This window comes from Pyrgilauda ruficollis, unplaced genomic scaffold (genome assembly GCF_017590135.1).
Source record: "Pyrgilauda ruficollis isolate IOZ18807 unplaced genomic scaffold, ASM1759013v1 scaffold4, whole genome shotgun sequence".
In the NCBI taxonomy this organism is placed as follows: domain Eukaryota; kingdom Metazoa; phylum Chordata; class Aves; order Passeriformes; family Passeridae; genus Pyrgilauda; species Pyrgilauda ruficollis.
Window position 1 is genome coordinate 21,495,416 of NW_024525489.1, and position 60,948 is coordinate 21,556,363.

The window sequence follows — 60,948 nt, forward strand, 5'->3', positions numbered from 1 at the left end:
AGGAGTTGGACTTTGGTGATCCCTGTGGGTCCCTTCCAGCTGAGGATATTCCATCATTCTCCTTCCCCCATCCTCCTCAGAGATACTGGATACAATGACAGTCTACATCTGTAAAAGGGGATTTCTTCTACTACACTATGCACCAGTTCCCCACTTCTGTCTTAAAAGGGCTGTTTAAATGGGAACCACTTTCTGCTGCTGCAAAGGGACAAGTGTCCTAGTGACAGCTGAGGGTTTTGTGGGACCCTAGGATCACTGATTTTAAACTTAGCTTGTCACCCGGGGTTTTTTTCCTATGCCAATTACCAGGACATTACATTTAGTTGAAAATGAAAGAAATATAGGTAGGAGGAGTAAACAGTTTTTACTGAAAAAGTGACAAATTGTCAGGGAGGTTCCCTCAGCCACCTTTCACCGGTTTTTGGCAGCTTGCAGGGTTTCCAGCTGACAGCAATTATTTCTGATATTAGGTTGAAATTACAATCAAAGATTTTTTTAAAGGCTGAATGGATGCCTGTGTACTAACATTCATGACCAAAAGGTCCTGCAACAAAGAAGTACCTCTGAAAGGACTGTGTTTTCAAGCCCACTCACATACATAACATTTTAAGAGCTGTCACCATCAGAACACTTTTTATGGCCAGTTCCTGAAGGAAGTGGTTGTAAAGATGTGGCATGAAGAGCAGCAAATCCAGGTGCTGAGCAGAGAGCTTTTGAACTTAGAGCAAATGCGTGATACTTTTTTCTAACCAGAACAACTGCTGTTTGTGACCATCTGAACTTTGAGCTACAAGAAAATGTCTTTGGGGTTCATCAGGCTGATATCCTGTCTCTAATCACAGCTTGTACCAGATACTTCAAAGGGAAAGAATACAAGAAACTCTGTATTGGAATCATCTGCTAGCAGAGGAAATTTCTTCCCAACATCAGACAATTTGTCATTAATTTATCCCCTCAATCAGGAGAGTTTATGTGCCTCTTAAAAAAAAATCCAGTTGAATGTTAGCAGTGATGTGAAGTTTATTCATTAATCCTAACAAATTTTTATTTGAAATATATTTGATTTCTCTAAAATAACAACTCTTCTACATTTTCTCTGGTGGTTTTCCTAGTGCCAAAATGACAGTTTGAGGGTTTTTTCCAGCCACCTTTTTATACAGCTTGCCCTTGAAATGTGACAATGTTCAGGAGCTGCAGCTCTATGGCAGCTATTTTGCAAATGGCAATGTCTCCTCCAAATCCTTCTCCTGGCAAGAGATTTAATCCTCTTTTATGGATCCTGTAACCATCATTTCCTGATTGTTGGGATAATACTATGTTCTTATTGTTGTACAGTTTCTCTGGAGCCTCCTGTATGTCAAAGACCCAAAACAGATTGAGGCAGGTATGAGGCAGGTAGTGAAAACACAGCAATTTATTGGTTGGTTTGTTTGTCAGATTGCTGACATTGGATTTATATTTGCTTTCTAGAACTCAGACACTTTCCAAAGTACAGCTGTGCTGTAGCTGTGAATATAAACTAGGATGAACGGGGCGTCTGACAGGAAGGTGCAAAGTCTGTATTTAGGCTCAATGGGCTTTGCACTGAGAGGTGTTGAATGTTTTCATTTTTTCTGAAACCCATGAGCTTGATAGGTGTTAAACATTGACCCCCACTGAGGTCAATGGCAAACTTCCCACTGACAGTAAAGTATAATCACCCCCAAAATACAGGGTTAGGACACTAATTATTGGCAGCTATTTTTCTGAGAGTCTAGCTAATGCACAGAACAATACCAGAATGCCTCTGTGGGTTTTATTTCTTCGTCCAAAGGTCTGTGTATTTGCCCAAAACCTATAAAGAAATACAGAAAAATTATGCAGCCTAAGTTGCCATCACAACCCATTTATTTGGTCTTAGTCACAAACAGCACAAAGACCTGCTTTGCTTAATACAAGGCTTGGCCAGTTGAGCAGTTCAGCCAAATAGTAGCAACTTGGTTGTTCTGCTGCAGAAATTCACTGGTTGATGTTTGGATCCCAATGTGAGACTTCTAATTTGGTCATTTAATAAATTTTAATTGCTTCAACAAGAAGCAGCATCTCTGGAAACCACGCCACAGATCACTGAAAATAGTAGGTACAGGGCTCTCTAAGATGTGGTCCTAAGGCTCTGCGCCTCATTGAATTTAATTACAGCTTGGAGTAAAAAGACACACACAAATTCGTCTTTGGCTTGGTTTCTTACAGATTTGTATTTGCACCATTAATCTTCTGCTTGTCCTGCCCATTGCTCCAGTAATGCTTCTTGAGCCACATGTCCAAGGAAAACCAAACTGAGGTCTCAAAGACATTAATTTCCAACAGGCTTCATAAAAATAGGCATCTGGGTAAAACAGAGAGCTCTTAGTACTCTTGCTGAGCTCATCCCTGATTAGACACTGGGCAAACAGTGTGGGAAAACCCTTGTTACGAGTGCCTTACCTGTGGACAAACTCAGCTGGCAGTCATGCCCTGATGGACACTAAACAGTCACCCCACAAGAGCAGCTTTGCTTTCACACCATACCTCTCACTTAAACAGCCAGTCGTGCTCAGACACGTCCTTTAGAAACCAAGCCCTGTTTATTTCATCGCTTGTGGAATACTTGTTTTAACATATACCAGTGATATCTAGGAGGGAAGTGACATGTTTTCCCAATCAGAGCAAAGATATGTGTCAAGTAATGCCCTGGGTTTTTTCAGTTTGACTCTAGCTGCTAGAAGGTCTGCTTCACAATTTGTTAATTCAGCTGTGAGTGTTGGCTGCATCTTTGAAGGACTGTAGGTGGCTGATTTTTATTTGTTGTTGTCAGATTGAAGTCTGCTTTCACCTTTTTTTTACCATTTTCTTGTGCATAAATATCAGTATTTTTCCATCTATGAAGCTAAATTATTGTAGCTGCAAAGCCAGTGATTCCAAGAGATTTCTTTGGGCTTCTGCTTGTATGAGAGAGATTCCTGTGCTCCAAAAGGCTTAAAATGTCTGGGTCTTGCTAATAATAACAAACCAAAAGGGAGTAGTCCAGCTGACTGTATGTAGGCCAGACTTAATCAATTAACACACTGAGATAATGACATACCAGCCTATGGAGCCTTCTAAATATAATTTTGTGTGAAGAAGGCCACTGGCTACAGGACAGCTTCACAAGTTAATTAGTACAGAATTGCCAATATTTAGATCAGGGATTTCCAGAAGGCCACACAGAGTCAGAGAGCAACAGCGACTTCTGAAGAAATGTGCATATTTCCATGCTAATATCTCTTCTGAAAGCACAGCTTAGGGGACACTGAGATCAGAAATTTATTTCCACTGCCATCCTTTATGGCTGATGGTTGCAAACTGATATCTGCAGGAGTTGTTCAGCCAATGGGGTTGTTCCCACGTACATCATTGCAGAGCACACAGAAACTTTGCTTGCCTTGAAAGTTTCGGTCGTATGCACTGCCGTATTGTTTGAGCTCATGTGAGCAGAAGTTTGCATAACAGCTCTTAAGAAAGTGGACCTCAAAATGTCAGAGGGAGCCCCCTTTCATGTAGAAGATGAAAGCCACATTGTCTTGGCTGAATTCCAGCATCTATCCTTGTGTGTTCGAGCGGATGATGGAGGATTTCTGGTGGTGGCTCCTGAACCGGGCGCCCTTTTACAGCCAATAAAGCTGAGTTTATTTGCCTTGATTTTGCCGTGGGCTAAGTTGGGTACAAAGGGGTTACAGTAAACTCTTAATTGGTGGCTGCTTGAATGTGTGTGCGAGCCCCTAGTTCACCATGTGTACAGGGAGGGCAAAATAGGGGTGCCTTCCTTTTTGACCCTTCTGTCTAATCTGGTTTGATTGTAAGATCTTCCAGGCAGAGATCGTTACCGCATGGTTGCACATTGTCTGCTGTGCTGGGGACCCTGGTTCCAGTGGTATGTAACAGCCCTCAGCAGCTACTCTCATGTGAATAAAATATGACCAGCAGAGTGGTCTGAGTAATCTATCAAATAACTCCCAGCTCCACCCACCTACAACTCTTCCATATCAATCCTGAGGTTAATTAAAACAATCTAAAGAATGGTAGGGTTAGAGTGATTTTGGTTGAGCACCGAAGATTGATGTAACCTCACAAGCTCCTCGTGCTGTTCCTCCAGGCTTGGGGTTTTACATCCTTGCTGGCTAGACCCCAAAAGACCAGGACTAGGTTTCTAGCTGCTCTGTGGAGGCTATGCCAAACTACAGGTTTAAATATTCATTGCATTCTTCACATGCCAAATCATCTAAATTGGAAAGCAGGAGTCTAAGATTTTGCAAAGCTGCTCTTGCACAAAAAGACCATTAAAAATTCATCGTGACAGAGAAAAAACAACAACATTGCCAGTAGTAGGGAACTTTCTGTTGACTTGGCTAATGCTGTGTGGAGCTAACCCACATTAATCCACTTAAATGGAAGGGTGAGCCTGATCCAGTAAAAGCAATAAATCCTCTTTAGAGCTGACCAGACTCCAGTTGCACTATAGGAGAAGCAGGCTGAATGGCAAACAGTTGGCAGGGGTAACTGGATGGGGCCTGAATTTCCAATGCACCAGACAATTTAACCCACAGCATCCCCTTTCCCTTATACGCGCAAACCAGCTGTGGGTAGGACCACGTCCCAAAGTTCTTGGCGCCAGAGGTGGAATGATAGACTGCAGGATGGGGAAACTCCCTGCCAATACAGAACTGGAAAGATTGAAGTAGCTCTCTGTCATCACAGGGACTGCGTACCTGAGATGCCTGTGTTGGAAGAGTTATCATCCCAGGCAGCTCAAGCAAAAGGGGTGAAATGCAGGGAGCAGAGGAGGACAGAAAAACACCTCATCTGGAGTTGGTGGGGCTCTGCCTTGCCTTGGAGCCAGCTTGCAGATGCTAAGAGACAATGGTCAGCTGCTGCTGCCTTGCTATGGGTGAGGGACTAAGTGGGTTGCTCTTAAACTCCACAGAATTACATCTGAAGCTGAACTGGCTTTGAGAGCAAGTGGATCTGCATGCCTGGGAAGTGGCTGTTACTATCAGAGAGCAATTTTCTCAAGGCTGACCCAAGACATGGAACTAAACCCAAACTGGGTGAATATCTCTGTTTCCTTATTCCTCTGAGAAACTGGGCCTGAATTTAAAACGCTGTTTAACACTTTGAAGCCACCCACAGTTCTGTCTTTGCCTCCCACGCAAGCTCCAAGGAACTGACTCATTCCCACCGTATTTTCAGCTGTGCGTAGATCCTGCTCACAGCTTGGGAAGTTCCCCGTTCAGCCAAGCAAATCAAGTGCACATTGTGACTTGAGTTAGCTGAGCTTGAAAGGGTTTTGCGACACCGACTCACAGCCGACAGTATCTGAAGACATCTGGCCTGCCTTTTAAAGTTGAGTAGGGGCCATATTCTTGAGTCAGATGTATAATTTATGCCTTATCTGCTGTTCTCTGTTCATGATGCTTCCTTATGTTAAATAGCTGTTTGTGAAAACAAGTGACACTGTCATCTGGAAAATGGAAAGAGGTCTGCTCATGAGCAGGCATTCACCTCTCCTGTCCTCTTCCAAGTGGCAAACTCTCATTTCTCTCACCATGGGGACATTGTTTTGGGTTTTGCAGAGCTTTCAAGAGTGAATGATACATACAGCTCTGGATGGTTTGTGACTCAAGAAAGCTTTTCTGCAAGGGGAGACATAGGGTAGTCCCTCTGTCTCTTGCCAGTCTGGTGAGCTGAAATGTTCTTTCCAGTTTGGACTAAAGGCCTGACATCCCTGGATTTCTAGCTCACTAATTCTTTCACTGCTGAGGAGAATAACTCACTTCTTGCTGACATCATGCTGTCCTGCCGCTATGCCGTATCCACTGTGAGTCTTTGAAGCTTCATGCTATGCCTGAACAATTACACCCACGTTTTGACTGGGAAACAGAGACAGATGAAGGCAGTTAGAAGGAGGACGTGGGAGCCTTGCCTTCTATTTTCCTGTTTTTCACACTGAGCTCATTACTGCCATCTTTCCCCCTGCCTGGTAGCAAATTTTCCGGCAAATGTATTGGGGTCACCACTCCCTGCTTCTCTGTAGAAAATAACTCTGGTCTATTTGGGCTCTAGATCACTTCTGCATGCCATTACACCACAGCACAGTCTTTACAGATAAACATTTGCAGGTTGTAAGCACAGTCCTACTCACTACATCATTACAGCAGAGAGGGGGAGTAAACATCCTTTGCAGTACAAAGGAATTGTCAACAAACTCGGAGAGAAGGGGAGAAATATTCAAAGGCACCGTCTATTTTTGGCTTGCTGCCTTTGGTTTCTTTCATGCTACTCACTGAACGTTTGCCCCCTCTGCAAAAATCCAGGGCAAAGGCCTGACTGTTGTCTGCACTATTAACTAATGAAGTCAGGAATTTACCTCTGTCACCACCTGGGAATTGAATAATACAAAACCTAGCTCCTCTGTCCTACTGGCACTGGGCTGAGTTCCATCAGCTTCTGAGGAGCTTTTTGGAGTGCAGAGTCCTGACCTGCTCACAGTGGCTAGTATGAGCTGAGACATGAATAAACAATAAAGGAGATAAAGGAGAGGCTGGGTTGAAAGCAACAGCTGTTTCCTATGGACTCCTGAATAAACTCCAGCTCCTCTTGCTGATGGGCTGGGCTTATGTCGTTGTGCAAAGGAATGAACTGCTCTGGGAATTGCATTCTGATATGAGAGCAGTGGTGTTTGTGTATCACTAAGTATAAAGGGTCTGCTCAAAAACTTTTAAGAAGAAAAATATGTCTACTTAATAATGTATTTATTTCAGGTAGTTCCCAAACTTTTAGCTGTGTTATCTCACTTCAGCTGTGGCTCTAGTAGTAGAATTACACCCAGACTTGCACGTGTAGCTCTTATATGGCAAAGAGCAAAGTCCTTAGCCCAAGATAGCCTTTTGCTGACTCCAGATGTGCTCCTCTGCCATATAACACTTTGGAGGCCCGGTGCTACGTTACATGCCACTCAGTGCTTTTAACATTAATTTCACCAGGAGCAATCCCTTCTCTGTGTAACTAAGCAAAAGGTTTGGCTTGAGCCTGTTGCTATAATGAATTTCTAAAGCTGGGCTTGTGGGAATGACTCCATTAGTTAAGCACGAGCCTCTGCCTCTGCTCTACCCCCAGGAGTTCATATCAAGTTTTGGAGCTTTAGGCATTTACTTAGGTTTTCCACCAGTGGAGCAGAGATGAGCTTGGCCAGAAGTGGATTTTCCTTGTACTTCTGTTGTGTAAGCTCATCCCATTTGTTTGGAAATCAAGCATTTTTCTTTTATAGAGAGGCAGAGGTTTTGGTTATCTCAATAGTACAGCAAGAGATAATTCTGATATCAGATCCAGGGAACAGATAAATGCAACGTATCCTAATGCAACAATGTCCTTTGCAGTTTACTAGTACCAAGTTAGTATATCTGAAAATCCTTTAGAAAGTCTATTCACTTAGGTAATCTCTTAATTTGGGGAAGGCCTGGTCACTTTCATTTATATGTGTAAATCCTCCCACAAATTATTCCAGATTAGCAAATCCCTATCCTCCCTCTCTGTCTCCCAGCTGAAGAAGGGTGGCCACAAATTGCCATTGACACTGTCACTGCAGAGACCTTCCTCACAAAAATAAAGGGAGCCAGCATTTTTAATTTTTCCTTTTTTTTTTTTTTTTTTTTTTTTTTTTTTTTTTTTAAGCAGTGTGTATAACCTGTTTTAAAATGTGAATAAGCAGAACCTGCAGTGGGTCCACTGGTTCATCCCCTCTTCAATATGAGGCACTTGGCTCCAGCTGTGGTGAGAATTGAGGGCAGCTGGGTCTAGTGGACTGTGCTGTGGGCCTCTTTGTGACTCTCTGGGGTGGCTGCAGGGTACCTGGGCTGCTGGCAAACCGGCCACCTTAGGAGAACAGAGCATACCAGCCCCATCTCCCCAGTGAACAGAGAAATGGAGCTGTGACTCCATCCAGGTTGTCTGTATCTTCCTTTTTTTATACGGGGAAGGGTAGGTAAAATCCCTGGGAAAGTGAAATCTACAGGCAATCAAGCCTTAAAACTTCCATTTGTATACTTGAAATAAGTAATACCTTGCCCTAGAGCAAACCTAAACATATAAAAACACAAACCTACTAAATTTCTAATGCTGTTTCTGAAGTCAGTGTGTTTAATATTCAATATTAGTTAGAACTCAAGTCAATCCCTTCAGTATTTCCTTTTTGATTTCTCTTTTCTATTTTTCACCAAGTCTTGCCCATCTCAACTGCTTTCCTGAGGCTCTTTTTTGTTTATCCTGCACAACTTCCTTCCTTCCTTCAAGTCCAGACCCCCTTGATCCCCTGGGACTTTGTATGATAGCTAGGCACTAATCATGTACTTCTGCCCCAGAAGCACAGATAGGGCCTTCCTCCCCCTGCTTCCAGTCAAAGGAGGATGTAAGGCATAATGGTAATCTTAAACAACACTGCTATTCATTGTTTGAGAGATCTGGGAAATATCCTTGAATTCAGCTTGCTAAATTAGCTGCTTCTTGAGTAACCCACAGCTGCTGCGTATCTGTCCCATTACATTTTACAAAAATGCAGCAGTTCTCATTACGTATGATATTCTCTAAACATATGGACCTTCCACTAGTTTATGACTCTGTGTAGCTCTGTTGCCATGAATGTACACACAGAAACATTTTCTTTTGTACTTAAAAAAAAAAAAAAACAAAAAAAAAAAAAAAACCACCAACAATTCTTGAAAATAGATTAAAGACAGGCATTTGCAATTACTCAGATGGAGCAAAGATGTTGGAGTGCTTCAGAATACAGCCTTTGTCAGGAGCCAATACTTAGATTAAAATGTTGCTTCTGGCAGTAAAAGTGTAACTACCAGTGGTTTTTAAGCTTCATCCTGCCTGTTGTGCACATGAACATCTCCCTTAAGTTGGCAGGCATCGCTCTGTGCTTGCAAATCTTGAAAATCAGATGGACCATCAGTGTAAGGTGATGCTTAACTGTCTATATGAGGCAATGACATGGGTTTGGATTTGGTCTTGTGTGTTTGCTCCTTCACATTGATTTACAGTGGAATTTGGTTTGCAAGAAATTGTATTTCTGGTGTTACTGTGTTTACACTTCCTACTCTTTGATAACTTCTCTGTATGTGCAGGGAACTTAAGCAAATCTTGAAGAGGAACGTTTCTGTGTCTCCTCCCTCTTGTGCAGTTTTCTAGGCTTTGTCCTTCAGAATGAAGCAGCATCCTTGAGGAAAACCCAAACTTCCATCTTTACTGTGTTCCTTGTGACATAGCTGGTTCCAACAGGGAGTAACTGAAGTATCAAGAACTTTAGCTAAAAAATGCACTGCTGAACAAGTGGAAATTTTCCTCGTACCCCTAGAACTCTGTTCAATGCCTCTGATCCTATTCAGGGTTATTTCATCGACTTCAGGAGGATCTGACCAGGGATGAGATCCACTGCACTCTAAACCTTGGGAGAAGTGCCACGCATTTTTTGTCACATGACACAAAACAAGGGATAACAAACTACATCCTCTGTAGTGCATCCTTGGGCTGTGCTTCATTGTGTGGTCACCAGCAAGGGACAGCGAGTGTCTCTGTCACATAGGTCTTGACTGTGTTATTATGGTTAGTAAGCCAGTGGTATCCATCTCATCGCCTTCCTTCCCTCTGTTCCTGGTCATCTCTTGTCCCTCTTTGTTGTGGTGCAGGATTCATTTGGTGTGTTCTGTTACCCCCTAAAGCTATAATGGTTCGGTCCTGGGATCCCCCTCTCCCCCTCCCCTGGAACGCCTCCCTCTGAGAGTGTGAAGTTGTTGTCTCCTCCCCTGTTTCCCTGGTTACCTTCTGTCAATCCCTCCCCAAGTTCCTGTCCATCACCCACTGTCTCCTTCCCACATTCCAGAAAGTTCTCCCCTCTTCAGTGGGTGATTGGATCGGGAACAAGGGTCCCTCCCTGTCACATTCCCTATTGGCTAGCCGGCATGTTTCTCATGAGTTTGTTCACTCCCTAGTTCTCCCTCATTGGTTAATGTGTCATGTTTCTGCCCCCTTTATAAGCTGCTGTATTCCTGCCTCGTGGTCCCTTCTGGGCTGGCTCCCCTAGAGACAGTAAAAGCTCTGGATTTTACCCCTGAGGAGGGTCCCTCCTTTCTTTCTTCCGCTTTGCCTGTCTGCTGCTTGCTGCTGCCCCTTGCTGAGGCGCTCCCGGGACGCCCCCGGCGCATCTGGGAAGTGCCCCCCCCCACCAGCTGTCGGCTGCGGTGCCTTCGGCTCAGCCGGTGCAACCTCCCCCCCTTCCCGGGGGAGTAGAGAGACTCGGACAACAGCGCGGCACCTCTTCTGTTTTACTCATCTTTGCTCCTTTTATAGCAAAGACGACCCCTCAAAAACATCCACCGGAGTACAGGTACAGCCTGATTTGCTTCTGTATCTGAGCCTTCCTGAAACACACATTTATAGCCAACCCCTGCTTAGCGCTTTGGAGCTGCAGGAGAGGAGGATCATCTCTCTCCAGCAGGAGCTACAGAGCAATTGGAGAGGGAATGTATGCAAGCCTGGGGGAGCTTCCAGTTCTAGGGGCTCTAAGGTACCACTTCCATGTTGGTGCATTTGGGAGCGTGTGTAATGGATCCCTAGGAGCTGGTCAGCTATGGGCAAGGAGCTGACAAGCCCTGCAAATCAGAGCTGTGAAGACACAGTTACACAGTTGTGGGCCCTTGAAGCCAGCCAGGTGCTTCATCCTCTGTTACAAGGAGATGTCTCCTCCTCATCAGGATGCACAGGCAGGAACTCTGCAAGAGAGGCCCTTCTCACGAAATAGAGGAAGAGGGTTTGGGTTTCCTTTCAGTGGCCTCTAAATCATTTGTCCAGAACAGAGAGCTGTCTCTTCCTGGAAATACTTAGGCTCATTCCTTTAGAAGTCATCTATGATTGTGTTAGTATTTGTGCATAAATGAATATTAATGGTGAATGTGGTCTGACTACTGGGCCCATTTCCTCCCACAGCTGTTTTTGTGAGAGACCTGATGCAAAAACATCTTGTGCACACATCTTCCAGCCTGGCTCCTCCACAGGCGAGCTAGATGGAGAATGCTTTGCTGGTTGTGGTTTAGGCACGGACGCAGCACATAGCTGCTCAGTGCTGTCAGGGTCTCAACAGATCTGCATTCACCTCACAGCAGACATTTAGGTACCAAGGGAACTTGTGTTTTAACTGGAAAAAAGCTTATGTGCCAAAGGCCTCCTGTTACAGGGGAGGTTGCAGCTGAACAGAGGTTTGGAGGGGCTTAATGCTGGAGTTGGCTGCTCCAGCTGGCAAGAAAAGCCCACCCACAGCTTAGGTGGTACCAGCACCTGAAATCAAGTATTGAAACACCTGCATTATAGCCCTTTTATTTTATTTGGATACGATTCTGTGCAGTTCTACTTTTATTGGTTTTTTGTGGATTTATCCTAAAGATAGTGCTGGGAGTGAACCTGGGATTCCTGCAGAAAAAGATGATCCCAGAGATAACAGGTTCTGAGAAGAAATTCTCCAAATGCCCCATTTTTTAATCATTAAATGAGTATATCCTTACAGATGTAGATTGATTTAAGTAGGGAAAGGGATTTGCTGTATGACTCATATGTCTGAAGTATTGCTACTCATTTTTTGATGTAAAACCCTCTCAACTGCTTGCAAATGAGCTACAAAGGAGTCCTGTGCTCGGAAACTCTTGAGCAAGTGATTTTGGCTTCGAACACTTGAAGAGGTTGTTTGCAGATGATGCACATGCTGACCACTTCTGTTGAGAAGCCCAATTCAGAGTATACAGCAGGCAAAAAGGCTCCCATTGCCCCAAATTAGTCACAAATAACTTGCCTTACTCTAGGTTTTAAACACATGATCCAGTTACAACTTAAGCCTATCAATATGAAATAAATATTCCCACCTTTGGTTATTTTCTTGGTGTGGAAATCAGCTCACAGCCTCATGCCCAGCAACGAGCCTGTGTTTTGTGTTCCTGTTGCAGAAGAGGAAGGGGGACACAGGAAGGCTTGTTGGGGAAACAGGCAGCTTGAAAACCTTTCTTTCAGCCCAAACTGGAAGCAGAGCAGCCCATGGAGATACTGTCACAGATCCAAGCAGGCTGGGGTTAAACGGTTTCCTCAGCTTTTCTTCCTAAATCAATTTGAATATTCTTGGCAAGCTCTGTTACTATGCACGGTGGGCAGCTGTGATTCAAGCAGGGAATTTTTTTCCCCTTTCTACTGTCCCAGTCTTCCTGTCTTGTGCAGATGTGATCCTTTCCCTCTGTCTGCCTAACAGCTAATTATTTTACCAGATGAGCCAATAGTCTGAAGAAAACAGATCATGCATATTCTTGAAAGCAGCAACTGTGTTACAATGTCGGGGGGATGGGTAATTAAAAAAATAAGGAGTCACTTCCTTCTGACCCATTCTACTTCTTAAGAAAACCTCCAGAAATAGCAAGCATTCTGATTTACAAGATCCTACCTCCCAAGTTAGTACCCCCCGCACTGAACAGCAGAACCTTGCACTATGCTTTTTGGGAAAGCAGGGAAAAAGATAGTTTGAATATGTAAGATGTCCAGCTAACAGCTCTGCAATCTATGGCAACCCAAAAACATACACACCCCTTTAACTGCGAGAATGTGGACAAGAGTGCATCAGCTGCTCCCCAGAAACTGCCTGGGTGTTGCTGCACTCACTGAAACTTCATTCCTAATCCAAATTATGCTTTTCTGATTAAAATCTTTAGTACTAGGCTCTGGAAAGGGCAGAACTCTGCTTCTCATGTTTGGTGGTTACACTAAAGGGGGCTTTTCTGGTGGGGTACATATTTGGGCTTTGTAGCTCACTGCAAAGCTCTAAACCAGTGTCTGCCTCTGTGTCCCAGGTGTGAGCTGCGAGCTACCAGGGAGCACCATGACCACGCAGGTGTGTTTTACAGCCTGCAGACTGTGCTTTGAGAATGCCTACGGTATTGGGTTACACAGGCAGGACAGGCAGGGGAACGCTGCGTTTCCAAATCCCACAGAAGCTCAGCACCTGTTGCTTGCTGGAGCACCACTGCGATAGAAGCTGAAGTGTGTGGTCCTGCTGAGCCCTGCCTGCTGTCTGCCTTCCTCTCACTCCAGCACCTCAAGAACAGCAGGTCAGCACTGTTGGCCGTGGAAAGGCTGGCATGTCCCTTGTATTTGGGGGACCCTGGTTTAAGCAGTGAGGGGCTTGGTGTTTTGCCAGGGCAGCAGTAGCATATGAATGCCGAGAGGCAGGAAGGAGGGCTCCAAAGGAAGTCACGAGGCTCAAGGTCAGGTAGGCACTGTCTGGTACTTCTTGAAAAAGTTAAATTAGAGCCTAAAGTGCGAATCATTGTTGCATTTGGCAGGATAAGGGTTTTTACAGAGGTCTACTATTGCTGGAGCAAAAACTGCAGGGTCTTGAATCACAGGAAAATGCCACCACTTTTTTTGGCAGGCAGCTACTTTTCCTCGGTGGAAGAATGGAAGAATCATGCTTCAGTATAGCATAAAACCAAGGCCTACCCCTAAAACAACATCCACACCAAGGGACCAAGTGGTCTGGTTATTTTATCTTTAAAATTCTGCACAAGCAAACATAAAAGGTGACCCATACTGCTCTGAAGGCCAGCACCGGCTGCCTTCCTGGATAACCTCGGTCAATGAATCCTCCTTCATTTTGAGCTGTAGCTTAAAAGTTGAGGTGCTTACTTTTGACTACGCAGACAGTCTTGAAACTAAGCTTCTTGCCTCAATCCCTGCAGCAGGATGGAGAGAACTCTGTCCATCCTCGACAGTCTCATTCACTTCTCAAGGAACACGTGACTTTGCTGACAACAATGGAATAAGAGCCAGAAGAACGAATTTTCCTCATTTTTTTGTTGCCATTTTAAGAGTGGATAACCATTTAATTAGTTTTCACCCTCTGGGGCTGTAAGTTCTTGTATAATTAGATAATGAGCAATTATCATTACTGCACTTTGTTCTCACATGGCACTACGTGGATTCCAGCAGTGACCACATTTCAAAGGCTCATGTTCCAGGTTATTACCTAGTAATGCTATTAGAAGCCCTAATACCTCTCTTACAAGAAGACTTTAGAGGGGACAAATCTACCAGTTATTACAGGTGCTAACATAAATCCCACCTGCTCTTACTGGGTTTGTCCCACATGATTTATGCCAATACCCACTACAACAGGAAAACCCTAAAATACTCCAGGGAGATTATGTGGTTGGGTTCTTCCCGAAATACCGCCTTTCATGTCCTTAATGCCACCCTTGCTTTTCCTGCTTTGGCAGGCAAAGCCAAAATCAGGGTTACACAGAGTGGTTTAGAACAGAAAGTTCCAGGCCAACCCAAAGGTTTCAATTTGGAGTAGCCCCCAGAAGTGCTGCTGTGCTAAGAAAAGTGCCTGATGGTAGTCAGGACTTACAGGATCTACTTGCACTGAGGCCAACAACTGGCAATTAATTAATTTGTTAAAATGCCTGGCGAGATGTAAAATGGGCACGTGGTGAGAACATGCATGCAAGAGGAAGATCTTGAAACCACTTAGGCTTTAGGGCAAACAAAAACCAGATGGGAGATGGGTGCAGAGATTAAAAGATGTAGGCAAGGGGCCCATATCTGTCATTATTCCTCCAGCTACAGTTTAATTACTACTCCTAGGCTTTGGGAACAGAGGGTTTTTTTAATAATAACTTTTTAAAAAACATATGTGAAGGAACATGAGTTCTGCAGCTGAAGATGGCCCTTAGTACCGTCCCAAGTATCTGCTAAGACTCTTAATATGCTCTACTCATGACCCAGAACAGAAACTGTTTCCCTGATCTTCAATGTTAAGGTTGCTTTCAAAAGGAAAAACAAAATTTAAAAGAAAACCAAATGAGAAACAAAGCCCCATGCTGCCTCTCATCTCTGAACTTCTCCTTTTTCCAGCAGCACCACAACAGAATTCTGCATGGGGCACAAAGAAGGCAAGAAGCTCTTCTCCAGCTGTTTGGGCAATAGGCAGATGTGCACAGAAATCTTGTGTTGTGCAGCTGTTAGTTGGTTCAGTGGGCTGCAGCACCAGCTTACAGGAAGGTAAGCAAGTTAAATGGAGGATGTTATTAAAGAGCTATTTTCATGTTGTAATGCAGTGAAGGTAAGAAGGAAAATCAGCAGCCTCTTCTGCATGGAAGAGTTTTTTTTTTCTTGAGGCCTATAATGGCAAAGTTGCAGTGGCTTACAGCACCAGGACAACAAACCAACCCAACAGGAAGGAACAAGCATGACATAGCAGCAAATAAAGCAAAATTTTAGCCGAAATACTTGCTCAAAAAATCCAAATCCATTTTCTCTAATACCATTCTTAATTAGAATGTAGAAGCAGATATACTTGGATTAAAAAAAAACAAACAAACAAACAAAAAAAAAAAACAAAAAACAAAAAAAAAAAAAGACTTTTTAAAGAAAAGGATGGACCCATCTGTCCCTTAACAAAACTCCACACCAAACCAAACCCCCACTTCAAAAAACAAACTAGATCTAGAAAGTAGATCTTCCACAGTTTGGGAACAGCTAATGGCACTTGTTTGTGGAAAACAGCTGAAGTGCCCACAGGGAGGAATTCACTATTGAAAAAGTTGACTAGCAAATGTCGACTGAGCCGTATTTAGTCCTTTCCACACAAAAGCCATGTCAAGCAAAACAAGCGAAAGGGGAGGAGCAGGGACCATGAACTAGTACTGAGCAGAGGTACAGCCAGATGTATTTATTTTTTCCCAAGAATGCACAGTGATGAAACACAAATTTAGGGTTAAGGATGGCCTTATTTTTTTTTTTCCTATTAAAATCCTGTCTATCTGCATCTGTCCCTAAGATGACAAGTGTTTGACCCAGCCACTGAGGCAGATGCATCCAGAGCCAAACTGCACACAGTGGCTCCATCTAAGAAAAGCAAAGCCATTATCCTACCATGAACAAGATGCCTGGGGAACATTCCTCCAGCCCAGCATGTGCAATGAGCTGGGGGAAGAAGCTGGTTGAGTTCATTTCAAAAGCCAAATAAATGCACCGTGAGTGGGGGACCAGTTACTAATCCACCCCAGTCCTTCTAAACACAAAAGGTCAACCCCACATGCACTTCTTCTATCAGTTAAAATCAGGGATGCAGGTGAAATACCACATGAAGTCACAATGCCAAGGAGGCTTTTCCTAAACAGGGTATCATTATATGGCTTCTAGGCTGATGGTCAATACAAGTTGAGGGCCCTCCCCATTTTGCAGTATGGAGGTTGAACTAGAAAAAGATTCCTCTCCAAGGATAAGGATTTTTTTCTTTTTAAAGAAAAGGATGGAGGGAGTGGAGTATTGGCTAAAGGATGGAGTATGACAGCAATCAGTAGACAATGCGTTATTTTGTCATGTCAGATTTCCTCAGCAAAAGCAGCTCATGATGGTTTTGTGATGGAAGTTAAGTTAGAGAAAAACTGACAGAACTGTGATTTCCCAAAGGAAACAAAGCAAACATAATCTACTTTGAAAAAAATCTGATTTTATTTTTGTATTGAAAAGACCTGTCAATTTAAATAGATGTTTATTTCCATTCATGGTCTCAACCAGTGTTGTGTGTTAACATTATTCAGAACTGTATAAAAAGCCATCTGTGTTACATTGGTTAACATCCTAGAACACTGGGGGAGGGGAGGGTTTGAAGCAGCTTAACATTAAAAATAGGATGTTCTCAAAAAACTTACAACTGATGCGGCATCTTCTATTCTAATTTTAAAGGAGCTAAAGCATTTTGCAAATACAATTCAAGTTATTTGGTCTTCAAAAAAACTTTAAAACCAGATTGCTTTCATAGCAGTATTGAAGCTGTCAGCTGAGAGAACACACACACAACACTCTTGTGTGTGCAAACGCATACATGGAGAACCACACTGAGCACAACTGGAACACCCCATTCAGTATTTGGATTACAAATGTGTTCCTCTGAATCCATGATCACAGTTAATTTAAAATGCTAGCTTCTTTTTTTAATATATACATGGTTTCCATGGAAACCCAAGATTCTGCACAATCAACTGACATTTATTACTCATGGTGCTGTGAAGTTCTCTAGTGAAGGGGCCAAATTCCAAAACCTTTACTCAAACATGCACATACCTCACTGAAGCCAGTGGACAGGGGAGAAGATGGTTTAGAAAAGGGGTTGCAGGGTCAAGGTCTAGATTTGAAAAACCACATGACAGATTGTCATTTAAAAAAAGTTTTTAAGTCATTCTTTGGTTTATTTCCATGATTCCCAACACTGTCTGAAAAGCCCAGAGACAGTCACATGAGAAATCATAGCTCTAAAGCAAGCCCACAGCATTTTTAAGTCTTGTGTATTAAATGTTTAGAAGACTACAGGAATTCAGAGTACCCCTTACATTCATGTCCCCAAAAATCTAGTAACTGCTTAAGTGCATGCACTGAGGCACGACCGGCATGCCTGTAAATTCGTATTGTTCAAGTTAAGAGTAAATATAGCTGCAAAAAACCCCACCCACCTATAATTAAACGGTCATTACTAGCAATGCTATAGTGACTGTCTTGTTATTAAAGAAATGCAGACATGGTTTCTGCCCCTTCGGCTCGCTCAGCCAAAGGAAGCATCTGCTCAATTTAGAAAGGAAGCACATTTTAAGAGTCCAAGGGAGTTTAATATTTCCATGTTTCTGGGGTCAATTATTAATGTAAAGATGTAGACAAATGGCAAGTATATGAAAGCATCTCTCATACATTCCAAGGTTTGGAAGTCAAGAGCAGATCTTGACTTCCTTATCCTTAAATGCTATGGTAGGCTTCAAAAACCAGTAAGAAGTAATAATATTTCTATGGAAAGCAAAGGAGCACTAAGTCTAGCTAGCATTTGTATGCAAGCAGTTTTTGCTATGCTTAATGTAAGGCAGATTTTATTGCAACAATAGTTACCAGTCTGCTATAGGAAAAAAAACCACTATACTCAAAGAAGGTGGCTGATAATTACTAGTGACAACTTCTATTTTTTAGAACAACTCAGCTTTAATGTACTTTCTGGAAACAGCATTTTCATCACTGATTTTCACTTCCTTCCCCATCCCATGTTAAGTATCAAAAATCAAGACTGGATAAAATGAATTGTGGCTATTTACCAACCAATATCTTGTATTCCAATATTATTCTTAACTGGAACAAACAGAAGTCATTCTTTATAACCTACTGCCACTGGTTGTTTATAAATATCTGCTTGCTACAATAAACATTGGTCATTGAAATATTCATTTGCAGTAACTACTTGGCACTAGGTTAATATACTTGTAAAGTTTAATGGAAGTGCTTCTGATGTACATACAAGCACTTAAAACATCAGACTTTTTAAAACTTAGTTCTGGGGCTTTAAATATTTATAGTTACAATTTTCACAAGCATTTCTGAAAGTATTAAATCTGTTCAATAAGTTCAGAGGCTCCTGTCTCAGCATATCTTAAGTTTCTTCAACAATTACAGAATAGCTAATTTAACATTCTTGGTTCCTATGCTGAGACAACACGGTACCAAAATTTAGTTATAAAAAGAGGCTCTTTTGGTCAGGCTGACCCCCCCCCATCTGTCCCTTAACAAAAAAGAAACACAGCTCAAACCTGTCTCCTCTCTCCAGAAAAAAAGACACCTAAGGCCACAAATGTACACTTGCCAGGACATCAGGTGTTTCTCCATTTGTGGCAACTGTACATTCCCACCTAGAGAAATACAGTCTGAAGGCCCCATCACCACCTTGAAGGATGAACCATCTCAAAAGCCAGTTTAGGCAGCAGTGCATATGAAACCACTTTACATCAAAACAGTGTGTTAAAGTCATTCCAGCTACTTCAACTAGTTCTTAACAACGTTTAATCAAAATTCCTAGTTGCAGGAAAGAAAAGAAACCCCAAACTTAATGTAGAGAGAGGCATAAAGATGCAAAGATAACCACCACAATGATCCAATAGCAAAAACTCTTGTGTAAAGGTTTTCTTATGCTAAAAAAGGCACACAACCCTTTGTGAACTAGAGACAAAAGCTAGCAGGACTACAGCAATAAACCCAGAAGAAAAAGCCTACCAGAATTACCCAATTGCCTACTGGGAGGGAACAATGAAGTAGACAGGCTGCTCTTGCTCCGTTTTGTTTGCAGGGAAGTGGTCAAATTTAATAGTCAAATTTAGCCACATTAAGAAACATTTAACAAAAGCTACCCCAAGAAACCAGAACAAAACCTGACGTTTGGGTCAAAAGGCCACAGACAGGCCCTTCCAAAGCATGTAGCTGAGTGAGTTCAGAGATTGGCAATGAAAGAAAAAAGCTTTAGACATGTGATGGGAACAAGCTTTGGGATTTATCGAACAGTCACACCAAGCTTCTCCAGCACACGCACTCCCTTTTCTTGGTATTCTTGTCGGGTCATCCAGAAGTTGTCTTTGTCTTTCATGATGTCTGCTAGAACAGCACCCCCCAGAAACACCATGTGCTTCCGACGAGGGGGATCTTCGATTCGGATCTTAAATTTCTGAGAAGACGAAAAGAAATTGTTACTAGGATTCTTGAAACAAAGCCGTGCAAAATAAATTTGGGCTTTCCACCAGACAATGAAGTGGAAACTGTCTAGTGACAAAAATGCAACCAAAAAACTGAAGTGTTAGCACAGGGTGTGAGCTTCCAGCTTACACAATTGAAGCAGAATAATGACTCTGCACTGGAAATTACACACAGCTACTGATACTTGCCCAAGAACTGTACTTTCAACAAATACCCAGGATTCAGAATACTGACAGAAAATTAGAGACCCAATTTTTGCATTTCTGGAACACTATTAAAAGTGAAATAATTCCTAATCTTTGATGGCTGAAATTATCAGAAGTTACCAGATCACCAAATCACAAATATTTTAGAATTATACCAATTTACACAATCTAAACCAGCTTAACTAACTAATATTCCCTTAACTTCATCAGTGCTAAAGCTCTAACTTTAAGAGCTACAAAGAGAGTATGGAGCTATGACTGAAATACTGCCTCAGATGTAAAACATTCTGTACAATTGAGTCATTCCACAGAAGACCTTCAGAGAACACTGTATTAAGAACCAGGGAAGTTCAATTCAGTTCACCATTAGAAACCCCACTCAAAGGAATTTTCAGTACAACACACTGTTACCTCTGTAACATGTGTGGCTGTTGCCTGCTTATCACAGTAACAAATGGAAAAGGGAAACTTACTCCACCTGAAAGTGTGTTAGAGCTCTAGCCTCTCTCACTTTTGAGTATTTCACTTGTAATATGAACCATAATTTTCACAGATTAAAAAAAAAAAAATAAATTTTTACTCAATGACAACTTGAAAGCACAGAAACGCCTTAGCTTTCTTTAACCAACATTACAACTTGTGTCCTGGTATTTATCAGCCTATTTTACCCAAGACTTCGGGAATTACCTGCTACTAGCAGGGTCTAGAAGGTAACTTCATTGCAAGTATGTACAAAGCAAAGGCAGGGGTGCGAGGAAGGAGGGGCAGCGTTTCGCAAGCTGCGGGGAGGGCCACCCGCAGCCTCGGTCATTTCTGACCCCCTGGCTCCCTCTAGCGGGGACTCGGGGGAAGCCCCTGCGCCCCCCGGCTGCAGCAGCCACCCCAGACCCACCGAGAGTTTCTCCACGTCTCCTTTCAGAACTCGTTCCAGGTAGAGCTGTTTCAGTTCCCGCTCCAGTCGTGAAGGCAGCCCAGGGTACATGGTGGAGCCTCCAGACAGCACAATGTGCTTGTAGAATTCAGACCTGACCCAAAAAAAATAGTCTTTGTAGTGTTGTACAGTTTACTCTGTACCTGTAAAGGTACCTGTAAGGTACCTGTACAGACAGGGGAGTAAATACAAATCTAAAAAGCAGTCACTACACAAAGACAGACTGCACAATTTCAGCAGACTTGCTCATGCTCTCCCAGAAAGCCGAAATAAAAAAAAAAATTGTGCTTTCAAGATTTTATCTTCGCTCATTCTTCTGAAATAGTTTCCAGACAACTGGTTAAGCTCCAAAAGTTTAGCCTGAGCCCCATTCCCAGCATACACCCTTCTCCCAGGAGCACACATTAGTGTCTAAAGCAAAAGTTGTTACTTTGAAGACAGCTCCTGCATCACCCCTGCACCCAGACCAAGGATTTTAAATGTTCTGCTCGTACCTGGTGTCAATGTCAGCAGCCTGGATGGTGTTGAACAGCAATTCAGCCACACCAACCCCTTCAACATTGATTAAGTGAGGCTGGAAGAGAGCTTCCGGTGCCTCAAACCGTTCTCCACCAACTTTGATAATCCTGCCATCTGGGAGCTAGGGAAGAAACAACACCATTGAAAAGACTACTTTTAGCCACTTGAATGCTAAAAAAAAGCAAGAGGAAATGACCTACATTGCTCCCAAATGTTTTAACACAGGAAATTGTTGATAATTGTCAGCACTGCAAGAAGTCATTCAGTAGTACTGAAAGAATATACAAATTCTTTAATCACTGCAATTCACTTGGACACATTAGGGACCAGACACATCGACACTGAGCTACCAATTCCTAATACCAATTTAAAAAATTATCTTACAGCAAGAATTATGCTTTTCTGCAAATTTTTCCAACTGTGATCACTAAGTTTCCACTAAGAGCGAGTTCACCTTTCCTGACACCAGATATCAGTCTCATGTCTCACTGCTGCATGGATGAAGCTGAAACAATTTCATATGCCAGAGTAAGTCCACTTTCTCTACAAATTCCTGTACTATAATATTAATATTTCAAAGATCTACAATGACAAAAGTGAGTACCAAGATTTACAGAAAATATGAAAAGAAAAAAGCCTGTAGAAGACTTTCCCAGAACCAATTAATTTAATTCTACAGGCTGAGAGGTGAGCTACTGCCAAGAAAAATTGTGAAAGCTAAATGCTACCTGAATTTAAACCTGGGAAGTTTAGGACAAGGAGAGTTGTCTTGAGACACTCACCGTGTAGGATTCAACTAGAACTGTGGTCTCTAGTGCCAGCTTCTGCTCCTGTTCAATGTTGTATCCCACGTAACACAACTTCTCCTTGATCATGCGAACCGTCTCAAAATCAGCAGAATGGTTGAAAGCATAACCTCGCAGCAAGAGGAGCTGGAGGGAGCACAGCAGGTTAGCAGGAAATGAGAGGAACAGTCCAGATCTCTCAGTAGAGGGGTAGTACATTTAGACACATATCTCTGTTCACCTCCCTTTTTTAGTGGCAAATTTGGGTATTAAGAGAAATCTGTCTCAGTGTATCCATTATCCCCAGAAAAGCAGCAGGGTTACTCCAAATGGGAAATTTTCTTCATCATTACAATTTTCAGCATAACCAGAACAAAGACAAATGAAAAGACTCCAAAATAATGCTTATCTTTAGAACTTCACTTCAGAACATTCCCATATTCCAGTTTAACCATAAGATTTGTCAATGTTGCTTATATTAAAAATGCCCAAACAAACGAACCGTCTATCAAACATGCTCTCTTATTAAATAATCAGGGAAGAACCACTACACTATTTTCCACACTGCAAGAAAGTCTTTCTGAAACAGATGAGTAGAGCTGAGAGAATACAACTTAGCTTTCACTTTAGGTATTGAGAAAGCCAACTTTCAAGCTTTTCCTTCCCAAATATGGAATAAATTCCTACAAGATTGCCACTAAGAAAATGTGATGTCTCTGAATAACATCAATATCATCACATGTGATTTAGATGAGCAAACACAGTAAGAGTAGACTGAAGTAACACAGAGAATACAGGAGTTCTTAATGTAATTAACATGAAAATAAAGGGAAAATACACAGTGGTTTCTTGCTGTCAAGGGATTTTGACTTGAACCAACATACCACAGGTACCACCTCAACCTTAAACCCTCTTCCCTCCCAGCTTACCTTAATGAGGTACCTAGTGATATCCCTCCCAGCGATATCTAACCGTCTCGTGAGGTGAGGGAGGGAGAAACCTTCATAAACTGGGCAGATGTGAGTCACCCCATCCCCAGAGTCCACGACAACACCAGTCAACAAACCTAGAAGAATGGGGGGAAGCACAACTTTTACTGCACTTTCATAAACAGAGCAGAACAGCAGCAAGTTTAAGATATGTTTTTCACTGTAAACTGATACAACCTTTCTTCCCTCAGTCATCAGTAGATATTAAACTTCAGGTTTTCATAGCAACAAATGCTTTCATATTTTTTTTAAAAGTATTACTTTTACCTAGATGCTTAGAACTCTACTGCTCACAATTTTATGTGGCGTTTTGACATCTTAAATTACATTCTAATTAAAGGGAGTATCTACGCTCATTAAATGCTTATTGGGGCACAAATTCCTCCACAGATTCAATTGTGTAATCTTATATTAATTTCTGAAATATGAAGAAATCTAGAGATATTCAAGCCACAAGTTTACCTTGTGGAATTCTTAGGACTTGTTGATTTTTAGTGGTATACAAAAAACCAAATACTTTCGTAAGGTAGAAAATATTTGGACTACACAGCACATGCTTCATATTTCCTCACACAAGTGACATTAGGTTGAATGACATCCACTTTCTTAGACTAAAAAAAACAAAAAATCAACTCTCATGAAAAAAAGTTTACCACAAACTGTTAAATTCTAAGCTATGCAAAACAGATATCACAAACATGTAGAAACAGAAGTTTTTATACTCAGGAGGCAAAAATCAGTGATGAAAGTTGATCAGAAAACAGTTTTATAGTTTCTCACAAGCTACCTAAAACAAGAAACCATATTTTAAGGACAGACCTTAGAAGTGTGGTGCACTGAAATGAGGCACATCTCTACATAACTTTAGCCACTACTTTAATCTTTGAAACAATATAAGTAAGTAGGATGTTTTAAAGGACTTTTTTTTTTTTTAATTTTCAAAAGCAAATGTTTGATTTATGTGCCCCTTGATTTTACATCTTAGGTCTTCAGCTTTGTTTTAGATGCTGGTATGTAGAAACACTGCAGACTGCTCTAAGTTGTCTCACATTCTTTTATTCACAAAATTGAGCACTACACAGTAAGGTACATGTACAATTACAGCAGAATTTAAGACTGTAGATGTCAGTTAATTAAATATTTGTAAGGAATCAAACCAAAGAAAACTAAGGGGAAAAAAACATAATAGCACAGATTGCAGCAAATAAAATTAATTCTCAGGTTTTTAAAAGTGGTTTTGGTTCAAGTAAATAATGACTTGCATGGCAGAGCTACCCTTCCTGCTTTTGGTCCTGGACAGAGGCACTACAGTGACACATCAATGGACATGGATATTTGTGTCCTGCTACGTGACAGCTCAATACACCAAGTCACCAACAAACAGATGCAAGATGTCATGGTATTAGAACTGATGTGCTTGAGTAACTTCTTAAAATCCTAGATGGACTGAAGTTGATGGTAGAATTTCCATTGAATTCAGTCAATCCATAATCTTCTGCTCAGGCTAAGGACCATTTCAATTTAGCTTATCTACAGCAAAAGACTCAACTTCCCCCCCCCCACCCCGCCCCCAAAAATAGTGCAAAAGTCACATGATCACCTTCTTGAAATTACTCTCTTACTCATGGTAAAAAGTTCTTCCTTTTTCAGAAAACCCAAAGTAAGCCATTAAGACTTGATGCCAAAGGCAAAATAATTACACTCTGAAAGATTAAGAGTTTTGAGGAACCAGGTTTTTGCATTTATCCATTAAAATAACACCAACAGCGGTACCTAACAATAGTTCCTCAAAACAAAAAGGAAGCTGTCAGTCAGAACTGCGCTTCCTCTTAGAGAACAGCATGGAATTAAGCTCAAGACACAGTGATGCCATGCCATACTTTGGCTCAGCAACACATCTGGAAACGAAAGAAATTTTAGGTTAATTTTGCCTACCTTGAGCATACAGAGTAAGAACAGCCTGGATGGCTACATACACCCCAGAAAACTGGTACGTCTCAAACATAACCTGTAAGATCAAGGCAAAAATCAGCTTCCAAAACAGGCCAAATACCTCAAAGAAATTTCACTGGTGTTTGAAAACTGTATTTCTAGAATTTTGCATTTTTACTAATCAAAAACACTTCCCAAGAATTTTCATCACACAGATTCCACAGGAACATTAAAAACCTATGTGCTTTGGGACAGTAAGAAGTACATTCAGTTCTGTATCTTACCTGTTCACACCAGACAAGCCAGGTGAAATATTCCACATCCATTAAGCAAAAAAAGCAAATACAAGAAACCCACACATCAATTTCTGCAGCTTTACACAAATTTTCACTTTTCCAAAGTGCTTAATGAGTGGGAGGCAGTACTTGTAGACCAGCCAAGCAGTTCATTACTGAAGTGTGACTTGGGAATAAAATGCTTGTTTAACGTGTATGCTTTAAAACAAAGTTCAGGCATTTTTCATTCTTCATAATAAGCCATACAGACTTTGTACAACTGTACACTATGTCAAATAAAGACCAGACTCCTTCATATCTTAATCTAGAATGAGCCCAGTATCACAGTTTGTTCTCTGGATCTGGACCACCTTCTTCCCTTCTTTAAAGAGCAACCAATGACAAACTTTTAAATTTAGTGTAAAATCCACTACAGAGAGAAGACTGCAGGTTTGCAGATTTCATACTGAGACAGGAAAAGTAACGCCTTGTCTTGTACACTAGGTTTCCCTAATCACTGAACTAGTTTCAGTTAAGAAGCAAGACAAGATTAAAGGATGTAGAGTTTATAGTATCTTGTGTTCTTCCTAAACATAAGAAAAGGCCAAGTAAACAAATCATGCTGTACAGCAGTTTTTCCCTCAATAAGCTTTACCAGGAAAAATGGGTGAACTCTGATTATTCCAACACATACAGAAGCTTTACTTTTGCTACCCTGCAGCCTTCACAACCCTTCTTCAACTTCTAGGATTAAAAACTGATTGAATCCTAAGTGCTCCCACAGCTCAAGTAAAAGATATCTAAATATTTTTGAAGAGAAAAGCTGATGCCTGACAATTTTAGAATTCTCAACTATTTAAAGAACCTCCTCCGTTAGAACAGTGTGAAAAGGAAGAGAAAGTGAACAGTTGAAAGGGCAGCAACTCAAAATAGATCCCCTTTGAGTAGTCATTGTCTAAACCCAACACTATTCCAATGGATATTTTCAAACAACCCAAGTGCTTATTAAATCAAAAAATAATGTAGGAAAAATCTAACTTATCACCTTCATACAATAAAATCAATATTCAAATGGCACTAGTTACTGCCTTCACACGTACCAAACCCTAAAGGCTTCTACAAAACCTTTTATAACCCTTGGGGGAGTTGTCATTCTTTCTTTCAAGAAAAAAGAAATGCATTCTCCTCTGCATTACTTTGTTTGACATGGAAAATGCCTTGACACAGGACATGTATGTTAACAAAATTTGACATATAAATACTGAGCAATATGCTTCCCTGAAGAGATTCTTCTTCACATAACAGCAGATTTTGATTACCTACAAAGTGATGTTCTAACTGGGTACAGAAAAAATTAAAAACTGGGAAAAAATATACGGAATCCTACGTTGTTTTACATGGAAGTGACTGTGCTCGAGCATCTCTGCAGTTTCTTGATTTGCCACTACAGTCTGGCTGCTTCTGAGGGTGTTATACAATGAGAGTGCAGCAGACAAAGACAAACAGTAAACACTCCATTAAGCTGAGGAGCAACCCGGGTCTTTTACGTGCTGTGAAAGGAGAAGCACTTTTTAAACATTTATTTTACAATATAGCTGACATGTGAAGACTTACTGCCTTACTACTGCAGGTGGGCCTGACAAAGTGATCAGATGAGGAGAGAGAATTACTGGAAACAAAATGAAGGACAGCATATATAATTATCTATCATCTTTATATGGTCCAGATGAGTAAGCTTTTCTTCTAAAAATGCTACTGCACTGTATCTCAAAATGCAGAGACATTATTATATTTACTGCAGGCTTTAGGAAGTACCTTCATTCAGTCCTCTGCCTCATACTGGGCTCGCCTTCCTGGAAAGGAGGAGGCCACGTCAAAAATGGAAGGAGTATAAATATATTGCAGTTAAACTAAATATTCCAAGTTCTCATAACATCGTGTTCTATTAAAAACATTAGTCGAAACAATGAGCTTCTGTGTAATTCAAATTTAAATTTACAAGCATGGTTTCTAGTTCTCACTAAGCTTCTGCATCATGATCTTTAAATGTTATTCTTGCTATTGCAAGATTAAGTATCTGTGGTCTCTGGGGTAGTGTTAAAAAGGCAAATGGAGCAATGCAAATATTCTATCAGAATTCAGAGGCCATACTAGACTCCTGAATTTTTGGTATAAAATTACCTGGCACAAGAAAAACTAAAATCTATCCTTTTGTATTTACCAGGAAAACAGAAACAAGAACACTATTGTTGACAATTGAAAAGCAAAGAAGCCTGGACAGGAAATAGCCATTCCTGCTACATGGAGGCCACCCAGAATAACCTGCTCTGCCTATCGCACCACAGCTGGCAGATATACATGATATTACTACATATACATGATATTACTAGTGCTGCTTTACCTGATACTTAGGTCCTAGGACCTCTATGTCCACAATTGCTAAAAAAAAAAAAAATTTAGATTGCACAGACTGATTTATTTTTCACTTAAGTTTTCCCAACTTTGCTAGATTTCATTTGCTCCCTGGTCACTGAAAGAAAGGATTAGTGCAAATGTATTCACTGCCAAGTTGCAGAAAGCAGTACTGTAGCTGTGACATCAAAATTATTTCAAAGGAAAGGTGCTGATAAATGTAAATTCTTAACAGACTAAGGAATGATTTTGGGGAAATATATATATACAAGCTTTGATATTCAAACTTATATGAATTGAAAATACCTATGATGCTTACGAGGAAAAAATTCAACAAAACAGAAAACTAAATATCCTGTTCTCATCAAACGTTACTGCTCTTCAAACCTGAGTCTTCATCACAGGTAGAGGAGCTAAACAATATATATCTGACAACGTACATTGAATACAAGGTTCAGCTGGAGCTTAGATCACCCAGGGCAGCACTCTGAGACTGAGGATGCAAGAACCAGGCTTTCCTTCTTAGAAGGCTTTCATTGATAATCCCTTGCACTAATTAAAGATTAGTGCATTGGTTGTCATCACACCTTCGTCTCAACTACCTCCAACAACACTGCTCCATCTGGTAAGCATCATCTAGCTCCAATCTCCTCTGCATTACTGGCTTATACAAGTCCAAGTCATTTAAAGTAATTAACATTCATCCAACAGCTAGTAATAAACATATCCTGGGTATGTGAAGACAGACATGTATTTCCAATTCTGTGTTTTAATGCTGCTATTAATGCTTGAGACAAGAAGCCTGCTTACAGCTTGTGAATGAGATCAGCTGGTTTGAATTTAAGCACAGTAGCATTCATGCCTACGGCTGAGAACGAGTTTTGGTTAGAGAACAGAACTGCTTTGCTTCAGACAGTCACTGTGTGTTGCTGGAACATGGAATCTCTTAGCAGTGCTCCAATGACTGCACATCAGCTCCTACTAGACATACATACCTCCACAATCTTCTCCCTATTTTTAGTCGGATTCATGGGAGGCTCTGTGAGTAGTATTTTACAATTTTTTGTGTCAATATTAAGTTTTTCTGGTCCAAACGTGTAATCCCAAAGGTGCTTCATATCATCCCAGTTTCGAACTATGCCATTCTCCATTGGATAATTCACTTCCAGCATTGATCGCAATTCACTGGCTTCATCACCAACCATCAGATCCTGTAAAATTTTAATACAAAAACATGTCAGTGTTTACAAAGTTTTCTAAACACCAAACTCCTCAAGAATGACAGTGAACTGCTTCAGACTGTATCCAATGTGTTCTTAAACAATGCCCACATTTTTTAATCACTTGTAGGTACTTAGGAGAGAAGTAGAATATATTTCATGTAGTATTTAAATTTGGCTCTTACCCATCCCACAGCTTTTCCAAAATAAACATTATTACTTTGATTTTTTCAATTAACCGTAAAGAAACCAATAAACCCTGTCAGAGCTAGAGACTAGAAAGACTTTTTAAGTACAGATGTTTCTCCACTGACACCTTCAAAATTATTTTACCAAATACTAATTTCTAAGAGCCGAGATGCAAAACAGCACATAAGGGTAGTAGGTGGGATTGGCAGAATATTTTTCCATGCATGTTGCAAATTTCTGTGCACAATACCAAAAAAGGAATAATGAGTGGTGAATAAGCATACCGAACAGGAGCAAAAGCAAATAAGAGATTATAAATTCCACACCAGACATTAAAAGAAACAATGGTTTACATATTGCCTGTGTCAATAGGGTGTGAAGAGACACATCTGAATATAAAATATAACCTCGTCTGTTTCTTGCCAGAAGTCCCAAGCCAGAAACCCCAGTAATGCATTCTTGCACAAACACAACCAACTAATGCAATTTGTATAGTCATTTCACACTGATTAAGCAATCTGTTTATTAACGTTAGTTATGCAAACATTGCACATTCAAATTAGTAGCATCACATCTTCTCCTTTCCCACGTATTTCCCACAGGAAGTATGCACAGTAACATCTTATCTTTGCTCCTCATTATATCCCATACTTCTCTAAAGAAACCTGAACTGACTCACTTGTACTTAGGCTCTAAGAACATATTTCTAGGTACCATTAGCTCTGTGTCCATAATAATATTAATTGGGAAAAAAAAAAAAAAAAAAAAAAAAAAACAAAAAGAAGACAAGCCAGCTGCTTCATCCAAACATATGCCACGACAGTTTGCAGTTGCGGTGGCACAGTGGAAGTGAGGGTTACTCAACCTACTATTCAATGCCAGGGAACAAAAAGATGCAAAAGAAAAAATCTGGCATAGGGTTTATATGTCTATTTTAGAAGTAATCTAAGCAGTTGCTGTTGACTATATAAAAAGGAAGTTAATTGAAAATAGTTTAAGTGTAACCATTCCTCTTTCACCCCCTCTCTCTGACAAGGTGTTTTATTTGTTTTCCCTTGCACAGTACATCACGCTTCAGCTCTTGACTGTACAGAAGACAGAAGTCAAGACTCCAACACTTTCAATCCAAAGCACTCTGGTGAAACCATACCATGAGAACTCCACCATGTAGCCACATTACTCATGAGAATTTAAGACAACACAAACTCCACCAGTTAGAAGAATCAGAAGCCCTTTTTGTGCACTGCTCTTTGAGGCTCCAAGCTGCCCAACAGGACACAGCCCAGGAAAAGCCGCTATTCAAAGGTGCAAAGCGAAAGTTGCACAAAACTTTCACATCCTTTTAAAACAAAGCTAAAGGGCAGAACAATTGTTCTCTCTCAAGAACATCAGCACTAGCACACTAACAAACACGTACACTTGGCAGTTGAAGAGGAAGAAGGACAACACAACCAAATTTGCAGAGAGGAATCAGTATTGTGGCATCCAGTATTTCCACCACTTCAGCACTCAGTAGTATCTGTCTAACTGAAATCTGAACATTTCTTCAAACTCTTGGTTTATGTTAAATAGAGCAATTTCTACTGTTAAAGATGTTCATGTTCATCTTTCAATGTTATTCTTGCACCTTGCAAAACTACAGGTTACGTAGCATTTAAAAGCAATACATAAAATATTCTCATTAATTAGTTGCCAGTAAACCAAAGCAATGAACAATGTTCAAAATAAGTATGTATTCAAATGTAAAATGTAAGACAAGACAAAACAATGAATAGCATTTAAAAAAACATAACAGCTACTAGGTCTCATCAAGCAAAAATGGTAAACAAAAAGCACAGGGGCACCTCACTTACCATCATTTTGTTATTCTACTTCAACAGGTCAAGAAAGGTGAAGAAAAGGTAGAAGCAAGAAAGTCAGAAAAGGCCTAAATGAAATTCTCAAATTATTTAAGTACACAGTAGAATTAGGCTGAAAAGAGATGCATGTACAGCAGGAAATGATCTGAGTTAGTTTAGTTAGGGCCAAACTAACATTATCAGGACATCAGATTAAACGGTCTCTTTAAAGGAAGCTATTGCTACATGTCAGTGGCAAGTCATGTTTAGGCTTCCTAGACTGCAAGCAAGATCAGTGTATCTGCCTATCTCTCACAAATAGGATTCTGTGTATAAATATTCTGCAACAGTGGAGTTTTACCCTGGGCTAGGTGTATATCTGAACTAGACAAGACTCTACACAGGACAATTGACCATAACTAGCTTTGACAATTGCTAAATTTAAATTTTATTTTAAAAATCCACTTAATATATCCAAGAACTGAAAACTACTCCTTAGTACTGACTTATTAATACCCCCAAACCTGCTGCAGACTAGTAAGTCAGGAAAAGCCAAGAGCAACATCTATGCTTCTGGATTTAGCTGCAATTTTAAGCAAAATAATCCCAGTAATAACTGCATCCCTGAATAAGAAAAAAAGCTATATCCCTGCAGCTAGCTGAAATGAGAATCCATAAGGAAAATGTGGTCAAAGCAACTTGAAATTGATAACTCAATGGATGATAACCACTGTTTTGATCAGCTTCCAGGCTCTTTTCACAGGGTTTCTGAATTCCACAGGAGCGCAGTTTTCCTGAATAGTTTTGAAAAGTAAACTGATAATCTCCTTGCCAGCTTCCTTTATTCAGTTTTGAACTTATCCCAGAAGAACTCACAGCATATCCTAGAATTAAATTTTGGCATAAAACTCATCTGCTAAAATACATTTTTTTAGGAAATCTGCAAGACTCTCATGAAGAAAAACAGCACTCACATTTATCAAGTCTTTCTACTGTATTATCCTAGAGGGATACCCAAAATGCCTGTGGCAGAGATTTCTTCTCTTGATACACTGCCTCCTTAAGTAAGGGTGACAAGTGTTATAGGCAAATGATATAAAACTACTAGAAAATCTAGACACAGTTTATAGTCTTTGAAATACACCCACATGATCCGTGCTCAAGCAAAAGACCAGCAATGCATGCAAGATGTTAAATTAACAGGTTCTTTTGTTGATCTCATAGCAATTACCAACTTCTACACCCTATCTTTTCAATGCAGCCCTGTTACCTGTAACAATATTAAATTATCAGATCATCAGAGGATACCAAAGCTGATGGGACAGGCTGTATTGAATCAGCTAGAAAGAAAACATGACTTCAACAGTAAGATTTCATGCAAGAAAATTTTGGGAGGAGTTTAGACTCAAATCAATGCATAATTTAATAAAACTTTACCAGAACCTCCTTTAAGGAGACTCCTCACATTAAGTTCAAGAAGATACCCAAAGAAATATGTCTTCACAAATCTTATTAGAGAAAGGATTATGTTCTTCTGTCTCCTTACAAAAAATCCTCTTTACTGTGAAAGGGAAAGATCTCTATCGTCTAAAACAAATTGTCCTAGCTGATAAAAGGTAAAGCATTATTGAGATAGCAACGAGACAAACCCACAATCACATTTTGGGAAGCTCCAGCATCTTTCAGCCTTTTGACTTCCTTGTATGGCCTTCTGCTGATACTACAACCATTTCACAGGCAGAAGCAGAAACCCAACAACTCAAGTTCTCCTTGTCAACTACAGGGTTCTGAAAATAAAGAACAAGACTAGATTGATTTTTTTTTTCCTCTCCCTAAACTGCTGCTCAGAACAAGTAAGGAAAGCAAAACTGAAATCCTCTACATGTGTGGTCCTACTTAACCTTCACTGGCCTAAGTGGGCACTTCTACAGCTCTGCATTGCCTCCTGCTTCTCCCTCACTCTCCAACTGGAATTTGCAACATGGTCTAGTAAGGCAGTCATTACTTTACCTGACCAAGAAATCCCTCTTTTTCAGCTGGATCAGCTCACTAAAGCAGCTCACAACACGCCTGCACAAGCAGCATGACCAGCACAAGGTGAGAATTGTGTGGCTAGGAGCAAGAAGGGAGGATGTGACCACAGCAGGGCCAAGATATTACTGAAGCCTATATAGCAGAAGTAACTAATAATATTTGAAGTGTTACTCTCTAATTACAAAATAAGTGAAAAATTATAGCTTCCCTGGACTTCAGAAAATGAATTCTCCAACAGTGGTTCTCCCCCCATGTCTTGGAATAATGCCCCAAGACAAAGCAGCCTGAACACCTATGTCCATCAACAGCAAAAGGAAAACAAAAACCATAGAAACAATGAAACGCAAACACAGTCAAGGTTAAACATCTCATACAAGATCACAGATAATCAGCTCTGAGTAGAAAGCAAATCATACAGAAAAACCTGGAAGCTCCAGCAGTTCTTCAGCACTGTCTCAAAATCCCACACGACAGCTTGGTGACAGTCAGTCACTTCTGTCTGACTTCTGCCTTCTCATCTTGACACCATTTGCATTATTGGCATTTCAAGCCCCTTTTTGCCCAGAACCACTCAAGCCCTACCTGCTGCCTCCTCAGGTGTACTATCTGAAGGCCTCCAATGCTTTAGATTACCCTCTTCTTAACTTTGTAGTTTGTGACAGGCTAAAATCCAATACAGAAATGAATCAAGAGATACTGAAACAGCATAAAAGGGAGTTAAGGAAAAAACATTTCCAAACATTACACACATCAAAAGCTGCCCTAAATATTTTTATCTGTCAGAAAGAAATAACAATCAAAAAATTTACCTTGATTTCAATGTTTCCTACTTTAGCAGTTGATCTTATAATGGGTCTGCCAACCAAAGCTGGAAAAATGTGCTCAGGAAAATTCGAGCCTGCATAGCCACATTTCACAAACTGAAAAGGAAGAAATAATTTTATTAGAATATGCGTTACTTTCGTTTGCAAACAGAAACCTGGTTTGGAATAAAAAATTACAAGTCCAAATTTAAGAGCATGTGCCCCACTGGAAACCAATCTAATTTATACTTTCAAATCAATTTTACACATTTTAGATGATGGTTAGGTTTTTAAAACTGAGTAAAGTATTTTCCGGAATGTTTTCTGAATCAAGACTATCAGATTTCTGAGAAGCAGTTTAAAATGAATAGGCACACTGCAAGGTGGAAAAGAGTCTAATCTCTGAATTTGGGTTTCCTGCCACTCTATTAAGAAAGTCCTCTAGCAACCTGAAATCTGTAATTTTGTAATGGATCACCTTATAATGAGTACCAATGAAACCTAATTAAATCACCTCTCCAATTAGAGCACATGGTAGCATAATGAATTACACACCAGAAAAAGCCCCAAAAGCTTGTGAATTCAAGTTTCATACTCTTGTAAAAAGTGCTCAAATGTAAACTAGCAATTCAGATGGATTTCTCAGAGTTTTGTAATTTTGAGGCTTTTCTATAGGGATAAAGTCTGCTGCAAGCACTTCCAGAACCAACAGCACAACCAAAACCTTAGATGATGGCAGTTCACACCAAACAGGACACTCTGAAAGAGTGTTTATTTCCCAAATATATACAAACGGAAGCTTTATATCACTGGGTTCCAAGACGGTATACACACTAACAATGACAATTTACTGAACAATAAAAAAATACATAGTCACTAGAGGAAGTTCAGTTGTAAAATGTGAACTTTAAATGTGCCAGCAAGAAGTTTAGTTCATGGGGATCAGCAAGTTGTGCTCTTCAGCTATCCTAGTTTGATAGGGTACTTTCATGTATCATACTCTACTGTTCCGCCTGCAGCTCATACAGAGAAGACTCCTCTTTTATTCTGAGGCACGGTTTGCATATTGAGCTATATTAACATGCCAGAACAAAAACATTTTCATCTGCAAAATCACCCAAGCATTGAGGTGCAGCAGCAGTAACCCAGCACTCTGGGAGCCCTCGGGTTGGAAGGAACCTCAGGAACTGTCTCATCCAACGCTGGGCTCAAACCAGTCACCGCTGAATTGTGAGCAGCTTGCTCAGAGCTTGGACCAGCTGGCTGCTGGGAACCTCCAAGAACAGGCAATTCACAGACTTCTTGGGATCCTGTCCCAAAATGTAATTATCCACTGCAGGTTGTATTAAAAGCCATCTGCTAGAATTTTCCAAATATTCGCCGAGTTTTCTGAAGTAAGGTCTGAAGACTGCCACTGGAACAATTATCCCAGCAAAGAGTACAGCTAATTGCAGCTCAGAGGAATTCTGTCATTACACTAACGGTAACATGAAAAGTCACTTGTGCTGTTGCTCGTAATTATTCACCTTACTGCAGTAAAAAAGGGTACCTGTTGTGGAAAGAAATTTAGAGAGCCGGTTACAGGCAAAACCAACAGATATTTTAATTAAAGCTGGGGGAACAGAGGGGAGAAAGGATTTTTAATTTGTTTTTTTGTGACCCTAGTTTCTTTTACTCCTTCAGTGCTTGCCCTCCAAAGGCAGAGCTGTTTGGAATACCTGAAGAATGACACTGCGTACACAACTCATTTCACTCGTTCTACTTCAAACCCAGAATACTCTGCAAAGGCAAGTATTTATCAATTCTTTTGGTTACACTAAGGCCAGACCTGCCTAGGAGTTGTACAGATCTAATCTGTGAATTCAAGAATGCAGTGCTGCTACGAGAAAGCAAAGAGCAGCCAGAAGCACTTCTGGATTGCATACCTGAATACACCAGTATATCAGAAGAAAACAGCATAAGGAATATCTAAATAAATCTTTACAACTTAAAACTCCTGGAACACCCTCTCAAGAAGCTCCACTACTCAAATTTTTAAACCCCCATTATTTATATAGCAACCCTGATGTATGCAAGCAAAACAACTACTTCACAAAAATCAGCATCTCTTGGCCAACCTTTAAAACACCTCTCAGAATCACATACAACTATACTGACCTAAAAACTGCTGACCTACAAAACCACAAAAATTCTTACTATTTGATATGAATAATAACTTCCAGCCTCTTTTTGCATTAAGATCTTGATGCATCTTCCCAGGAAATTAACAAATTCGAGGTTTTAAAAACAGACTGTCATTTCTCCAACCAGCCTAAAACACAATGAAAACCACATTTAATTGATGCAAACTACAATGAGCGAGAATAAGCTTGGACATTGACAGTCTGTTTCCCACCTCTTTCTGGCCAGAAGAGAGAGCCTTAAAAATTACATTTTACAAAGTTTGATAGACTCTGCCATAGACAGAAAAGACAGAATTTTAACTTGCCTTCAAATTTGAAATTTCTCCTTCCACTCTACATAAAAATACGGGAAAGATAAGAACAAGTGAGCCTTCTTCGTCAGATTCCCTATCAATGGGGACATCCCCACTGACACTATCCTGGATATTCAGCTGGTTCAGTAGGTTTGTGATCACCTAGCATTGCCTAGCATGGCTGAAGAAACAGGCTTGGTAAAACCACCAACAGGAAAATGCACAGATCTGTATAATAACAGACTCTGGACTCTTACATTTTTTTGAAGGGGCACAGGAAACATAAGATACCTTTCCCTCCTGTCCCTAACAGAAAATCCTTCAAAATCTTCAAGTAAACATTATGAACTGCAGTAATCTGGAACAGCTTCTCTTTTCTAAGGCCCAACATTAAACGCTCTCTGTTCTGCCACTCTCAGTTTGAAACTCTCTAATTTAAGTACAGTGCACTCGTTTCTCTTCCACCTCTTGCCATGCACACCCCTCAAACCAATTATTGAACAATTTCAGTACAGTGCTCATGTTTCCAACAATAACACAAGCACTCCATGAATTTACCCATTTCTGCAAGAACTTCATCATCATTTGTTTTTGCACACATTTGCTATACATTCAGAATGTTCTAAGAACAGCTATTTAGCCTGCCTGTGTGCAAAACCATGTATGTAACAATTTTTACCATATATAGTTTCTTCTCCATTTCACTGTGGTTTATACCGAGTCTTTCACTTCCTACTGAGTCATCAAACACTAAGAACTTGCATGTATAAGTGTTCTTTCAAACTAAAAGAATGAGGAAGCTTGCAAACAGGTCACGTGACTGGCTTTAAAATGAATACTAATATTCTTATCAGATCTCCGTGCTAGATCCTTTCCACTGATGCAACTCTCAAACAAAAACCCTAAATACAGTTACAGCAATTTTACAGGCCAATAAGTAACTTTCTGTTTGGCCTCCAACAATAAGAACATCCACCTCTAACACTCCAGACCTTCGAGGTGCCATTGCCTGCCTCCCATACCACATACTGCAAGAACTTCCTTCGAGTCATTCACCTCTTCCTCAAACACAGGCTGCTGCCTGATAGATCAGAAGTCCTACTGCTGCCTAACAAGAACAGTAAATTTCAAAGACAAGCCTAACGTTAAAATTTCACCTGATTTTTCCAAAGATATCCTCCATTTCTTATCTATAAGTTTTCTGACACCTGGAAAGAGATTTAATTTCACTCAAGCTTTCAAGTGTGAGATATCAGAAATAACTCTAAAATAAGACATCTCTTGTCACATTGGCAAAATATTATTATCAAAATACTGGTTTGACAATATAGAACTACTTGATATCTCAACATGCAATTGAGACTTCAAAGTTTTACTGAATGGAATTTTTGGCCAGCTTAGTTATCCCAATCCTTGTTTAATTATCCCAAATCAATGTGAACATTTTGAGTTTATGGATTTCACAATTACTTCTGACACTCTGCTCTCCCACCCAGGAGCTCTGTGGCTTCCAGACACACATTGTTCTGCCCAAAGGCCGAGCACAACCCAAAACCACACAAGCTGAAGTGACACAGGCCCCTCCTCTTGCACCATGAAGGCACCTTCCACTCTTGTGGTTATTTATATCCCGCTGGTCCAACTCACCGAGGGAAAAACCGTATGGATCCAAGATATCTCTGGAATTCACAGCACACACAGATGCCCAGGTTGTAAAGAAATGTGTGTGGCCCACCCAGCTTGGGAAACCTGATTGGAAAAATCACTTTTATCCCGTGTCACACCTGAGACCAGCCAAGGCATAACACTGCTGTCACCACCAATACACTAAACATTTTACAACTCAGTGATTATTGCCATATAAAGGACCACACTGATGGATGAGGCTCTGAATTATTTATTTATTTTTTTTTTTTAAACTGGGCCTCCCAATAGGAATATTAAAGAAAAAAGAACAACAAAAAGAAAACTCAAACCAAAACCAAGCAAACCATAAAGCAGCTTCCATATCCCTTTGTAACAAGAAAATGCTATCTCTTCTTCTTTCCTTTTTCTAAATGATAGTGCAAAAAGTGCCCAAAGGCTCTGAACTCTAGCCCTATTAAAGACAATTTTTGCTATATGAGGGTTAACGAAGACATCAAAACTGTCAAATCCCTGAACTACCAAATATGATGTTCTTCTTCCTGAACCATTATAACAATTTCAGATGCTAATTGAAAAACCCTTTAATTTAGGATGCTGAATCTCTAATAAAATAATCCTTTCTCTCAAATATTCTTTCCTAGGTTTATTAAAAAAAAAAAAAACAAAAAAATATTTATTGCAGATATCTATATTAAAAAAAAAAAAAAAAATATTTATTGCAGGTATCTATATTAAAAAAAAAAAAAAACCTTGGTTTTTTTTTTGCCATTCAAGAGATCTTAATGCACCACCAGTTAAGGTAACTCTCAACATAATATTGCTTTACTAGGGGAAACACTAGACTGCTAAAAAAAATTACCAAGGGGAAATATCCACTGATAGCATCTGATCTCTTCCTGCTTTAAAATGGTATCTTTTTCACTTCCTGCCAAGGTGCCTCACAGCCTGACAAAAGGATGATTTCCAGCGGGTGCGTGCACGCTTACAGAGGCCAGAGAAGATGGAAAGGATGGAGAGAAAACCTTTCATTAAAAAAAATGCCAATTTGGAGGTACGTGGCAGATCAGAGAGGTATTAAGGAAAGGATGATGCTCTATTTTGAATAGCAGCTGCCAAAAAAAAAATCAAACAAAAACCCCACAAATATTTCTCTAAACGAATAATCCTGCAGACACAGGACACATCCTGATTGCTCAATGCATTATGCCCTCATTCAGAATTTTTAAAAATCGGTATTTTTGTCTAAACGCGCGTTGCTACAGGGAGACCCGCTCAGGTCACGTAGAGAAATGAGGATATTGACGGTGAAACGGGAACGCCGAGGGGCTGGGGGCGGGCCCGGCAGACCCGGCACGGCAGACCCGCGGCGGTGGCCCCGGTTCGGGAGCACGGGGACACCCGGCCGAGGGCCGCCAGCCCCCCCGCCCATTCATTCCGCGGGCCGCGGGAGCGCCGGGATGGCGGCCGGGCCCGGCGGCGGCAGCAGGGCCGGGCGGGCGCGGCCCGCGGGCGGGGCCGGCAGGGAGGCCGGGCGGGCCCCGGGGGACACCCGGCCGAGGGCCGCCAGCCCCCCCGCCCATTCATTCCGCGGGCCGCGGGAGCGCCGGGATGGCGGCCGGGCCCGGCGGCGGCAGCAGGGCCGGGCGGGCGCGGCCCGCGGGCGGTGCCGGCAGGAAGCCGGGCCGGCTCCGGGGGGAGTCACCCGGCTTCCCCTTCCCCTCCGCCCCGGCAGCAGGGCGGGTCCCGGCGCCGCCCGCAGAGACTCACCCCGGTGCCGTTGTCGCACACCACCACCTTCCTGCCCAGCGTGTCCATCGCTGCGACACCGACACGGCTCCGCACCGGGACCGACACCGACCGCGACACCGCCGCCGCCCCGCCCGCCGCCGGGCCCGCCCCCGTTGCCATGGCGGCGGCGGCGGCAGCGGGGGGACATGGGCGGCAAAGCGGCCCCGAAACCGAGCCCTCGAGGCGCCCCGAGGCTCCCCGAGTCATCCCAAGTTGCCAGGTCGGCTCTTTGTGTTTGTCTCCTACCGATGCCGAGGCGGGGACGGGTCACCTGAGGGACCGCTCGCCTTCCCCCATCACGCCTTCCCCTCCCCGCGGGGGTCTCTCTGCTCTCTCTCCTCGCACTGGCGAAATCAGACAGCTCTTAAAAGCTTCTGTTTGCCGTGGATGTTGTGTTATTCCATAGCTCGACATCCCAAAGGAACTTCTGCTCCTCCCAGGAGGCCTTGCCCAGGTCTGGCTGGCGAACAGTTTGCATTTGTGTGATGGGTTCTGAATAAAGGAAAAGATCAGTGTGATCTCCTGGCTCCTCTCTGGCAGCCCAATGTTTGTAAAGGATAAGTATGACCTTCTGCATTTTCTCTGGCAGCCCGATATTTGTTTATTGTGTTGCCCCAAATTCCAATGACTTCCAGGAGAAGTCAGGAACAAACCCCAGGTTTTTCCCTCCGTGCCATGAGCTGTGTTGGTGCACTATGAACAGCTGCCTGTTACAATTGGGTATCACACAATATAACCACGAGGGGAGTTGTACAGTTAAGGGAGTTACATATTGTGTGGAAAATCACACTGTGAAAGCCAGTGTCTGCAAAGGAGACAGAGGAATCCTGCAAAAATCAACTTTATTCGAATAAAGGGAGAGAGCCCAGTGGGCAATACCCCTGCGGGGTTTCTCTCAACTTTTTGGAGAATGCATGTTGCCCTCCTCCTTTCCCCAGGTACAGCCTTCCCAAACCATCTCCTACATATTCCTCCTTGAACGTGTATCCCTCCCTCATTGTGCACTGCATGACCATTAAAATTAACCATTAGCCCACCCTGGATTGAGAAGTTAATACTCATAAGTCTGTTAGGTCTGTGCATTTTGCCCCAAAGTTCAGAAGTTCAGGCTGTGCTTCTCTCTGCAACAAACTCACACAGCTTTATTTTGGTAAAGATCTCCACATCCATTCTTCCAGAACCTGGCAGGTCCTTTCACATCAAGTCTTTTGTAAAGACTTTAAACCCATTTCTCTTATCACGTATGGATAGATGTATATGTTTATGGTTGTCATTTTTTTTCTACCTTTAATTTTATAGAATAGTGAGAACAATGAGAAATTTTATAAACACCAGAATATAGGCCATAATATTTGACTTTTTTAAACTTTAATCACATCCAGAGACTGAGAATGGGGAAACAACAGGGCTGTCATACCTAGTAGGATGAAGAGGCTATTGAAACAAACATGGACTGATCCAGTGGCATGCAGCTGTGATGGAAGGACATCCTGGTTGCTCTGCACAGCTTTACCTGAGTATGGATTGCTTTCTAATATACATAAGATTAATGTTCGTCCTTTAATCTGCTTTTCAGAGCATGGCACGGTTTACACTGCTGGTTGAAGCCAGATATGTAAAGCAATTGCCTTAAAAGCCTGCTCTTTGTCCAGAAAAATGAATTAATCTGTATGTTTTAAATCCTTCAGCTCCTTGAACCCAACATAGAGGGCTCTCTAGGGGAACTACACCCTGTTTCCTACTCTGCTGTTGGACTTGCTGGGTAATTCTGGACACAGCACTTAACCAGCCTGTCCCTCAGTCCCACAAAGCTGGATATGGTACCATGGCACCTCATGCTAATGCTCATGCAGAAAGGATCTGCAGTCTCTGAGTGAGAAATGTTTCATTTTGGGTTCAAATTATGTGTCAGACAGAATGCCTCAGCTGTGCCTCCTCATGCACAGTGGTGGCAACATTTACTCTGCTCCAAGGCAAACTATGTTTTAACATGGCAGCAATGAAGTAAAAAAGAAGCAAACTTTCTTCACTAACTTTTCTGAGGTTAGATATTAGGTAGATCCTTAAATAGGTTATATATAACATGCAACTCCTTTTTAATAACGTTTTGTAGCTTTTATCAGATGAGCCTTTTCCTGCCAGGGATTTAGGCTATCAGTTAAAGAAAAAGCTGTATGATAAAGGGTTAGTTTGTTAATTGCCATCAGAATTTACGGTGTAATCAAAGCCTCTCAGGAAATAGTGATACTGAAGTCTGGCAAGTATAAATGGTTAATTTGCTGTTTGTAGCCCAGCATAAAGATTTAATATCAAAGGGACACAGGTTCTGTACCAGAAGTACCAGAATTTGCATCCTGCAAGTTATCCTGGTATAGTCAATAAATTCACCATGGTTCTTACTACCAACTGTTGTTGCTGTTAGCTGCTGGACAGCCATAAAAGATTTTTGTATTTTATTAAATGTCATGTACAGTGCAAGGAGAGGAAATTAAATGTGGTTTGAACAGACATCTCTTTTAAAACTTACTTTACTGATTTAGCTGTATTGAGATACTACTTCTTGTTTTAAAGATTTTTTAAAAAGCAATGTCTGTAAGAAGAAAAGCCATGGAGAGAACTAACCACAGTTTCCTAAGAGTCCTAAATTGTGACTTCTGTGAGTGAGCAAGACATGGTGATAGAAGACAATAAAAGTATGATGACTAAGCAGAGTGCTGAAGCTTATCAAAGTACTACCTCTCTCTTATTTAATGAGTTTGATAGACATTTATGACCTTGTCAATTAAGTGCTCTGTGCTTAACCTAATAGTGCAGGCATACAAAGACAGGCAGGAAATACTCAGAATTAAAAGGGAAAATGAGTTATTGCAACAGCTGTCCTATAGCTCTGCTCAGTATAGAAGAGAAAGGAGGGTCTAGTGATATCTTGGTTGCAGCAAAGCAAACAGTGTGTTCCTTAGTCCCACCACGCCCCACAGAGCCCTCTCTCCCAGTGTAGGTGTATGGAATTTGGACCTGCAAACTCTGGCTGGCTGGAGAAACTGAGGCCAGTTCATTCCTATGCTGATGAGGCTGGTTCCAATGTTGTATTGGCAGGGCAGGAGAAGGACATTGTCCCTGAAAACTACATTATTCTTTTCTCTTCAATAATCTGTTTGGCTTCTTAATGAAGCATTTTACCTTTGTCTTGGATTTATTTCATTACTTTACCAAAAATAGAAGACTAGAAATATTCACAGAAGGTGTCCCTTGACTAAACAGATAGTTTTCTGCATTTATCAAACTGTGGCTGTAATAAGTTAAAACAGTCTGGATACTTCGGAACAGATCATGGTTTAAAGGGCAGGTAAGCCCTCAGCAGACACACCTTTGACATTGTGTGACTACCTCATTAGCATGAAGGGACTCTGACCTTCCCCAGATCCTGAATATCTCACTTTCCTGGTTATCAAAGCCAACCACACTCAGGTGCCAGAGGCAATGTGGCCATGGGGGCCAAAGTAGGATAATTTTCCTGCTAAGAAAAGACAACTTGGTTGTCAAACTGCACCAGCCCAGGAGTGCTGAGCAGGCCTGGATTTCTGTGAAGGACAAAAGGGTCTGGATTCTCCTCCCTATAAGCACCACCCAGTCTGAGTCATCTGAGCTGGAAGTACTGGCATAATTGCAAAACATCTTCACATAGATGGTATAATCCAGTGTAGGTTACATGAGGATTCTTGAGTGAGATATTTGGCTGTAATTAAAATACTATGAGGAGAAGTTTTTATTGTTGGGAATTTTTCACAAACATTTCTTCACAGGGTGGAGAAAATGTTTTTATTTTTTAGCATCACAGGGGTAGAGAAAATGAACTTTTATTATTGTTGGCTCACTTCCAGATAAACACAAGAACACATTATAAAGGTCACTTTGTGTTTTAAATTCAACAAAAATTCCATTTTATGTAGTATCTCTAGCATATGTCCCATCTGCCATTCAAAACTTTTAAAACTCAACTTCAAACAAAGTTATCTTATAGACTTCAGGCACTGCAAATCATCATGAATTTTGACCACTGTAGATGTGATGATGCTTTGCCACAAAAGCCCAGGTCTGTGCAGGGCATATACTTCTGCTGATTTCACTAAAATGTAGGGGGCACAAATAGTTTTATGGTAAAGAAAAACTGCCTTTATAGCTTTGCTTCTTATTTGAAACAGTTCAATTTCTGGGGCCTTAGAATGAAGCAGTAAAATGTGCAGATGAGATGTGTTGGACACTGGACTCATGGGAAACCCCTGGATGCTCTCTCTGGATCCTGTTCTCCATTGCCCTAAATATTAGTTGTTTACATGTGCAAGGTATTAAAAAATCTGAATTCTTCACTTACGTCACTGGTAACATTTTGAGGCCACTTTTCAGAGATATAAATGGCACCCAATAGAATTTCAGAGTTTCAGAAACCTGATTTCCAGAGATTTCAAGTTCTTTTTATACCAGCTGAAGCGAATGAAACCATTTTCTTAAAATTGGGTTCCAGATATTAAAGTCTGGCAGGCAAAGCTGGGTTATCCAAAATTAGATGCCAATTCTGAAAAGATAATTGTAAGTGATGATCTCATAGGGGAAGTCTGAGTTAAGACTAGAATCTAAATCATCTGACACCAATCCTGTGCATCAACCACAACACTGACTTTTTAATACTGTGAGCTCAAATACTGACTTGTTAAAAGAATAAATGCAGATTTCAAAACTCATCCACAGCACATACAAAATAGTGTTTTGATGTAATTTGCTGAATTCTGGTAGATGAAGTCAATTTGCATCTCAAATTTTCAAAGAAAGTGGTTTCAAATAAATTTGTTTGTTAGTGTGGTGAAGTTAAGCCCCATGCAGGTAAATATTACTTTTAATTAATTGATTAATGGATTTTTTTTTACCATTCTTTATCTGTTTTCTGCACTTCTAAAGTCAGCTCTTACCAAATACTTCTACGTGAGAGTATCTGTGGTTGCTGTAAAATACTGTACATATTAGAAGATAGAAAGCAGTGAGGTTTTCCATTTTTCCTGTGAAGATAGGCTGGGTGAGCTGGGGTTGTTCGGCCTGGAGAAGAGAAGGTTCTGGGAGACTTTATTTTGGCTTTTCAATACTAAAAGGGGGCTTTATAAGAAAAGTGGCAGAAGACTTTTTCCCAAGGTCTGCAGTGACATGACAAAGGTAAATGGTTTTAAACTGAGAAGGCAGGTTTAGGTTGGGCTTAAGAAAGACATTTTTTATGACAGAGGTGATGAGACACTGAGACAGACACAGGCTGTCCGGAGAAGCTGTGGATGCCCCAACTCTGTGAGTGTTAAGGGTTTGACTAAATGAGAGAGACATTTCGGAATGAACTGCACCGTCTTTCATTAAGTAGCTTTTCTAGAATGCATACAAATTCTCAGTATCTGTTATTACTGGGAGTTTGAATTGCATCTTTCACTTTTTCTCAAAAGACTTGGTATTTTTAAAGCCTTCTGTTTCTGGCCAAGTCCAAAAACTTACTAAGATTGAGAATGAAAATGGGGAAATAGTTCAAATATGTGGATGAACAACTAGCTTAAGATAAGGAAAACCTCTCTTCTCTTGTCACACTCAGTATCACAAACTTCTGACTAGCAACTTTGTAGAGATTATTTGTCCTGAATTTCAAATTAAATAAGACAAACAAGAAGAAAAGGAAATACAGAATTTTGGGGGGCTTGGTTTGTTTTGGTTTTTTGGTTGTTGTTGTGGGGTTTTTGTTTGTTGGGGGTTGGTGTTTTTTGTTGTTGTTGTTGTTGGTTTTGGGGGGTTTTTTGTTTGTTTGTTTGGGGGTTTTTTTGCAGGTGAACATTGTATGTACTTAAAAGTTTCAAATGAGATTTTTTTAATGCTTCTTCATTAGGGAGATATTGATGTCTCAGGCTAGATAGTAAGAAAGGAACATGCATTTACTTAGCTTCCAGTAGCCAGGCTCATGAAGAGAAAGTCTCAGATGCAAATAAAAGACTGTGAGGTTGTTGCCTAATTGATTAGAAGCAAAGAACTGTCAGACATCTGGAGTGTGCAAAGTCTAAGACTGGCCTCTAATTTCTCAACTTTGGCAGTTTTGATGCCACTTGTACTTTAAATTAGTATTAATACTTGGGGGGGAAATGCAGCCTTTCTCTCTTTAATCTTTCTGTCTTTAATCAACACTTTATAAATGCAGTAGCACATTTTAGATGTCAGTAATGCATTTTTATCTGGCAATTGATTAATGTGCATAATAAGATGGATAGGCCTGTCTGCTGAGATGCTGAACAGTGACACACACCGTAGTGCTACTTGAGAAGGAAATAATCTTTTTTTCATTTTTTCATTAGGGTTCATAGCTTTGGAAATCAATAGCTGCTCTGAGATGGATATGACATACTGCATGGTTGCTCTAGTTCCTGTAACTTATGTAAATATTTGCTTCTGATTATTTTTGAGGAAACATCCTTTCTATGCAGAATCAGCTTTACAATCAAAGCCAGTGTTGGGAGGAACAGCCTGATCAGATTATTAATCAGCCCGTGAGGAAGTGGAGATTTAAAACAGGAGGTGGCAGCCTTGAGTGGTAACTCACGGCTGTCTCTGCTTAGTTACGCTCAGATCCAAATGGAGTCAGAGCTGGGCACAAATAGCTCAGCATCTCAGCCCTTTTTCTTAAACATCACTACAGCAAGCAGCCTGGATAGTGAAGATGACAACAACTAGGTTTGTCATTTTTGCCTGGTAATTAAAAATTTAGCTAATTAATACTTTTAATGTGAAGCTGTGAGTTTTCCTAGATTTTTTTAACGTTTGGATGAGTAGTTGTAGCAGGAAAGACCGCAGCACACTGCAGAGGCAGAATTTAATCTGGGTTGTTCTCCTCTGGGTCTGTTTCTTCTAACTAGAAAAATCATGTTGCATACAAGAATAACTAATAAAATACGGATTTGATTTATTCAAATGAAAGTTGTGCCTATTTCTGATCTCCTTTTTGGTATCCTGAATTGTTGGATGATTCTTAATCTCCTAACTGTGGTGTACAAGCAGGTCATGAGGTACTTCTATCTCCTTTATGAACTACCACACAGTAATGCCAAGATAACCTACTTTTATTAGCAATATCACTGAAATTTTCTAATCCATAAATCAGCAGAAAACCTTGCAACTACACAGTCTCAGCAGAGAGAGGAACTTGATGACATCATTGTTTTTCCCCTGTGAAAATGCTTAGTTGGAAAAAGACAAAAAAAGATTAAATGAATCAGAGTAGCTCCATGCAACCTCCCATTTCTAATCTTTTTGAAGAACGTGAACAGTACCATTCACTGGTAAAAAATGTAACCAAGAGAGTTCTGCAGTGTTGTTAATTTCTGCTGGATATTCATAGTAGGAATTATACTTGTATTGATTGATTTTTCCCTACAGCTCCACATTTTAAAAATATATATTTTTTGGGCCAAATTTCAAGTTACAATTTTTTCCTTCAGATGCATGTGAAAAGTCTTCATTTGAAAGTTTGCTAAGCAACAAATCCTTCAAATAGAACAGGTTGCAACTCTGCTCTGCCTGGAAAGTACACATGCATGTAAGTATTGTTCCATAACATAACTAATTTTCTGATCTGGCTTTTTTTTTTTTTTTTTTTTTTTTTTTTTTTTTTTTTTTTTTTGTCACAGTCTGTAGGCAAAGATAGCATTTTCCTCTTTTTCCCCTGTGGCTTGAATCCTGCAGTTAACCTGTCTGCTGCACACAGACACCATTGCCTGGATGGATCTCAATGAGAGACCACGTTTTCTCTAACAGTCCAGTCCTGTTAGAAGCAGTAGACATTGTCAAGGAACCTTCTGTTTAATCTTTTTATTAAGCAAATATTTCCTTAAGTTTGCATAAGCAGTCGCCCAGCCATGGCTTCCACACAATCCTTTAATAACTGGCAGGGTGTGGTGATTACATTTCCTCAGAGGCTTCTCCTCCATCTGACTACCAAAATAATTTATTCCTCAGTTCACTTGTTTTATTTTTCTTCACTTCCTTTGTCTGTCAGAGGCAGGCAGATCAGGGAGTTAATAGCTGTCTTTTTAGTGCAAGAAGTGGGTGGGGGATGATTCTTTGAGCTGGATTCCCTAAAGAAATAAGGCTTGTGTTATCATTCTCTGCCTATTCCAACACTCCACATGCAACACTAATAATGTGGAACCCCACTGGCCATTTCACTTCATGTGGAAGAGGAACAGGGGACTCCAGTCTTCCAGCTTCCTAGCAATTTATGGAAGTGGATGGCTGGGGGAGGAAAGAGAGCCTACTACTACCTTCTAGTATTAAGGTACTTATTAATTTAGGAGATACATGCCAAGTTTTGAATATCAAAATACCAAAAAATTTGAGAATTATTTGGAGTCAAGATGAGCACCTCCCTTTTGTGTGTGTTTGGCCACTGAAACTGAAAGAATGTGCAAAACTTTCTTGATACAGATGATCAGTACTGAGCGCTACTTTTAGGTTGAAGGCTGAGTCATAACAGTTGTTCTGTGCATTAATTTAATCTTCACAGCATTTATGGGATTGGAAAATGAGCCAAAAAGCATTTTGTTCTATGAGGAATAAACTTGGACCTTATAATGCCTGTGTTTCTGGAGAAATGTGGTTTTCTTTCTTTGAGTAGATAGTTTTGGAGTCTTAAGGGATCTCTTTCTGATTGTTGCTTTCTTGGAACAACGGTAGCTGCAGCCTTGGCTGGTTTAGGACATGGACAGATGCTTTGTTCCAAATACAGCTGTGCAGAGGAAAGAGGTTTTCCCTTCACAGCCACATGGGTGCTTCTAGCTGCTACAAACTGACCTGTCATGGAGAAGTTTTTATGGGTTTTCCCCAATTCATACTAAGCACGGAAGTGTATAATTTTAAGCAGTTTAAAATCGTGGTCTGAGGTGTGGCAGCTGACTCTGCCTCACCTGAGTAAGCAGTACTGCGATGAGCTGTTTTGTTAGCACCCTGAAGAGTGGTCAGGAACTTCTGAGGTGGTTAATCCCACTCACTGGCATTTCTAGATGTAGAAGAAACCACCTCTACATAGCCCAAAGCCCTTTTGGTAATTCAGAAGCGTATGGCATCATGGGCAGGACTTCTGCCTGCACAAAAGGTGAGTGACTGCCATTTGGGGATTTGAATATCTGAGCTCAACAAACAGAAAAACACTGACTCATAATGCTTTTACAAACCAGTTCCAGAGCAGAGTCACATTTTAAACTGGGCCGCATGTGAAAATGGCTCCTTATGCTGAGAAAAACTGTACATATGTGGAAAAGGTATTTGAAGAACTATTTAGTGGTTTGAGGCACTAAGGAGATCTATTCTGAGAGCATAGCTCTCAGAACTATGACTGTGAATGGCATGAACAGATATTTAGGGAACCCTAGCCCTGTGTGTGGTAGAAAAGTCTAAGAGAAATGAGCAAGAAGTCCATGAGTAATGGAATCATTGAAGCCTGATTTCCAATGGATTTGTGCTTCATGCAAATTCTCCCCCTGGCTTGTATGGTCTTTGTCTTAGAGGGATTGTCTGATGCCTGATAAGAATGAAGCTTTTGCTACACTCTTTTCCATGGCTGGAGACACCATCTGGATCTCTTCTTTTTCCCAGCTAGCTGCCTACTTTCACTAAACTTGGGATGATTTTGTGTCTTGAAACCTGTGATTAATTTTCAAATTTAGTTGAAAATCACTGGATTAAAAAGTTACTCTAAGAGGAAGTGAAGACAGCAGAATAGGCACTCACACACAAAATATGATGACAAAGCCTTTTTTTTCCTTAGGCAATCAGAACAGTTGGAGAAGGCACTTCCTTTATATTTAGTGATTTCCAGCACTGGCAAGGTTACCTCACTGGGACATAGAAAGGGCACATGGAAACAGATTTCTAAAGTTAAACCTGCTTTCATCTTGCAGACCTGTTTTATAGAGAACTGAGGGGCAGGTTTACAATATTGTGCTCTTGTGGGGGGGCTTTGTTGGCATTTATTTGGAAGTTGGTTATTCATTAGGTGAAAATATGCTAGGAATTGGTCTATATCTATATGTAGATTGCATTTTTAAACTGTTTCTTACATCAATATTACTGATAAGATTAATTTTGCTTAACCTGCTAGTCATTCCAAAATTACATATATTTGTGTAGTGGGGATGAATGAGAAAACAAAATCCAGTAGCAGGTGCACAAAGCAATCTACCTGAACATGTAGGTCAAGTTTAATAGGCACATTTTGTGAACCAGGACAATTTTCTGTAGTTCTTATCAGCATCTTCATCTTTGATCTTCATCTCAGTAGAGTTTTGCTAGTGCTTTGGTTGACTTGAATAATAGTCTTCCTTTGACTATTTGAGAACATGTAGCTGAAATATCTGGTAGTGGCAAGCTTTACTTTTGTCCCAGGGAAAAAATACAAAGGCTTAAATGGAAAATGAAAGAGGAACCTGTCAGAAGAACTGTTCAGAATAAACAGCTGTGCGCATGTCCTGTCTGTCTCTGAAAATTTCATTTAGCTCCAGGCATGGGCTTGAATAATCTACCTAATGTTTACTAGCACCAGCTAAAAATTTATTCTATGCAGAGAATATACACCTTTTTATTCTACACAGGGAATGTATAGCATGTATCAACCTTGGTAAGAAAGAAAGGTGGGTTTCATGTAGATTGTCATTGCCTGTAAAAAAAGATACATCTTGACTGCAGAAAACAAAAGGGCTTTATCTGGGTGCTGAGCCAAGTGCAAATGTTTTTCCACCAAATAGAAAATATCTGACATAACTAGGATGGAAGAATCTGTATACATAGGTGTGATAAAAAACCTCCTTTGCCTCACTGAAATTTTCAGTAAAAATGTACCCTTCAGTAGGGCTTGTAACAGAATAATATTTCAATTAAACAATCTGTAACTTATGGTTCTAGAAAGTAATAAAGCTTTTACAAGAACTATATGTACAGTACGCCCTAGGATGTGTTGTCTAACAGCACAGCTGCTATCCAGGGATAAGTACTTCTTAAATCTGAGGAAGTTATTCCTATTCCCTGCTTTTATTTCTTCTATTACTCTATTTTATTTCTTGTATTACTCTATGAGATAGCAGACTTCTGCATTAAATTCCTGCCTTCCTGGCCTTACTTTTCCAATTTTAATAGGCAAACAGTTTGCAGGGCATGAGCCCTTCTTCCAACAGTCCCAGTTTATTATATTGAATATCACTGAGGCAGTGAGATCAGTATTCCCTTCTGTAAGGAATTCAGGGTGCTGTCAATCCTGCCAAATGACTTTCACAATGCTCTGATACAGGCTGTGTGACTGGGGTTTGAGTGACTCCTTCCTGAGCAGTCCCGGCCTTCTCAACTAGCACAGGTGTCTTGAGTGCTCAGATCTGTGCTTGCATAACCTTAGCCAACATCTGAATCAGCTCCAGGGCCAAGAAAGGCAATACTGGTGGGTTTTCCAGGCTCCTTAGGTTGTTTTCTGCACACAGTGTTTGCCAGCAGTTTGGAACTGAGCCTTGTGTATCATCTATGAGTGCTCAGTATGTATGGGAAACAAGAGCTGTCTTCCAGTACAAGGCCTCCTTTAGAGATCATGAAGCTCAAGTGCCTTCTTCCTGTCAATACCAACAATTTATCTACTACTACCACCTGAATCTAAATGAGTAGTTTGAGATGATCTTTGTACTTATCACACTATGCAAATAAACTGGTTCTTTTGATTCTTGAAGGGAAGGGGCTTGTTTGTGCAACCTTGGGAGCAGACATGGGTACATGTTCCTGGCTGCAGGAGGAACAAATGGTTGTGGAATTTGGAGACTGGGAGACTGCTTGTGAGAAGTATTACTACATGTTCATCCTATCCTGGATAGCCTTTCTTTGACACTGTATACTGGAAGTGTCTGTATCATGGAAAACAAGTTTTAACCACAAACACTGTGTGGAGTGTGACACTGGTGCCTGAGAGCAGAGACCATACCCAAAGCAGCTGTGGTCTTCCTCTTAACATGCTCAGTGTAAGTCACAGCACCTCAGGTCACATTTTCCAGTGCTATTTTCAATGGTCCTTGGGTAGTATTTTGAATATTATCAGCTTAAAAATTAACTGTTGCCCAAGAATATTTCACTGATTTCACTGGTGAATATCTAAGAAAATCTGAAGGCTACAGGGCAGTCTTCAATTTAATTTCTTTTTTCTTTCCTCCTCATCCCATTTTTTCCCCCTTGAAGCTGGCAAAGGCTCGAATATAGAGATTTTTTTACTGTCTGATCTCATGCCCTGAATTATGACCTCATCACTCCAGACCAATTTCTGGTAGTCATTTAGCAGTGCCTCTGCTAAATGGGGATATGTAAATTAACTGTGGGGATAGTGAAGTTAAGAAAAAGCATGTCGTTTAACTTCTAGAACCCAGGTTAAAAATTTAGTGCCAAAGCATGGAAACTCTGGGTTTTTCCTAATGAAAATGAACAAACTGAATTATTAAGACAATAAAGATGGTATTGTACACAGTTTTGCTTTTCTTATTACACAGATTCACTTTCCTTATTGAAGAGAATAGAAGTAATTGAGAAAGTAAAATGAACCACCCTCTAAAGGCCAGCCAGCTTCTCTCACCAAATGGTCAGTAGGCAATAAATAGGCAATTCAGAAGATAATTCGTTCTCTCCATCTTTGATACCCATTTCAGGAGAGAGGAACTTGTCCCTCAGAAGAAGGAAGGGATGTAGTCTTGTATGTGCAGCTATCACTGCGTAGCTTTCAAATTAACACTAACAACCTTATCCAGCCTGTTTTTTGTGACTGGAACCTAATGAAAATGCAGTCAATATTTGCAAAGGCAAAGCTCTGCAGCAATATAAGTCTTTCTACTATATTTCACCCTGCTCCACAGAACAGCAGAGGATTTTTAATTTATCCACTCAGAACAAAGTGCTGATTTGGCTCTGTGCTTCTTGGAAACCGTCTTTACTCTGCTATTTCCTGTTATTTTCTCCATTTTTGTATTTCAGAAGAGAACGGGGACTCACTCAAAATCTTTGTGTTTGTGGAATTGTGAGGTGATTCCTTGGACAGATGTAGGTGCAGTGAAGAGGGAATGAAGAGTAAAAGCACTGCAGAAAGTTTTCTCCTTTTAGTTGTGAGGCTTTGATGCCTGGAGGCCAGCACGCCACGGCGAGCAGCCGCCCGCAGCGCTGCCCTTGCTTGACACGTTCAGCAGAAGCTGCTGAATCTCGTTTCCTCAGGCTTTCAGCATTTTTCATGACGGTTCCTCCTTTCGTGCCGAGACACAAGCCGTAAGCCGGGTCGTGCTCGCTCTCGCAGATCCTGTGACACCTCACCTATGTAGGTGGCCTTATTTCAAAGCTTTCTGGATGCCAAGTTGAATTAAGTGCTTCCAGAATCTGCGGATGACCTGGCAGGAACTGAATGGTCCATAAAACCATTTGCACTTTGTTTTGTGCCCTTGACAGATCAGTGGTAGGGAAATTTGTTCACATGCCATCTGCACCTGCTAGCCTTGCCATGCAGGAATAGGTAATTTCCTTTCCAAACATGATTGGCTTCTGATATCAGTAGGAAATTGGCAGCTCTTATATGAAAACAGTATCCAGTTTCCTCTTTTTGATTTCCACTGAGATAGGAAAGGAGTTGTTATTGTTATGGTCTCAGTGCTCTGTTCAAGTTCTCTTCCCCACATAACTGCTTTTTCAGTCATTCAAAGCCAGTTTGTCAATAGCACACAGCATCATATCTTCTTCTACTGTGTATGAGATTGTTGCGAGATCATTTTTCCCCCAATATCACAGGCTTCATTCTAAACAGAATTGCACAACCTGCAGTGAAAAGATGTCCTTCTTCTTTTGTCTCTTGGTCTTTCTTCCTCATTTCTATGAAGGAATAAGAGAGTGCAGAATAAAGTGTCTAACTGGTGCTGGTGGAGGGCTTAAGAAACAACATCATGGAATTGAAGTGTACTTTTCTTCCTATTTCTTTGTCATATAAAAGCATTGATGCCAAGTGTCACTCACAGTGCTTTCAGTTTTCTTCTCAAGTGGCAGGAAGCAGTTGCAATGACTTCTTTGTAAGGGGTGTTTAAATGAGCAGATATGGAATCAGTGGTGCTGGGCAGGACAAAGGCAATTGCCTCATCTCCTGCCTCAAGTATCACCTTTGCAAAGAGCTGCAAAGGAGTTTTTTTGCTGACAATAAGATGGTGAATTTTGTTTCCACTCTAAACTGCATAAAGCAACTGTGTTGGCTTTATAAGTGATTCAAAGGTTTGCTCTCCCTTAAAGTTAGGGTAAATTTTTTGTGTATCCAATGTATGCCATGTATCTTTTTCCTCCTGTCAGTTACTGGAGATGGAGATAGAACTGTGGTTTTGTCTGTGCTTTCATGTAGAATTATTAATGAAACAGGTAATCCTATTTGTCTTGAAATCAAGGGAAAGATCTCTTGTGTTCTGTCCATCTGTTCCAGACACCAACAGCATGCTCATCACCATGGTATTGGAACAGTCTGGTACACAAATAGCAATCAGCAGTTATTAACATAATATTGTTACTTGGTCCATAAAGCTAATATTGGCAGAGATACAAGACATCACTCACTGTGAGACAGTTTCTCGGGTGATGTTCTTTGTTTTGCCAGAATATGATAATATTCTATATAAAAGTCAGTAAAAGGATGATATTTTTTTGTTTGTTTCATGTAAGTAGCAAAAATTGCCAGTATAATATAAATATATCAAAAATTTGCCTTTACATCCAGTAATTTACAATCCATTGTTATCTAGTTGTAGAGCAGCATTCTTTAGGAAATGAAACGGCTTTTTTTTTAATATGTATTAGATCAAATCAAACCACTAAAAGTTCCCCTTTCATTCCTTTTTTCTCCAGCTGCTGATATAGACTGATACAGGACTGGCTTTTTGCATGCAGAACACAATTTATTTCAAACTGGACCTAGACAAGTTCAGGTCTGTTCAGCAGGTGATCTGTAGTGCTGAAGGACTGGCATGTAATTGCAGCCCACCGGGAATCTCCAAGTCTCCCAAAACATCCTGAACACCCACAAATTTGGATGCTCCTTATTTGTCTTTACTTGCTTTCATACACCTCATTTATACATGTTCAAAAGCCCAACTTCAAATGCCTCCTTTTTGTTTGGTCACTTTTCCCTTTGATATAACCTAAGAATTTTTTTCAGAGTTGAACAGACCTTCAAAATCCCTGATATTTAAATTTCTGGTCAAAAGGAGTATATTCCTCTGAAGTGGCACATTTGTGCCAATCCAGTTAAATTAATAGCCCATCTATACATCACTTTTCTTCCCTTCTTAATCAGAATATATTCCTGGGAGACCTATTTTGTAAGCTTGTCTACAGAGACTTCTATATCACAGCAAGATGGAGCCTTTTCATCCTGCAGCTTCACAGTTGCAGGGTTGCAGCCATGAAACAAAAGTGAAACTAAGGCATTGCGGTTCCTGGGTTTTATACACAACGACTTTTGCTTGCGCTAGAAGGCAAACTGCTGCCAAATTAACATTTCTGTAAGCATTATAGTATCCATACCAGTGCTGTTCTAATGAGAGGGAACATCTTTACCTGAGCTGGTTGTGATGATGTCAGTAGAGTGAAAAACACCAATCACTTGTTTTTAAAATTTTGAAAGTTTAATAGTAATAAAATTGGCATTAAAATAGCAATATAATTAGAGTAATAAAAATTTGGACAATTTGGATTAGGACAATATGAGACAATAAGAACACAGAGTTATGGACAGTCCGGGTACCTTTTTCTGGGCAAATTAAGCCCGAAAAAGGACCCACGTTAACAGAGGATTAACCCTTAAAAGCAATAGCGTGTTGCACATTCATACACCTCATACATGATGCATAAATTCCATTCAAACAAAGGATTTTGTCTGGTCAGTGTCAGCTTCTTCCTCTTAATCCTAACGGCATCTTCAGGGCTGAGTGAGGGGGCAAGAAGTTAGTTTCTTCTGGTAAGAGAGCAATAAATGCTTTTTCTCTGAAAGATTTAGGTGTCCTGTGGCTGCTATCTCGTGCGAGTCCTCTTTTTTAAAAAAGTATCTTATATAGCATAGTTTCTATTTTAACATTATGTTATAATCTAAAACTATATTTAACACACTATTTAAGAAAATTAATACAGCATAACTTTCTAACATAACACATATAATATTCATTTTAATATTTGCGAAAAGCCAGTCATAAAATATGCATTTTTCACAGTAGGGATGAGCAGACTGTGTCAGCAATTACTACTCTTTCAGGGAACATGAAAACTTAAAATGGTCATGGTGTTGGTTCAGTCTCCATTTTTATATCAATAGCTTCTTTTTTTTTTTTTTTTAAGTTAACTACAATACCTAACTACTATTAATAATTAACTATTAACTATCACAATAAACTAATTTAAAAATGTAAATGGATTCTTAAGGATGTTGTTGCCAAATGGAGCCTTCCATTTGTTTGGAAAGGCCAACAGGATCTTGTTATAAAAAAAGAGGATAATTTCCTGCAGCTTTGTCAGGTCAGCTCTGTCTTGAACACTTTTTTTGTTTAAAATTAATAAAATTAATAGAAACTAGCTTTTGGCTCAGCTAAGGGAAAGAGTCTAAAGTACTGAGCGATTCTCATACATGTGTAGATGCAATGAAAGGCAGAGGGCAGCATTTTTATGCTGTCATTCCCTGTTATCACTCTCAGTTATTAAGAAAGTGGTGGGTAGTAACATCAACTTTGCCTCAAACATTCAATAGATGTTACTTACTAGACGAAGTGCATGTGCCCCATGTTATTTCTTTCAGGGCCTGTCTGTGACTGGATGCATGCCAGATTGTCCTTTGGGATATAGCCCAGTGAGCAGGAGAAATGGATTTGAATTTGGCAAAATGGCAATAAGCATAAAGGTACGGTTGGAACTTCCTTGGAATACTCTCTCCTATCTTATTATCCTAGGCCAGTATCTCAGTTCTCTGCAGCCAAATGCTTTGGAGCAATGTTGTGGAGAGGAATGAGTAATTTCTGACTCAGCTTGGTGCATTTATCAGGACTGAAAAAGCTACAGCTGGACTAAATGCCATGTCCACAGCTTGTTTCATGAAGCTCTTTTTGTCATGTACAGTGGCTGCCCACCAAAAGAAAATGAAGGTGCATTGCTTCAGCTTTTATAAGAAAGATCAGTGGCAAGTTGTGTTGTATCCCTGAATACAAAGTCTCCAGGGGCTGTTAGGTCTCTCTGCTCCTGTGCCTGCAATGGACATTGCAACAGTACATGTTGCCACTGCACAATCTCCCTTTGTCCTCTTCATTTGAGATAGACTGCATCCTCCTCAGTAATCTTTGAGACTTATGACTTTCAGCATAAAATGTAACCACTAAAATAGGGCAGATAGTTTTTTCTGCACAATTCTGAATGACTAGTTGAAGCAGGATTTGGGGGAAAATGTATCATAGTTTTGTAGAACTAGGTGCCTTTCAAAATAGCTGCTCAAAGTGGGGTGCTCATTCAATTCACCACGTGTTACACTGGGCACACTCTAGAAAAGATCAGACACTGCTCTGAATTAACAAGGAGGGCTGGGATCTCTGATATTGCTAATTATGTGTTCGTGGAAAGCACAGTAGCCCATTGTGCTTTCTGAACTAGAGTATTAGAACAAAAAAAAGCAGTGAAAAGTCATCACTGCAGAAGCTGTCACCCTTGTTCCCTTGTGTGCTCTATCTCTTCTATGGGGAGGTCTCATGGATACCAAAGAGGAAAGCAAATGTAATTGTCCTGATTATTTCTTGATTCTTCAAATCCCATCACACACAATAATCCTCTGTGGCTTTCTGCCCCACACGATGTTTTGATGCTCTTGATTTAGGTACAATGTTGCTATGGCTTTTGAACCACGCATTTTAGCAGATTTTGTATTTGGACATAAAAGCCTGGATATGGAATGCATATTACACAGGGCAATATTGTGTTAAAAAACAAGGAAAATTAAGTAGTTAATCTCATGTACTCAAACTGTCACCCTTTTTTGCAGGGTACAAAAGGAATCTCATTAGTTAATGAATAGAGGCAATGCATGCAGTGTGTAGGGAGTGACTGCATTTAACTATGAATTACTTGATCTTTGAAAAGATTTTTTCCTTAAGGTAAAAGGATCAAATAATTTCAGTACCTCATCTCAAATAATTTTATTTGTAGTTATTTTTCACAATAGCAAATGGAAAGTAAATAGGTAATGGTGAATTTATAGCTCCTGAAATTATATCTGTTCTCTCTCCTTTTGCTTACTTTCAGGATGAAGCTGGAGAGCTGCTTCATCAGTGCCAATCCATACTGTGGTTGGTCTCATGAAAAAGATCTTATTGATGAATTATTGCAGCTACTCTCCCAGCCATGGAAGAATGTCTCATACAAAAAGATCCATAGGTGACTGATAGGTGTGGTAAGCAGCCTGTGAGATTTGGGAGAAAATTTCTGGTATATCTAGAAATCAACCTAGATCTAACTTACCTGCCATTGTGGATATTTTAGTCTTAATTCATGCTTTTCCACCACATTTCAGAACGTGTCCTTTATCTGAACAGCTTTGCTTTCTTGTTTGTTTGTTTTTTATGTTTGTCAGTCATTACACAGTGCTATTTAGAATCAATTTTGCACCCTTCCATGTGTTGAGTGGTTGTGGTGAGTGATGATTGCAGGATTAGCCTGCTAGTAATTAAATGTTGCTGCCTCTTAGCTTGAAAATGAAACATCTCTAAGGAATTTAAGAGTTTCTTGCTTTATTTAGGTTGGGCATGTCTAAATAGTATGGGTAGGTTTACCAAGTCAGTGCAGGCACAGTGCAATCATAAAATAATAAATTAAAAAAAGCAAAATGAAGAAGGGGGAAGAATAAAGAGAGAGGAAGAAGAGAAGAAGAAATTGAGAGAAGGGAAACAAATTCAACCAATCATTAAAACTTTGAATTGCATTGGAAATTTTCTACACTTCGCTGAATCTTGGGTGTAATTTCCTAATTTTGGCTTTGTCCTATCACATAAATTTTTCCTGTCTGGACTCATTTTTACTCACAGATTGGTCTTCAAAATTTGTAAGTGTTAAGCTGTGTAAAATAGGACATGTTGCCTGTTTGTTGAAGCCTAGAGGGGTACCTGTCTCTGTAAAGCAGAGGCTGAGTTCCTTACCATTTGTGGACCCACCGAATGCTTGATTTTTCATATTGGCTTTATCACTATGAAGAGTTTTCCTCTTGAATTCACTGATTTATGTTCTAAGCAGAATGAAGCCCTTTTTTATTTTTCTCAAAATCTGCTACCAAAAATCACATTATTTCAGCATGCAAAGACAGTTCTTTGCTTCTTCAAAGACTTATTAGACTGATCTGTCCCATGCTTCTCACAGGACTGTAGCAGTGTAACCTCATATGATACAAATGCTGAGCTTCTGTTTGAAATAATAGGGATGATGCCTAATCCTGAACAGACATCAGAAGGATTTTAAATAAAGGTTGTCACTGAGAGGCCTGTAAGCTGCCCTCACTTAGTTCTGTCTGGCCTGTGTCAGGCTGAAGATGAAGGCATTTGAATGTCTTAATAGAAGCAGAGCGTGAGCTTTTTACCTTGAGCTCTTGTTACATTTAAGGATTCATGCTGAATAACAATAATAAAAGATTAATCCCATCTGGTTTTCTGTTGATTGTTAGTTTAATTTAGTGTATGACGACTCAAAGTTTAGTCTGCCAGCCAACGAAGGTATGCAGTTATCAACATTACTGATAGGATAAACCAATTATGTAAGCTTATTTTCAAATCTCCCCAAATCCCATAATACTTAACCAAGTAAAACCCTTGAGCTAAAATGGACTTGTTTACAGAAAGGTACAACATCAAATAGAGATTTCATTCAGAACTTTGGGTAGACTAATTGACCTTGTTGGCTGCTTTTTTTTTTTTTCCTCTGTTGCCTTTTTTAGGTATGAAATATATCAAATTGAAAAGAAAGTATGGACAAGAAAAACACAGTTGTAAGAAAGAATTTTGAGAGTTTTCAGAAAGACTTCTTTGCTTGCAAGTTCTGAACAGTATGTTCTGTGTCTTGAGTGTATAGTTAGTGCTGCATCTTTGGGCTGTAACAGTATTTCCCAAACCCTGTGTCTAACCATTGCCTTGGCAGGACTCCAGACTAATCCTGTGGGGAGAGGAAAGTGCCTGTGGAGCTTGGCAAAAGTTGCTTGTCCTTTCCTCCTGAAGATATGCATTTGTTCCTGGGTAGTGTGGGAGGTGGCTCCTCCTTCCTGCATTTGTAGCCACCATGGAAACAGATAATTCCAGAAGACAGTCTAATAATGCAATTGCAGACCCAAATTATAGAGGTCTGAGACTCTCTCCCGACACTAAATTGTACATGCATCTCCTGACAGCTAAATTGTACACGCATGTGCAAGCAGTGTCACAAGCCTGCTCAGAAATGCCCCAAACCAAGTTAGACAGAGACTCCAAGGGCTGAACAGGATGAGAACATGCCAAGGGCCAAGAAAGACAAAAAAGCACAGAGATTCAAAGTTTAGCTCATGGAAAGTGTGAAATTTTATTGTCAATGTCAGGCCATGAAACAAGGGAGGCATTCTGTGGTTGAATTTCATCTTGAAGGTCCCTGTAAGCATGCAGTACAGAAAGTATTGAAGATGCTGTGCAAGGCAGGTGTGTAAAAAGGATGAGCAAACAGAGGAGGATCGTGAGCAAGGAAAAATTGAGAAGAAAGTTTTTGAAAGACGAAGAGGTCAGAATAGAGCCTGGTGGCACAAAAGCTGATAGGGAAGAAAAGGGGCATGACAGCAGAATGAAGGCTGAAAGAAAGCACAGCCATTGATTTAATTTGCTGCTTTTCATTGGAAATGTATCCTTTTGCCAGTTCTGGGTGCCATGCACATGTGTAAGAACATATAAGCTTTTCAGCTTGCCAGGGTGAAACTGCCTTCCAGAACTCTGGTGTCAAAGGCACCTACAAGAGCCAATGAAACAACCTTCAGCATGAAATCAATGTCAGTATTCAATAACATCCGGTGCCAGGCAGGGAGATGCCAGCCCAGCTGGGTGAGTATGTGCCAGAGCATTTGGACGGCAATTGGCTGATGAATCGAACTCTTAAGCAAACATATACCTAGGCAAAGAGCAGAGCAGCCAAAT

General features: G+C 40.5%; 1 protein-coding gene and 1 long non-coding RNA gene across 4 annotated transcripts; one reads left to right on the forward strand and one right to left on the reverse strand.

Moving 5' to 3' along the window:
* Positions 1–16,579: 16,579 nt before the first annotated feature.
* On the reverse strand, positions 16,580–39,792 carry ACTR2 (actin related protein 2). 3 transcript variants are annotated; one of them, XM_041476836.1, is made up of 10 exons: positions 39,668–39,792; positions 33,784–33,894; positions 30,956–30,970; positions 28,689–28,904; positions 25,010–25,082; positions 23,015–23,151; positions 22,083–22,232; positions 21,276–21,421; positions 20,743–20,875; positions 16,580–19,615 (listed from the first exon to the last, which is right to left on the reverse strand). In XM_041476836.1, the coding sequence occupies exons 1-10, from the start codon at positions 39,713–39,715 to the stop codon at positions 19,445–19,447; spliced, it is 1,200 nt and encodes a 399-aa protein (XP_041332770.1). In that variant the 5' UTR covers positions 39,716–39,792; the 3' UTR covers positions 16,580–19,444. The 3 variants fall into 3 exon arrangements, with proteins under 3 accessions (XP_041332770.1, XP_041332771.1, XP_041332772.1); XM_041476837.1 differs by lacking the exon at positions 30,956–30,970; XM_041476838.1 differs by lacking the exon at positions 39,668–39,792 and having other exon boundaries at positions 30,956–31,029.
* Positions 39,771–59,451, forward strand: LOC121358562. The gene is made up of 3 exons (XR_005955904.1): positions 39,771–39,908; positions 56,571–56,672; positions 58,058–59,451. It is a non-coding gene; the product is annotated as an uncharacterized LOC121358562 (long non-coding RNA).
* Positions 59,452–60,948: the final 1,497 nt, after the last annotated feature.

Coding starts and splice junctions, on each gene's coding strand:
- ACTR2 (XM_041476836.1), bottom strand. CDS start 39,715: ATGGACACGCTGGGCAGGAAGGTGGTGGTGTGCGACAACGGCACCGGG. Junction 25,083..28,688: donor ATAGGGAGAAGATTGTGGAG/GTATGTATGTCT, acceptor TTGATCTTACAG/GTTATGTTTGAGACGTACCA. Junction 19,616..20,742: donor GAGACGTGGAGAAACTCTCG/GTGGGTCTGGGG, acceptor TCGTCTTCTCAG/AAATTTAAGATCCGAATCGA.